This window comes from Lactuca serriola, chromosome 6 (genome assembly GCF_051521515.1).
Source record: "Lactuca serriola cultivar US96UC23 chromosome 6, Lser_US96UC23_V15, whole genome shotgun sequence".
NCBI lineage: Eukaryota > Viridiplantae > Streptophyta > Magnoliopsida > Asterales > Asteraceae > Lactuca > Lactuca serriola.
Window position 1 is genome coordinate 148,648,491 of NC_136413.1, and position 72,089 is coordinate 148,720,579.

At 37.5% G+C, this 72,089-nt stretch overlaps 3 protein-coding genes across 3 annotated transcripts; all 3 read left to right on the forward strand.

Moving 5' to 3' along the window:
* Positions 1 to 19,830: 19,830 nt before the first annotated feature.
* Positions 19,831 to 21,492, forward strand: LOC145060252 (uncharacterized). The gene is made up of 3 exons (XM_079007954.1): positions 19,831 to 20,010; positions 20,671 to 21,270; positions 21,373 to 21,492. The coding sequence occupies exons 1-3, from the start codon at positions 19,831 to 19,833 to the stop codon at positions 21,490 to 21,492; spliced, it is 900 nt and encodes a 299-aa protein (XP_078864080.1).
* An 11,282-nt stretch (positions 21,493 to 32,774) lies between these two features.
* LOC145057070 (putative LRR receptor-like serine/threonine-protein kinase At1g63430) lies at positions 32,775 to 38,650 on the forward strand. Its single transcript, XM_079004834.1, has 13 exons — positions 32,775 to 33,369; positions 33,538 to 33,670; positions 33,910 to 33,981; positions 34,275 to 34,418; positions 34,497 to 34,646; positions 34,940 to 35,056; positions 35,165 to 35,229; positions 35,563 to 35,817; positions 36,154 to 36,359; positions 36,679 to 36,811; positions 36,890 to 37,047; positions 37,871 to 38,086; positions 38,199 to 38,650. Exons 1-13 carry the CDS (start codon positions 33,285 to 33,287, stop codon positions 38,442 to 38,444), a joined length of 1,980 nt encoding a protein of 659 aa, XP_078860960.1. The 5' UTR covers positions 32,775 to 33,284; the 3' UTR covers positions 38,445 to 38,650.
* Positions 38,651 to 57,820: 19,170 nt separating this feature from the next.
* Positions 57,821 to 60,661, forward strand: LOC145057071 (uncharacterized). Its single transcript, XM_079004835.1, has 6 exons — positions 57,821 to 58,012; positions 59,032 to 59,130; positions 59,243 to 59,359; positions 59,433 to 59,528; positions 59,787 to 59,909; positions 60,079 to 60,661. The coding sequence occupies exons 1-6, from the start codon at positions 57,932 to 57,934 to the stop codon at positions 60,481 to 60,483; spliced, it is 921 nt and encodes a 306-aa protein (XP_078860961.1). The 5' UTR covers positions 57,821 to 57,931; the 3' UTR covers positions 60,484 to 60,661.
* Positions 60,662 to 72,089: the final 11,428 nt, after the last annotated feature.

The following is a 72,089-nucleotide window of genomic DNA, read 5'->3' on the forward strand; positions in this document are numbered from 1 at the left end:
TAAATTTGGATAATTTAGCCCAAAAACAAAATCGGAACGAATCGCTACAGACGTGTTTTACGGACGAAATGGGTTTCGGCGATGGACAAATTCGGGTTGTTACATGAACTCACCTCGAATGTGTGTGCTCGGTTGAGTCGCGAAGTGCTAACGATGATCCTCGGGTTAGAATACGTGAAGCAGTCGTATCCTAATAATATTTATAAATGATATCGTATTTAAATTAATAAGAATTTAATTTAAATATTAAATTAAGTAATGGTTTAAATGAAATAATAAAGAGAAAATTACACGGTTGGTCCCTATGGTTTGCTCTTACTTGCACGCTTCGTCCCTGGAAAGAATTTTTAACTCGGACAATCCCTATAACTTTATTTCGTTACCCGCCTAGTCCTTTAGTTAACTTTCCGTCTTATTTGGGGTTAGGAACTACTCACGTGAGTGGCACGCTGGGGGCATTTTTGTCCTTTCAACCCTACAACGGACTTAAAACTACTTCTCCTTCCTTCTTTTCTCAATCGGTGCTTCCAGTTCTCCTCTTCTACTCCATTTCTTTTGCTCGTGAAGATTGAAGATCCACAAAATTGATTATGGTGAAATGCAAGTGTGGAGCTGTAGGGATCATACGAACTTCAGGAACAAAGAGAAATCCTGGTAGGCCTTTTTATGCATGCCCTTTACAGGTATTGAGTTATCAATTTTTTTTGGTAATTTCTAGGATGAACCCTAGTTTGTGCTAATCGAGGGTATTGAAAACTTCAGGGACCAAGAAGTGGATTTATTTCGTGGGTAGATGAAGAAAATCATACGTATGAGGTTGAAAGCCAAAATCTTGAGCTTGAAATCCATAATGAAGAACTTCAAATCCAAAATCATGACCTTGAAATCCAGAATGAAGAACTTGAAATCCAAAATCGGAACCTTAAAATGTTGTTAATTGTTAGTTGGATTTTGTTTTTTGGGATAATTGTTTACAAGTTGTAGTATTAGGTATTTCAGTAGTGGTTTTTGGTTGAAGATAATCTAATGAATGGGTAATATTAGCATGTTTGTATTGCTGCATTTTAATGAAATGGTATATTTTGGTACAATTAATAGTTGCACTTTGTTCTCTTATAAAAGATTACAATGGATTATTACCATCTTGTATTGCTGGAATTGGGAGAGAAAGGGTATCTATTGGTACAATTAATACATGCAATGCAACTGTAATCTTTTGGTATTTTTCATTTAACATATGACCAAAAACATGCCAAATGAAATGACCAAAAAACATGCCAAATAATCCATTATATAACATTAAATGAAATGACCAAACACATGCCAAATGAAATGTCCAAAAACATGCCAAATGAAATGACCAAAAAACATACCAATAATTGATCCATTAGATAACATTAAAACAAAAGCATTACATAAGAGTTTAACCAAAAACAAATGTCTAAGTACCAACTGCAATTGTTTTGGTGATACTAAACACAATACAGTTTAATCAAAATACAAACATCACATGACATAATAGTTTAACCACAATACAAACATCACATTACATAATAGCTTAACCAAAATAAGAGCATCACATGATAAAAGAGTTTACAATGGATCCTTCTCTTTTCCTTTCTTCTTCTGTTTTCCTTTCTCATTCTCTTTTCCTTTATCCTTCTCTTTTCCTTTCTCATTCTTCTTTTTTCCCTTCTTCCCAACAGTTGGTAACTGCCCTTTGCAAGTCCTGGCATTGTGTCCTTTGTTGTTACATTTGGTACATGTAACAGTTTTTTGTGCTCTAGAAACTGTATTCCCTTTGATCATATCCTCTTTTTCTGTAGCTGACTTCCTTCGTTTCTTTTTTGGTCTTCCTATTGGGACACGGTGTTTTGGAGGCAACAAAGTAGTTGGACAAGGTGACTTAATCCACATTATTCTACCATTTATCGGATCCACTTTGAAAGAGTACATGTTCCTCCAGGTTGATAGCCAATAACATTCATGAACAAAGGTTTCTGGAATACCAATTGCACCATTATTTCTCCTCATGTCCCAGATTGCAGATACAGCATGTTTGCATGGCATTCCAGTTATTTCCCACTTCTTGCATGAACAGGTTCGTTGATTCACATTCACTACACACTGATCTTGCCAAGGTCCACTCACTTGGTACTTCCCATTTCCACAAAATGATGATGTATACTCCTCTGCCTGATCTTTGATCTTTTGCAATAGCTTGGTAGCTGTTGGAGTCAAAGGGCCTGTTGCTTTGTCAATTTCTTTTTCAACATTCACAATCCTCTTCATGATGTACTCCCGGATGAACTCTAAGCAATTGATAATTGGTGTGTCACGTCCGTCTATTATTTTGCTATTAAAGCACTCGTATATGTTGTTTATCACAATATCAGAATGTGCTCTCCCTATTAATTAATAGAATACATGTATAATTGGTTAGCAAACATTAGAGTATTGTTATGAACTCACTTAATTTAATGAGTAACCACAACAAGAACAACACAATGTAAAGAGCAGAATGCAATTCCTTAGCTATTACTCAACAGAATCAAGAACAAAAGGATAGGTTACCTGATTCGAGATAGCCACTCTCCCAAAAGAAAATAATTCCAGGTTAACAGAAAAGATCGATATCTCAATTCCTATCCCACTACCCTCTTATACTATCAGTCATAACAACTAAATAATATAAAATACCCATAATGCCCCTGTACCAACAAGATGCTCTTTATTTGATGATTACCCCAAACTACCCTTTCTCTAAAATAAGGTGACCAGAGTGGGTGCATAACAAGTATACAACAATAGTTATCATATATTATAATATATAACATGGTCAAACCTGTAAAATGAGAACGTGCCCAATGTTGAGGTGGTATTTGTTTAAGCCACTCATAACATTCTTGGTTTAATTTTCTAACTTCTTCCATTTCTTTTTCAAACTCTTGCACAGTATATGTTGTTGAACAATTCCAAAGCAGTTCTTTAAACTTATCCCCTCTCCAACGTGACCTCATATTTTCGTGTATGTGGCGAACACAATAACGGTGCTCTGCACAAGGAAACAAATCTGCGATGGCAGAACTTAAACCCTACAAGAAAGATACATTATGTCAATGATTTCTTTTCCTTTAGATATTAGTATTCAAAACACAAGAAAATAACCTTTTTCCTGTCTGATATAAATGTAAAATTTGAATTTGAAGCCAACCCTAGGTCATCACCCAAGTGAGTTAAAAACCATGTCTAAGAGTTCAGTGTCTCAGCTTCAACCACAGCATATGCTAAAGGATATATTCCATTATTCCCATCTAAAGCCTGTGCAATACAATCCAATAAATAAAAGTAAAAAATAAATCAAAATATATGGTTCAACCACAACATAAGAGAAAATGTACCACAGCAGATAAAACTTGACCATGGAAAGGTCCTTTCATGAAAGCCCCGTCTACCCCAAGAAAATCCCTCTTCCCTGCTGCAAATCCTTGCTTCAAAGCACCAAGGCACACGTACACGCGTCTGAAGGTTCTTGTCTCAACATCAGGATTTGGTTCACTTTCGACATCAAGCTTGATAGTGGTGTCTGGGTTTTGAGTCTGCACTTCTAACAAATAATCTTGTAAGATCTTGTACTGAGTGGCATAATCACCCCTGATAATTTTTAAGGCTGCTTCTCTTGCCCTAAAGGCTTTCATCTTAGAAATATCTACTTTGTAGATACGTTGAAGTTGTTCCCTTAAAGCCTTGACTGGAATTTTTGGGTTTGCTTCCACCAGTTGTAGAATTTGCTTTGAAAGAAACTTGTAATCACAAGCCCTAACCTTTCTTGTTTGAAGACATTTATGTTCACTAACATATGTTTTAACTGTCCAATCCTTGTCACGTTTCCACTTACTGGCTAAAAGAACCCAAGGACACTTACCTTCTTCATTGACTACTTCTTGACCGGTCCCACCACCTAGGCTTGTTATGGTTCCCCTGCATACAACCCTTACTCTGTTTTTATCATTCTTCTTAAAATCCAACTCCCTTCTTGTATCTATTGCATGTTGGTTAACCATATCTTTAAACTCCTTCAACGAATTAAATTTCTGATATAAATAGAAAGGCTCACTGACTTGAGCATTTTCGTTCTCATGCGCCCTTCTAATAGCTTTAATCTTTTTGTTTCTTTCTCCTTCGATCCCATCATCCGATGAAGAGTCGGACAAGAAAAGTTCCATATCTATAACTTCAAGGTCTGCTTCATTCCCATCTTCTGTAACTACATGATTCTTTCTTTTAGAAGCACCTCCAATCCACTCAACATCTGGGTCAACATTCAAGTGGAATTCTCTCATGTCAACTTCAACATCATCAATGATATTGTCTTCGTCCAGAAGAAAGTCACCATCTTGACTCTCACTATCATCACCACTGTTGATCTCATCACCACTGCTATTATCATCACTACTATGTTCAATTTCAGTTTCCATGATGTTTGCATTATCACTTACCATGTCCACCTTATCAATTGAAGGCTCATTTCTAGTAGGTGAAACAGGAGGGTTGTTTCTATTAGGCTTAAATGTCAACACATCATTAGGCTCAACTTGTGTATCATGCCATTCCAAAAACAATCTTTTTGGGGTACAATCAATCTCAACTATACGTACCTTAGATGGTTTGGTGACATCGAGTATGTGTGTAATTTCGTTTGCCCGTGCTCTGTATACACCTCTATTAGCTTATGTTGGCCAACATATTTTGCTAAATGCCTTACATCATCATCTGAAGCTAAAGCAAACAAGCCAAAATCCAAATCACATAGTGGCCTTTGAAAATGATAGTACATCTCCACATGTAGATTTTCATCGATATACCCAAGTTTCACCATCATGTCATCAATATCGTGAACACAGAAAGTCTCGATGTCTATTAACTCAACGTAATGTCTCTTTCCGTTTACATACTTCCTTCCAGGAAAATCAGTAAACTTTCCACCATGGTTTAATAGCATGCAAAACATGGTCGGATGATCACCTATTAAGGAAATGCCCCAAAAATTTTGATTAACATTTGATTAGGGTTATAGGATTTCATGAAGCAAATGCAAATAAAAACGAGATTAGGGACTAGGCGGACTTACCATATTGAAGACGAACTTCTGCTTCACTGATCATCCGTCCTCGTGCTTCACTTAAATTCCAAACCGGCATTGTTGATTATTTGGAAAAGCATACAAAGTTTTAGCTAGCGACTAGGGTTTTCGTTTGAGAGAAGAAAGGGAATTCGTCTGACAAGTGTGTGTTTGTGTGTGTTTTGGTTTGACGATGATCGGAATCGTAAAACCATCCGTCTGTATTCTAAATGGTGCTAATATATTGTAGGGTTGAAAGGACAAAAATGCCCCCAGCGTGCCACTCACGTGAGTAGTTCCTAACCCCAAATAAGACGGAAAGTTAACTAAAGGACTAGGCGGGTAACGAAATAAAGTTATAGGGATTGTCCGAGTTAAAAATTCTTTCCAGGGACGAAGCGTGCAAGTAAGAGCAAACCATAGGGACCAACCGTGTAATTTTCTCAATAATAAATTAAGTGTTAGACAACACTTAATTATGTAAGGAACACTTACAAAAATTATTAGGAATTATTTGGAGTGTTGCTAGGTGTTTTCGGTATGAAAGTAGGTCCAAAAGGAGAGTTTTTGGTGCAATTGCGGAAGATTTCGGTACTGACCGAAATCAGTCTTCGGTCCAGGAAAGGTTTTCGTTCAGGGAGGACTTCGGTCTAGTGGTTCTCAGTCCAGATGGTTTTCGGTCAGCTTGAAGATTTGAAGATTGTTCTTGGTGTTCTTGGTGAATTTATGAAGATTTGAAGGATTTCGCTTGAAGTTTTGAAGATTCTTCGATGATACTTGAGAGAGAAATAGGTGTGTTTTCAGTTTGAAAAGTGAGAAATGACTCATGTTTCCAGGTGAAATATATATATAAGGAGGGTTCTCTGCCGAAAAGTCCAACCGAAAAGGGTTTACGGTGAGGTGGTTTGCGGTCCGAAGAGGGTTTTTGGTGCAAGGGTTCTCAGTTCCAAAGAGAAAAGTGTTGATTTTTAAGTGCATTTTATTCCTTTACTAAATACACATAATTAGATGTAAATTTTATTTATATCAAATAGTTTCCAATTATTTGACCCTTGTTTGACTTTTATTGACTTTTGTAACCCGACGGGTTGTTACACTAAGCTTTATGCTTACAGTTATGTTTATTGTTTCAGGTACTTCTAGCACAAAAGGGAATGACTCGGCGTAATCGCAGTGCATCCACCCATGTTCTGCTTTTTCTCTAGGATTTGGATTTGTACTCCGATGATTTCTCTCATTTGACCTACTTTGTTGAAATTGTTATGAACACTTGATGGTTTGCAATTAATTTAAAAATGAAAATGTTATCCTTGTTTTTGGGACGTTCCAACAACTTAATGGGTTGCAAGGGACATGGTGGACCGGGTGAAATGTAACATCCCAAAAATCATGACCAAAAATTTCATTTTTAATTATTAAATAAAATCGTAGTTATCAAAATCATCTCATAAAAGCATAAGTCATAGTATCTCAAAAAATAGTAAACGGTATATCCATATCAAAACATCTGTCAAATATATCAGAGTAAACATCACATGCTAAAAACATCATGGTGTGTGTAATGCAGTCATCCCGAGCTATTCCCTTTGCTACCGGAAGTACCTGAAACCAAAACTGAAAACTGTAAGCACGAAGCTTAGTGAGTCTCCCCAAACCACCATATACCATACACATAATCACATAATCACATATAAACATATTGTGGGCCCCACCCCTTCATCGGGCCCCTCCCGGCATCGGCCCTGTCCGGCATCGGGCCCCGCCCGGCATCGAGTAAAGCTCAGTATACATATAAACATATCAACAATACACATAAAATAATCACATAACATAACATATAAACATTCCTCGGGCCCCGCCCGGCATCGGACCCAAATCTGGAAGCATACAAACATTCATCGGGCATTGCCTAACAACGGACCATAATTTGGAATCATACAAATACAGACACATGCAAGAATCACGAAGACATCAAGCATACAAACATTCCTCAGGCATCGCCCGATATCGAACTATAATCCGGAAATCCTATAAGCATACATCGGGCACCGCCCAGCATCGAACCTTAGTTTAGAACATACTAACATAAATATACGGGCCGACATTAGTGCCTTCAACCCGTTCATACAGGAGGAAACTCACCTCGCAAAGCTGAATCTCACGGATAATCCTCTGGCTGCTAGCTGGCAGATCCCCGAACTGCTAATATCTCGACTCCCCGAGATACTAATCATCATATAAACTAGTTAAGTTCGGGATTCTCATAATCTTAACCATAATTCCTCACTAGGGTAAAAGACCATTCTACCCCTCACATACTCTTGTCCCAAAATGAACTCTACTCAACCCTTAGGCCAAAAAGATAAACACTCCTACAAGGCCCAATATATGGCCCAATTTCTAATTGGGCCCAATCCCTTCACATGGGCCTCAACCTAAGGCCTAGTAATGCTTCTCTAGTCCAAAGGTTCAATTCTAGATGGCCCACTAAGGCCCAAAATACCAAAGTCCAAGGAATAGCCCAAACCGAGGCCCAAATGACGCAAATCCCAAATCTAGTGAGTACGCAGGACGTACTCCTCTGCACACTAAGCGTACAGGCTGCATGGCTTGTATGTTGCGTGTACGGGCTTATACGCTTAGCGTACTCCCCTGTTAAGCCATAATCTCAAAAGAGCTTAACCCCCTTAAAACCTAAAGCTCCAAACACAGATCTGAGTCTAATAAAGTGTCTTAACCCATAAAGTTGATTGCTTGGTGGCTTGCAAACCCCCCAATGGACCCAAACTTGAAATATGACAATCTACTTCCATAAAAATGACTAATACTCTTGCATGACCACATCAAGACCTTCAAGATGGTAACTTTTCTGTCTTTATGACTCAAATAGCACTAAGGGTGGCAACCCTAAGCCTAGAAACGGATTTGGAACCATAAAGCTCCATTCTTTGGGACCAAAAAGGTCCAAAAACTCAACATAAGAGATCTAAGCACTCATGGATCAAGTTCAAGACTTTATACCTTGAAAGGTCTGAAATGAAGCAACAATCCCACATCTACAACTTCTCCTTTGTACCACTACCTTGCTTTGACCTTTAGTTCCTTGGAGAATGGATCAAAAACATCAAAATGCTCTCAAGAGGCCTTACAAGAACAAGAACACACAAAATATGGATTAGGGTTTCGCGGGAGTAACTTAAGGGTGAGAGGAAGGCTGGACTTTAGGGAATAATGTTCTTTATATATGGATCAAACCCTAAACTTAGGGTTTTGGGGACTGCACATGTACGTTGCACGTACTCTTCAGTATATTGCGCGTACGTACATGGCATGCACGATCAACTTTTATTAGTACGTTGCATGTACATAAGGTGGTACGCACAGCGTACAACACCCCTTAAGCCCATTTTGCAAGGAACCAATGGATCCAAGCCCAATCAACATAAAATAATTAATCCAATACATAAATAATACCTTGGAGAATTACCGAGCGTAACATGAAATTTCAATAAAAAATAGGAAAATATTTGAAGAAAGGAAAAGAAAAAGCATATGTAATATGAAAGTCGGTTATTTTTATTTAACAATTACAATGTGATGGTTATTTTAATCGTATGATTTGGTTTGATTGTTTAACTTTATACTTTTGGTTTGGCGGGTGTTAGATAGGGTGTCTTGGTTTGGTAGTAAATAAAAAGTGGTTAGTGGTTACTTTTTTGTAAGGCAATTATGTTATGGTTGTTTTAATTAAATGATTTGGTTTGATACTTTTAATGAAGTATCCATGTTAATGTTCCTATGTGTAGATATGTTTAGCTTCCGGTGTATATGGAACATTAAATGTATTCTCATATTGAAGATGATATGACAAATTTGGGAAATCAGCACAATCAAACAACACAAATTATAATCGTAGTACTCAAATCGGGTATCATTAACATTGTATTTTTCAGTATGCATGAGAGTAATACGGTTTTTTGACCAAAACCGAATTAAAAACCGCAAATATCGATTTTTTTGATTTTCAAAACCGAAACCATACCAAACCGACAAGGTATATTTTTTTTACGGTTTGCAATTCGGTTTTTACTCGTTCATATTTTTAAGTTCACAATTGCATACCAAGGTCATACAAAACTTTCAAAAGAACAACCATATTACAAATTAGCCTATAACTACCTTTTCGGACCACATAAATGGATGGAAATGAACCCAAAAAAATTCTCACACTACAAGGTTAGATTTGAAAAAAAAAATGATCAAGAAAAAACCAAACTAACAATCAACATAAACTTGTACTTTCTTGCTTCAAAAATAGCTTCTTCGATCGATTCTTCCAAACGTTTATGAACCTGAACTTTCTTTAACATGCCATTGATGATATCCATAGCTCTTGGGCACTTTGGTGGATCCATCCAACTAATGAATGGGCAATTGGACCCTTGTTTGGAGCGCAACCAGTATCTTTGATGACACTTTGATCCTTGTTTGGAACACGGCCAATGTCTTTGACATGAGTTGTTATTTGTCCAAGAAGCCGCAATGATCGTTCTTTGTCCACACGTGTAAATGAACATCTTTGATTAGATTTGTAGAAAGAAAAAATGGCATAGGGGAGAATGTTTGATTGCTCAGTAAAGAAGGCGAAAAAGAAAACTAATTGATGTAGGCGTTTTAAGACAATTGAATGGATGAATTTACTCTCACATGTTCCACACTTCCACATGTGAATAAGGGTTAACGACACAAAGGAAATGACGTTAAACGTACCGACATTGTAATAACATAAATCACAGGGACCGGTGCTGTAACTAGCTTTTTTTTTTGGACCATATAGTGTATTCCATATACCACACGAACCATTTATGTAATTTTGTCTTAAACAGATAATAAAAACTAAATGTTCACGTAAAACTAAAAGTTTCATTCTATATGCACCATGTCCATACCGAAAAAAACAAAGTTAAAAGATGATATTTCTAGGATTTTAAAAAATAAACCAAACTTACACTTGAGATAATGGACATGATCATTCTTATAACTTACTCTGGGTAATCACTACAATTATTATAACATATATTAATTTGTATTAGCAAATCCCATAAGAAAAAATGGACTTAGAATAATAGAAAGACATAAAAGCCTATGTTCCATCATGCATCCAAGTTGCTTTAACATGTCCCTACATGTCATATGCTTCATCTCAAAGTCATCAATGCTCATGGTATGGATCTTGTGTTTTTAATTACATATTCCCAAAGGTAGCAAATATATCGATAAATTTTATTTTATTAGTTTGACTGTTGGTTTTGGTATATGATTGTTATCCGACAAGACTCGAGGGTTGAAAGTTGAGACAAATGAATACCAAAGGTTATGAAATATATATTAAATAAAAAAAATATATCAATTAAAATATATTAGATCGTTTTAAAAGTTGTAAAAAAAATACGAGTTAAGTGTGTTAATAGTTTTCAACAAGCCTAAAAAATTTGGATTGTTTGACTAAGTTACGAGATTTCTATTGTACTGTTCGGTATGGAGCGTTAGGGAGCTTCTAGTTTCTGGTGTTGGACAAAAAGCTTCGTTTAAAACAGAAAGCTTCGTTCGGCACTACAAACTTCTAGCGTTTAATTTAAACAAAACACTCCAAATCCAAATGTTACTTCATGTAGCGTTTAACAAAACGCTACAAGCTACAAGTCACTCGCTACCAGCTAATTTTACCGAACACTCCATAAATATAATTAATCTAAAATGTTTAACTTAACCATTGGTTGCACACAAAACAATTAATTTTTAGACCTATACGTCAAATTTTATTTCACAATTAAACCCACACCAAGATTAAAAACTTTAAAGTAATTATTAAAGTACATATCAAGTACCAAAAGTCATTTAATTATACTGTTTATACATATATGTGTGGAAGAGTTAAAGGAACCGGTTTTTGTGAGTCCATCTAACTATTTGTTTTATTTTAATATTTTAGTGTTAATATATATATATATATATATATATATATATATATATATATATATATATATATATATATATATATATATAAATAAGTATTTACCCTCAAATGCTGAATTTTAAGAGGTACAAACCCTTAATGCACTATATACATTTATGCATTGAAATCATTTGGTCGACCACTGAAAAAGTCAAGGACCTCTTATCTCCCCTTTTATTAAGGAGCGGTTGTTTTGACCTGGCTTGTCCCCTTATCTCGGCATTCCTCATATGGCGGCATTTCCCTATATGGCGCAGTTTCTGTTCATTGTTTATATAAACTTGAAGACACATTCTAATAGAAGTTCCCCTGACTCCTCATCACATTGGTCTAGCATGGGTCTCCCCGAAACCCTAGCCATCGACTTTTACCATCAGTGATTACATCATCTTAAACAAAAAAAAAAACCAAGCTTTGGCCTCCTACTACGTCGTTATTCGCTACTCCGCCTCAACCACCACTACTGTTCACCACCGACAGATGTTCCCTTCGCTCCTTTCTCCCATACGGTGAACATTACCCACATATCATTACAAATCTATCATTTGTGAAAACCCTTTCTTTCTTCACCTTCAATTGTTGGGTAGCGTAGGAATTATTTTGTATTGCGTCATTGGGCTCGGTTTATAGTCCAGTTTTGCACTCCGGTTTGGGCCTGTCCAACCGTGAGCTTGTAGGGTTTACTATATAATAATGTGATTGCATGCATATTAGAAAAACGATCTAGAATACGATTTACAGAATTCCGATAGCTTTGTAGATTTCTTTATCGTTCTTGTAAACCTTTAATCCTCTACAGTTGTAGTTCTTCATCGAGCTCTTCTGAGGATTGTTTATAATCATTCGACATTGTTCGATTTATTCTTGAGTTGTTTACTGTTTTCGTGTTCTTGCTGTTTACTCTTTATTTTACCTGTTTAAGATCTAATCGATCTTCAAGTTGGTTTTTCACTTATCATCAATAAACCTAGTTGTCACCACCATTGCCACTTGCATGGTTCTTTCTAACAACCCTAAACTCAATATTAGTCACTGTCGCCCACCTCTCTCTAAAGCAGGATATTAAATCGAAGAGATATCACCGACTCACTACCACTCTAGGAGATCAAAGGCTCACCAGCTCACCTCTTCCATTATTGCTAAATCTAAACCGCCAGTAAGGTATCTCTCTTCAATTCCCCTTTCTAACTGTATATGTGTGTGTATAACTTTACGTATATGTTGATTTTATGGACATGGAATGAAATCTAGACACCGATCACTACCATTATCGATTTTCAACAGCACCCGATGAAATGTTCAATTTTTAGCATCATCCTTTGAAAAGCAAGTTCTCATGTATTTCCTATTTCTGGTGATTTAGGGTTTCTTCAAGTTTTTTGGGAAGATGAACAAAATGGAGGTGTGGTAATAAAGCCCTAGATCCACTATGTGTTGTCGGTAACATGTATGGATTTGTTTTAAGTATTTGATCCAGTTTTCATCATCTTTTATGGTTTATTTAACCGATTTGCATTTTTTGGTAATAAAGATTCAATTGTTGGTGGTGTCTAGCTGCTACATGGTCTACAACTTTGCAGGTTCCATGACCTTTTGATTCCTTTTTTGTTTTCTACTTTATGGATTTTTAGTATAATTAAATAAAAATAGTTTTTTTAATTAACAAAAAAGGCAATGAACTCATTTTGTATGATATATGGACCAAATGGTTCTTTGATCAAAAGGTTGAATTGTTTGATGAGCTCTATGTAGGGGCAGTGCAGTAATGAGGATAATGTTGATTAAAAGCAATGAACTTACTTTTTTCCTTTGTTTTTATTTTTCTTTTCATTAATACTAATTTGTTTTCAGCCTATGCAGATTCTGTATTGGGATTTTGAAGCGGCTGAAAATGGATTTCGAAGAAAAGATGAAAGGATAAAAAAGGAAAATGTTGTACAATTGTAAGGGCTGAAGAGGAAATATTCAAAAGGTTGCAAACGTCAAGATAACAGTCTTTAATGTCTATTTGGTTAACACCATAAGATTCTAACTGGGTCCACGATTATTTGATGCAAACAAGTAAAGCTTTTTGTTATGTTATGGTTAAATATAATTTCATTTTTTAAAATATTTCCAAATTAGAATTTATTTGATTTATTTTCATATCCAACTTTTTGCTAACAGGTTTGACATGGATTCTACGCCATGGTTACCATATTATTGTTTATTGTCAAGGAGTTTTTAAGTGATCATATCCCAAAATGTGGCTTTCATGACAATACTAATTTAGAGATGAAGTCAATTGTTTTTGAGGTGGGCCCATAAGTAACTCATTAGTGTTAACTAATGTTTTTTAGTTATTTTGCAACAGTCTCACTTTGATTTTACTACAGACCATGAATCGTGAAGTCTTTGTGTAGCCCATATCAAACATCAGGGTCCTCAATACAAAATATTTGCCTCCTTAACGACTTATTTTTTTAATGGTGTATGCATGGATTTTACTCTATTTTTACCTTGTATGCAATGCAATACATGACATTTTTTTTCTTTTGCTTATGGGACATAGGGTACATAATGTTTGCCACCGACTTGGGGGCATTCCTGGTCTGGGGGTGAAAAGATTGAGCAACATAGGACTGTTCACTATTCGGATAAAACCGAATTATCAACCTGGACAATTTGAATTGGACTATTTGGTTCAGATATTCGGATTTTTGGATTGGTTTTCAACAAAACCGAATTATTATTTTGGATTTCGGATTGGTTTGGTTTATAAAATAAGAACCGAATAGTCCAAAAAAATCTAATAAACATTTATTATTTATATATTTATAATATATATCTATAGTTATTTATTAAGTTTGTAATTTATTTTTTCAAATAGGAACATTTCACCCGATAAAAAAACATTAATATGTATTTTCATTCAAAAGTTTGTATCTATAATATATTTAACTATAATATATCTTCTTATTAGTTGTTTATAAATTTCAAATCACAACTAAGTAATTTGTTTTTGCTTCTTTTGTAAAGTTTAGTAATATTATAATTATTTATCGTTTTAAAATGTTTCGGTTTTTAAAAACCGAGTTATAAAAACCGATCCAACCGAATTGTAATTGGATCGGATCGGATTGGATTTGAATTTAGTTTGGACTATTCGGATCCATGTTTTGAAAACAGAAATCAAATTGGATTCACTTGATTGGATCGGATCAAACCGATCCATCCAAATGCAACATATACTGCAGTTCATTAGAAGTTTGTGCTGCAAAACATTTATAAGCCTAAATATGTCAAGGATCTTGTGTATACTGCAGGTTAATATCTATTTTTCCCTGATCTTGATTGTTTCCAGATATAATTTTGTTCATTTGTAGACTTAACAAAACTAAAGTGCACTTGATCTGGAATTAATGTTAAATAAGAAATGCATATTTGTCCCTTCCAACCCCCCCCCCCCCCCCCCCACACACACACACACACAATTACTGCCAAACGACACTATATGACTGTTTTACCCTTGCGTTTGGCCTTAATGTTGAATAACAAATTATTGTTTTACCCTTCTGTAACTCTTTAGTCATGGTAAAACAATTAAGATGTCCCATGGAATTGTTGATTCTTATTATCCAAAAAGGTTTAATTTTGACCTAATTTCATATTTATTTTTTTGTTTTCATCTATTGAGATTCTTATAATAAAAATGAATAATGATGTGTTTATTGTTTTGTGGTGAACAAAATATTGGGACAACTATCACCAAATAGGGAAACTTTTAGACGAAAATACCCATCATCATTTTTTTTCTCATAGATCATTTTACTTTGCAATGTTTTTGGGCATCCTTGATTGTTATTATATACCGTATCTGTTTGCTGCAAAAATAATTAAGCTAAATTTCATTGAACGGATAATTGGTGTTTGTGAATCTTTGTTCATATGGGGGTAAACCTTTTTTTACAAAATTGTTGGTGATCAAAAGTATGACAAAAAATGAAACTATTAATTTTTATAAGCTTTACAGTATGTTTCTTTGATTGGGTTAAATGCAAGATATACAACTTACTTTCATTTATTTGGTTAAGTGCAAGGATCACCTAAAGCCTCTAAATGGGCTTGTGCAATCTGAATCTCCTGCCTTTAGTGGATGAAATGGATTTCCTGTTTTATTTTAATTGTAATGCTTAAAAATGATTTGTCGACCCCGATTGGTATAATTGACTATTAGTTCGATCCATAAGGAATGTATTTTCATTTTTTTGCCTAATAATATTAAATTGTCAGCATTTACCCCACTAGGATATCAAAAACTTGCATTTCTTATTATTTGGAAGAGTTTTCAAGTTCAAATATGTTAATAAGAACATTTTTGTTTTTTCCTGTGTTGTGCGTTAATATACTTATTTGCAGGTCAACTTTTGCATCAAAATGTCAATGTAATGATACATCTACATACATCCACAACACAAGACTACCACCAGATGGTCAATATCTGTTACGTATTAAGATTGCATTAATGTTATCATTAATATCGATCTAAACAATTGCACATTTTACCAGAGAAGTTGATTTTGCAATTTAATGTGGGACAAAGCATGGGGGATTTTGTATTAAATTGAAATTGTTTTTGGAAAAACATGATTGAATCTTTTTTGCAACCACACAAGGACATGACACTGATATTCGATGTCAAATAAGAAAAATATAAAAAAAATGATATAACATTGTAAGTTTTGTGAAAGAATTGGAATGTTTTATGGCAATGTTTTTGAGCTGTGCCACTTTTTATATTATTCAAGTATTTTATGGCAAAAAAGTTACACCAACTCTACGGACATTACTAATCAAAAATAGCAATCTAAATTTTCAAATAAATAAAAATTTAATAAGCAAATCCAAAAAAAATTAAGATATTGTAACTTTATGGTAATTGTTATTCATCATCAGCAAATGTCATATTGCATATAGCGCTATTGTACAAATGTCTTATGGATAGTACAAATGTCTTATGAATACTCACCAAATATAACTACTACTAGGCGTAACCTCGCGCGTTGCGCAATAATGCATTTAACTGGTTAAAATAATTATGGGAAAAAATAAAAATATGTTGAAATTTACGTTTTTAGTTATGTTTTGGACATTAACCGAATTATCAAATAACATAAAAATCCATCAACTTATATTTTAATACTACCTAATATAGTTCATACCTTATAAAGTTTACTTTTACTTTTATAATATCCAATATATATTATAAGTTTTTGTATAGCATTAATATAATCTACTTTTCTTATGTCCGATAATATTTTTTTGGATAAAATAAGAAATAAGTTGTTTTGGATGAGCTATTAATAAACAATATTGAACCAATAAACTTTGTGTTGCACTATTTATATTACACCAAAACATCCAAGGTTTCATATATGAACTTTCAAATATTAAACATTTAAATTAAGAATGAAGTCATACAAAATATATCATTATACATAAATGTCATCAAGAGTTTTAAAATAATTCGATTAGTAAATATGATATTTAATTTTAATTACATATTTTGCAAGGCGTACGTTTGACTTTATGTTGGTGCGCCGAGAATCCTCTTCCTTAATTTGTACCTAAAAAATTAAGGTGAATAGAAATATAAAATAGATATTACTAATCATTAATATAAATAATTAAAAAGGGTATGTGGGTCTCCTACCACCGGTGAAAGACAACATACATCTCTAGTTGTATCGATTCCTATGTGAAATTGAAGTAGTCATCCTATGTACACCTTGTTTTCTAATTACACAAACAAATATGAGTAACCAAACATAAAAATGTTATCTTTATGTAGGAAAAATATTTTAATTAACTAACAAATTAAATAATATAAGTTTAAGAGTTAGGAGTTTCAAAACATTAATATTTTTATTAATCAATCAATTAAGTAACACATGTTGAAATTTTTACAATCATTATTAAAAAGCATTTGAAATATTATATTTTAAATGAATTTTCGTTGAAGTGTTTTGACCTCTATTATAATATATATATATATATATATATATATATATATATATATATATATATATATATATATATATATAGAGAGAGAGAGAGAGAGAGATGGAAAGTATAAAATAGTTATGAGTCTTAATTAATTATTTTTTTGAAATTGTACAATTACAAAAAAAAACATATTTAAAAATTTTAATTAAATATTTTCGACATCACTCTGTATAACATATGATCAATATATTAACGATTAAACCACAATATACAACGATTGTATTACAATAATCCAAAAACGAAGAAAATATAAAATCGAATTAGTATAACAAACTTACAAATTAAAAGATCTAATATAATAGCATATCTCCAAAAGTAGTCATAAGACCTCAACCAAACACAAAAACCTTTAAGTTTGTTTTCTTTCTGAAATTTGTATATGATTTGTATACATGTCTTCCCAAAAGATTGGCATTTTTATAGTAAATTTTTCACTAAATGCTAATTAAACATAATATAAGTTATAAAACTTTTGAGTGCTAAATTATAATTAAGAAAACTTTTGAGTTGCATTAGTTAAAAAATGGAGTTTCAAATGAATATGGTTTGAGGAAGTTAAAAAAAAGGGGTTTCAAATGCATAAGATTCAAGAAAAAAATGTTAGTTTCATAAGTATGTATGATATGATGATTAGCTACCCATTATTTGTGTATTCTTTGGAATTGGAATGTGAAATATTTTTGAAAGTAACTAATTGCCAAATAGAAATTTGTTACTCAAAAAAAGATATTCGCCTACATAAACAAATTTTTAAATAACTTTCTTACGACCATATACATAAAACTTTTGCAAAACATATGTCTTTTTTAGAAAATCTTCATTTTCTTTATTATTTTAGATTATTTTTTGGTATTTTATATGATGAGTTTGTTGGGTAAATAATTGTGTAAATTTGTAAGTTTTAACTTATAAGTTTTTTATTTATCTTTCAGAATCAGTTTTCTTGCATGACTTGCATACAAATGCCGTCTCTTTGGTCTTCGATTATAAAACTGTGTTTAACTATAAATATGAGAGTACTAACCGATTCATGGTTCTAAGACTTTTTATTACATGTCGGTGCTGGAGTTGAAGAAACGGTGGATATAAGTTTTATCTACATCCCTAATGATATGGTAATTCCTTTCACTGATAAAGAAAAATCAGTTTGTCCATCCTTGGAAACTAATAAATCCGAATCAGATTATATTATTTTACGAGCCATATTATCCACAAGAAATGAATGTCGATGAGATTAATGATTACTTGGTCGACTGATTCCATGGAGAATAAAGAATTTACTATAGTTTTGATGAAGCAATAGACGATATAAATAATTTCTATCATGTGGAATTTTTGAACACGTTCATTGTTAGTCATTTACCCCCTCATTACCTTTAACTAAAAGTTGAATGTTCAATAATATTGTTACATGATATTTGACTCATCAAATGGATCGTGTAACGACACCTGATTGATATGTAAAGTTTTCAGCACTATATTATTGATGACGAAATAGTTGTTGGGCAACATGCTGGAAAGAGCTTATTTATGCCAAGGATTCCTCTATGTCTGTAAAAAAATGTCATGTTCTCATTCAAGCCAAAGAGAAAACATTTCCAATTCGATTATGTTTCACGGTGACAATAAATAAAGCTTAGGGACAAAATATTTCGGATGTGGGTATTTATCTTCTAGAGTCGATTTTCTTCATGACCAACTTTATATAACATTATCCAGAGGGATATTACATGTCAATACAAAAGTATTAATGAAGTCTGGCGGACAATTTAAACGTCGTGAAGTCTATACATCAAATGTGGTGTATAAAGAAGTGTTGTACGATTAATAATACATAATTAATCTTGTGTTCATGTACATTTGTGAACAATCCTAACTTTTTATTTTTAATTCTTATTGAATTCGTTTATGCTATCATTAATCTTATTGATAATTGTCTAGATGTACTAACTATTTGCTCAAAAACCCTAATCACTTCAAGAAACTAATGTTTGAAATAAATTATTCGTACCCGTCGCTTGGCGCGGGTAAACAGCTAGTGTGTGTGTGTGTGTGTGTGTGTATATATATATATATATAATATTTTAATATTCTAAAATGATATTGTTAACATATTTTACATTGTAATATTCTAATTCACAGAAAAATTCATGGCCGACAATTGCATATATCGGGTGTACGACCACACGTGGCTCATGTTGTGAGATGAGTGCCTGCTAAATTTTAGACACGAGCACTAGTTTATTTTAGGAAAGATGCCTAAAATGTTTTTATGTGCTAAATGCTTTGTGTTATAGCTATAACTATAAAGATGTCTTATATGCTATTATTTGTTCGGATCTATGGTATGTTGCCGATCGAATCTAGAAACTTTATGTGTTTAGGATTCTAAATGTTTGACTACGATATTAGAACTAGCATGTAAATGTTTTGGAGTAATAAGGAGGATTTAATACGTCTATCGTAGATAAAGTTTTCCTATCTTAATTCTCGTCACTACACACTGAACGTCAGATTTGATGTATAGACCATCATGGCAAGAACCCGAAGTGGAGTCAAAAATGCCAATGTAAATGACAATCAACAGCCTTAAACCCAAGTGATTGAACAAGTACCAGTTGTAGCAGATGCACTTGAGCCAATGACGATGGCTGGGGTACAAGTTATGATCCAGATCATGTTGGATCGCCAGATGGAGGAGACAAGGCGTTTACTTCAACGGAATAGGGAGGAACCTACAATACATGTTGAACAGCCTGAGCTGAATGATGAACAGTCAGAAGAAGGGAATTACAGTAGGACTGATAGTCAAGCTGAACCGCCAGTGGTTAGGAGGAACAACCAAGATGAAAGAGTCGAGAGGAATGGATGCAAGTATAAGGACTTCACAACTTACAAGCCATCGACTTTCACTGGGAAAGAAGATCCAATTGGAGTTATGGATTGGATCTCGGAGATGGAGTTGGCTTTCATAACATGTGATTGCAAGGGCAAACTACAAACCACATATGCAGTACGTCAGTTTAGAGGTGGCGTTGTTCGCTGGTGGAACACTCTGGGTAAAACCATAAGCCCCAACGAGCCACTACAACTGACATGGGCAAAGTTCTTAGTATACTTCAAACGCAAGTTCTGCTTGGCCCAAAATATGCTAGAGCTGGAAAACCAATTCCTGACATTAAAGAAGGACAACATGTCCATTGATGAATACACCAATGCCTTCACAAACAAAATGGAGTTTGCTTTGCGCATCATCCCAGATGAATTGACAAAAGTCGACAAGTACGCAAAGGGACTTCCATGGGAGTACACTGTGCCAGTACGTCAGGCACCTACTCTGTAGGCAGCTATCTGGGCTGCTAAGTCTGTTGAGGAGATGATTAAGGGAAGAGCCTCCAGCAAGGTTGAAGTTGGTGATAAAAGGAAGTTGGATGGATCTTTAGGGTCCAACAAGAAAAGTAAATTTTAGAAGTTTGATTCGAAGAAGTTTGGAGGAAGAGGAGGTGAAGTAAAATGGTGTGAGAAGTGCAAGAAGAAGCACTTAGGGAAATGTGACGGAGAAGTCACTTGTTTTAAGTGTGGAAAGCCTGGGCACTATGCCAATGAATGCATCCTCGACAAGAAAGTTTGTTATGGGTGTAATGAAGAAGGGCACATCTTGAAAGACTATCCGAAGAAGAAGGAGGCAGAAAGGCCCAATGCCCCACCGAAACCGAAAGCCAGAGCTTTCCAGATGACACTGGAAGCAGCACGAGATGAAGCAGATATCACTTCAGGTACCTTTCTCGTAAATGGATTGCCTATCAATATATTATTTGATTCAGGAGCAAACTACTCATTTATATCACATAATTTTGGTAGAAGACTAGCATTGCCTATAGATAAACTTAATAATACTATAGTTGTAGAAGTTGTCAGTGGCAGGTTCATACCTGTTAGTAATTGCATTAAAAATATCATCATCGACTTGAACGGGAATAAATTTCACGAGGAAGTACTACCCATTGAGTTGAATGGTTTCGACATCGTGCTAGGAATGGATTGGCTTAGTACGTACGATGCTGAGATACTATGCAAGAAGAAGATGGTAAGAGTAAACCCATCTGGAATCATTTCCTTGATGAAAGCCAGAAAATGTTTGTCCAAAGGATGCACATCATACTTGGCATTTGTGATTGATACTAAGAAGGAGAAGAAGGAGATACAAAGTATACTCGAAGATCTTCATGGATTGCCCCCTGATAAACAAGTGGAGTTTCGAAAAGATTTGTCGCCAGGATCAACACCAATAGCGAAAGCACCATACTGACTAGCACCGACGGAGATGAAGGAGCTTATGACGCAACTTCAGGAGTTATTGAACAAAGGTTTTATTAGACCTAGTTCATCACCCTGGGAAGATCTGGTGCTATTTGTAAAGAAGAAGGACGGAAGCATGAGGATGTGTATAGACTACCGAGAACTGAACAAGGCAACGGTAAAGAACAAGTATCCATTGTCAAGGATTGATGACCTATTCGATCAGTTGCAAGGTTCGAACTATTTCTCAAAGATCGATCTTAGGTTAGGATATCATCAGCTGAAGGTGAGAGAGTCGGATATTGAGAAGACTGCATTTAGAACAAGATATGGACACTACGAGTTCTTAGTTATGTCATTTGGACTGACCAATGCTCCAGCAACATTTATGGATTTGATGAATAGGGTTTGTAAACCATTCCTCGATAAATCTGTAATATTGTTCATAGATGACATTCTAATATACTCAAAGAGTCAGCAGAAGCATGGCAAGCACCTGAGAGAAGTATTAGAAGTTCTAAAGAATGAGAAGTTGTATGCTAAGTTCTCCAAATGTGATTTTTGGATTCGAGAAGTCCAATTTTTGGGTCATGTGGTTAACCAAGAGGGAATAATGGTTGACCCAGCAAAGATAGAAGTTGTAATGAAATGGGAACGACCAAAAAGTCCCACGAAGATTCGAAGCTTTCTGGGATTAGCTGGATATTACCAAAGATTTATCCAAGGCTTTTCTTCAATAGTTGCTCCATTGACAGCTTTGACCCATAAAGGAGCCACATATGCATGGAGTGAAAAACACGATGAGGCATTTGAGAAGCTAAAGAAGAAATTGTGTGAAGCACCAATTCTTTCTCTACCCGATGGAGTTGAAGATTTCACAGTGTATAGCGATGCGTCGAGAGTCAGGTTAGGATGTGTTCTAACTCAAAGAGAAAAGGTGATAGCATATGCATCTCGACAATTAAAGGAGCATGAAAAGAACTACCTCACTCATGATCTGGAGTTGGAAACGGTAGTTTTTGCCCTAAAGATATGGAGGCATTACCTCTATGGCATAAAGTGCAAACTTTTCACTGGTCATAAGAGTCTCCAGTATCTCTTTAATCAGAAGGAATTGAACATGAGACAACGACGTTGGCTAGAGTTACTCAAAGATTTCGACTGTGAGATACTTTGCCACCCTGGTAAAGTAAATGTTGTAGCTGATGCTCTAAGTCGAAAAGTAAACTTTGAAAGAAAAAGGCCAAGATCGTTACGAATTGAAGTTGTCTCGACGATTGTGGAAAGTATCAAGAAAACTCAGGAAGAAGCTTTGGAGAAAAATAACCAAAAGGAAGAACGTTTAGGCAAAACGTTGGTATTCGGTATAAATAAACAAGGATTAAAGGTATTCCAAGATAGAATTTGGGTACCTAAGATGGGAGGAATAAGGGATCTTCTGATGGAAGAAGCTCACAAAACCATGTACTCGATTCATTCAGGTAGCACTAAAATGTATAGGGATTTGAAACCATACTACTGGTGGCCGATGATGAAGCTCGATATGGCAAAGTATGTGGCTGAATGTGTAACATGTGCAAGGGTTAAGGCACAACATCAGAAACTGCATGAGAGTTTAGAACCTTTACCTATACCCATGGGTAAATGGGAAGATATCACTATGGATTTTGTGACTAAACTGCCCAAAACGAAGAACGGTCACGACATGATTTGGGTAGTCGTGGATTGTTTCACAAAGAGTGCACACTTCATAGCAGCCAATGAGAAATGGTCTATGGATAAGCTTGCAAATGCTTACGTGAAGGAAGTGGTAAGACTTCACGGTGTACCATTAACGATTGTATCAGATCGTGATAGTCGTTTCACGTCAAGGTTTTGGAAAAGTCTACAGGAAGAAATGGGTACGAAGTTGTGTTTAAGTACAGCTTACCATCTACAGACTGATAGTCAGAGCGAAAGAACGATTCAAACACTGGAAGATATTCTGAGAGTATGTACCCTAGAATTCCAAGGTAACTAGGATGAACACTTACCTCTGGTAGAGTTTTCCTACAACAACAGTTATCATTCGAGCATTAAGATGGCACCTTATGATGTGTTGTATGGACAAAAGTGTCGTACGCCATCTTGTTGGCTTGAAGCTGGAGAAAAGCAGTTTATGGTCCCCGAGATAGTCCGTCAGACTACTGAAAAGCTGAAAGTGATCAAGGAAAGGATGTTAGCAGCTCAGGATCATCAAAAGAGTTATGCTGACAAGAAAAGACGACCGCTGACATTTGAAGTTGGAGATTCGGTTTTGCTCAAAGTCTCACCATGGAAGGGACTTATACAATTTCGAAAGAGAGGAAAGTTGAGTCCAAGGTTTATAGGACCATTCAAAATTCTTCATAGGATTGGGAACCAAGCTTACAAGCTAGAGTTACCGGAAGAACTAGATGGTATTCATAACACTTTCCATATGTGTTACTTGAGGAAGTTTACGGGTGAAATCCCGATATAATTCCAATTTCAGAGTTAAGGTTGGATGAAAATAAGAGGCTAATTGAAGAGCCTGAGGTGATTGTTGACCGTAAGATTAAGAAGTTGCGCCGCAAGATGGTTGACTTAGTGCTTGTGCGCTGGAAACATACAAATGGGCCGAACCTCACCTGGGAAACAGAGAGTGACATGATGAGTCGCTACCCACATCTATTTGCTGATGCATGATTCCGAGACGGAATCATCCTAAGGAGGAGAGAATTGTAACGCCTGTATTTCTAGGCTAAGCATTAATTTAATGGTGTAATAGTTAGGGTCAACACTTATAGCCTACTTTGAAATAATAAATAGGAATTATTTGAATATTATGTGATTTTATGTGCCTTATATTTAATTATAAGATATAATAAGTTAAGAATAAAAATAAGCGTCAAAAATAAAATAATAGATAGGTCCAATATCTATGAATAAAGTTGTAGTGGTCGGGAAGAGTATTCCGGAGATATAAAGAACGCCGAAATCCGAGTTATAACGAAGAAGATATGACCTGTCGAAGTTTCGCGTCAAAACCGGCACGACACTGGGAAACGTAAAAAGTTAGTTTATGATAAACTACTTTTTATCCTTAGGAATCTAAATGAAAGTTGTAGAGTACGTCTCCACCTACGTGTGGATATAAAGAACGTCAAAAACGGAGTTCGTATGCAAAAGTTATGACCTTCCGAAGATACAGCTGTCTAAGAGCATGACACGTGTCAGAAACCCTAAATTGACTGGACTCACGACGTGAGGAGTCAAAAAGTCACATTTCGAAGCTAGAAGTCTACGGGAACGATAACTCAAAAGCTCACGACGTGAGTAATGAATTCTCACGACGTGAGGAGTCAAACAGACACTATTCAAGCCTAGAACGCAGATGTCGAAGCTACGAGGTGATCCATCCATGGCTCACAACGTGAGTAATGAATTCTCACGACGTGAATGGGCCGAAATCAGCCTATAAATAGCAAGTTCGACCTCATTCACTTCTTACACCAAATCTTCCTTCTCTCTCTCTCTCGTTTTCTGAAGTCGTTCCGCATCCTGAGCCCGACGATCACGAGCCGTTGACCGTTTTTAGATTCTATCTACTCCCGCTACTAAAGTGAGTGCATATTTATTTTCATCTTACGCATAGATATGAAGTATTTTATATAAATTACATGTTATGTGTGCATATTGTCTGTATACTTGTTATCTATGTTAAACGAACACTATTATACATGTTTTAAATGATTTAAACTGTATATGTATTTTATATCTACAAATATGTTGGGAGTAAAACATGGGTAGATGAAATAGTTGGTGTGTGATGAAATAAAATGATGAGAGGCCTCGATGTTGTTGTTGACCCAGTCATCTAGCAGAGTATAGATGACAACCACGGACTATTCTAGACAGTCAAGTGGAACGATAGCAGGCCCGCAACCTGTAGGTGTTTGTGAACGATGTGTTCACTGGTGTACTCTATCCCCCTCATGGTTACCTTACAGACATTTATTTTTGAGGAAACCCCTTAGCAGTAGTGTCCATCCCGATGATAATCCTTAGGCTAGATCCCTTACGATAGGTGTTTTAGGGACGTAAAGTGAGGATAACGGGAATGAGTAATCGGGTTATTGTTGGTTGATGAAATTAATAAACTTATTTATTGCGGGTTGAAAACCCTATGTGCTCATCAGGCTCCCAAGCCCGACCCACTCAGTTTTCTCATATACAGGTAGTGGAAAGAGAGCACAGGAGTGATGATCTGATGAGAGATCAATGGATTATAGGCTACTAGAATAAATAGGTATTATAATGCCTATGTTGTTTATGTTTATGATTTTGATCTGTATTAACAATGATATCCCAAAGTTTTTAATATAATACATTTCTACGTAAATGCTTTGATAAATTCTTTTTCATATATTTTTTTTGGAACAAATTTTGCATTATATTTCCTTAAAAATATACTCTGATTTTCAAATAAAACATAAATAAATCGGTCTTTTCTGGCCGTGAATTTGGGGATGTCACAACGGTCGGTATATTTAAAAATTTTATATAGATAAAAAATAATAAACGTAAAAAAACCAAGATATTGTCGATTGTAAGTAGTTATGAATTAATTTGTTAAGCAAAATAAACATAATAATAGTATTAGGATATGATTTTGTATTTTCAAAATTTGAATTGAATTTGATTTGTTAAAAAAAGGAAATAATAAAAATCATAGAAATATGTCATGTGTCAAAGAGACGTTTTAAAAAACTAACACGTGTCATTTTTAGATTTCATTTATAAGAAAATGTAGATTAGGTGGGGTAGTATCCTTTTTTTTAATGTATAACATGTACGAAAATTAAAATAAAAAATAACATAAATATGGTTCGTAAAAAAGGATAGAGATAGAACACGATTTCAGTAATTTACTTTGAAAAAAATATTTTTGATACTATTATTTAATAATAATTATAACAATAGTAATAATAATAATACCTATACATATTTAATAAGATAATAAGAATACCAATAACAAATGATAAAACAAAAAAAAATAAAAAATAAAAACAATTAAAAACAAAACCAAGAGGTACAGATAAATGAGGGGTGCACAAAGAATACAGTTCACAATTGTCTTCAACATTCTCTTTAGTTTTTCTAGTCAGCCGCACACACAATACAACCTTCAACTATCTCACTACCACCACCTATGATTCGACCTTCACCCATCTGTTGACCATGACGCCTATACCTTTTGTGTTTCATCTTCAATGAGTCGATTTTTGGTCGAATTTGTGTGTTTAAGAACCCCATTGTATGAAAATCCACCTAAAAGAAAGTTGTAGATCTCGTCGATAGCTACATGTGGATATAAAATATATCGAAAATGAAGCTCATATGAATTAATTATGCGTTTTAAAAAAAAATAGAAATTCTTCGCTTGTAGCGCGCACTAGACAAAGGGTGTGGCGTGCATCTGACGCCCACCCAAATCGCGACAAGTGTCACCACTCAGGAAGCGTCATGTCACCCGGTCTGACCAAATGCGCGGCGGGCAAATAAATTTTTTTGGCTATAAATACTCGCCTCCATATATGCTTCTCGTATCTCACCACTTTAGCTCAATCCCTCGACTTCTATTTGCATTAGATCCAAATTTCCTTAGTTTCTAGTATACCAACGAAACCCTGCAACCCCTGAGTGCCTAAGACGTAGTAGATATCGAGTAGAAGCTCAGCTAGTGCAATTTTCGGAATTGTGTCTATGAGAAACATTGTAAGTTAAGCTAAACTCTAGTCTTTCAAGTGTAACTTATATTTATAATCAATCGTTATTATAAACTTATAAATAAGATTTATCAATAGTCCCATGTCGTTATACAGATTAAACTACTTATGGGGGTGAGGACAATGCTAGATTTAGTGAGGTGTTTAAAGTGGGTTTTCCAAACAGTATACTCCATATATCAAACGGACCCTACCTTTGATATGATCTTACTTGGTTGCTCCTTATCAACTATAGATCAGCAAACATTGGGATTGTTGATGAACCTTAACTTTCATTAGTCACATAGAATATTAGACTAAGACTTAGTGATAATCATACTAGGTCACGTTAAAGGAATGCTTTAGTGCTGATATTGCCATATTTATACATCTAATTAGGCATTATTTTGATACATTTTTGTTATATTTTGGTTAAAAGTGAAGATATTTGGTACTTATTGAGTTAAATTACATTTTGTAGCAAAAAATGACACTCTTTAAGGAAAATGACTGAAATCAACAAATGTTGGCATATGGATGGGCTAGAGCTAAAGCTAGGAGCTTAATGAAGCTTAAAAGGAAGAAAAATCAAGCAAATACACTCCACACGACGTAGCTAGAGAGTACCACGACGTGGCTCATGGAAAGATCTTGATGATATGTATGAGATAGAAGCTCACAATGTGAGACCTTTCCATTCACATCGTGATAATGAACATTCTAGAAGACTAATACGCGGAATACAAGTTTCCTTGTTGAATACAGATATCTGTTGAACTCACGACGCGAGCACTATAATCTCACGACATTAGGGGCATTACAAGGAAACCATATATATCCTTTGATAAATCGAATTGAAGAGGATTGCAATTCATATGCTAGGTTTGAGAGACGACTTCTGGACAGAAAAAATTGCGAAAACTAACCCTTGGAAGAGAAGAAGATTGGAGATTAGAGATTTGAAGATCAAAGCAATAATTAGCATTACACATTTGGTTTGAATTAGATTGATCATGTCTAACTTGAATTCTTATGTGTTTTTTTTTTGTTTAGACATGAGTAGCCAAATCATTAGGCTTTCGTTTAGTATAGATAAACCATAATATTATGTGTTAGTTTCATGCTTATCATGGATCTTATGAAGTTGGTTTAAGCTTTTATTTGATTTATCTTTACCTAGCATGTTAAAGTTTTAATGTTTATTGTTTTGATTCAAGTTAAGTGTAGTTGAATGACCATTTTGATTACATGAACTTGATTACCTAGCAGTTTATGATCATTAAATTGCTAGAGCTAGGATTTATTAAATCTTAGATTAGGTAATAAAGGTAATAGCTTTATATGTTCTAAGAACATAATTTGATCATAATTGTGTTTGGTTATTTGTCTCAATCATAGATAATAATCTTAGATATATCTTACGTTGCTCAATTATCTTTAAGAATCAATTATGTATTTGCGTGTGTATGATCATTACATAGTAGTTCATGAATTGGTGAAAATATTAGGAGACCAGATCAAACTAAATAGTTAAGGCTATATTTATCCCATAAAATGATTACATAATTGTCTAGGCTTAACTGCAGTGTCCAACTTATTTAAATACTTTTATGTAGTTCTTATTGTGATATTGTTTCTGGTATGTATGCATGTATGTATATTTCTAATAAAATACTTATATTTTAAAAGTATACTTTTAGTCAGAGCTTCTTAGCCCCATTGTATTTATAGGTGTATATCTTGTGTGGTTTGATATACTTAGTTCACTATAAACAATGCTCTGATACCAATCTGTCACACCCCCAAACCGAGTAAACAACGGAAACGTTCGGGGGCAGATGACGTCATGTACAGTATCACAACAACTGAAATATAGAGGTCAAAGTATTACAAACATTGTATTGATACTTTAATATTTACATTGTATTTGAATCATTGTTTGACTCCAAAAGCATATAACAAAATATAAGGTGTAACAATAATAAGCTTCGTGTTCACTAAAACATGAGTGGGTTCTTGTCTACTAATTTCCTAAGAACACAAGTGATTTTAAAAAGAGTGTCTACAATTAAGTTGGTGAGTTCATAAGTACTTTGTATGAAAATATGTGTCTTTGTTCCTTGTAAATGTTAGTGTAATTTTTTCCAGAAAATCCAATATTTTCTTTAGTATGTACTGTAGTCTTTGTTTCTTGAAAATGGTAGTATGTTCTCCTAGAAAATCCAATATTTTCTTTAGTATGTAATGTAGTCTTAATATCTTAAGACCGAAAATGTATGAATATCATTGTATCTGTGAAATAGTTTAATGTAGTTTTATATCTTTATAAAACTATTTGAATATATGTTGACCCAATATGTAAGTTGTATTGTACTGTATATACGGTATACTGTAGTGTATCTGTGTAAAACCCATTGTATGTTTTCTGAAATGTAATTTTATTCACTGAGGAATAATGTAATGTAGTTTTAAATAAATAAAATCATTTGAAGACGTGTATGTATTCATAAACCAAATGTATTATTAATGCCAAATTGTGAGTTATTATAACCATACTTAGCGACTGTTGGCCTGTTACGACGTTCTTCAGGTGTCAGAATGTTACGACATTTGTCACCCCAAACCTGCCAGTCTAGTTGTTGCAAACAACTTAGGTTCGGGATTGTCAGTCTCGTATAGATCTGTACACAATTGTCACGCTCTCCCTCCAGGAGACTCTGGTTATAATACAAGACTTTTGATGGTACTTAGGTAAGTACTTGAAGATAATGTCTCCAAAGCTATATTAATGGTTTACGTGTAGTGTAATGAAACTCATTTTTCTTGAAATGTTTTTATGTAATTGTTTACATAGTATGAAAATAATCATTCTTTTAAATACTTATTTTATGTGCCCCCAACCGGGTAAAATAGTGTATATGTTCCATAAACTATACCTATTATAGTTTATATAAATGTTTCATTGAAATGTGAATTCTTTGTATATAATTATCAAATTTGACATGATAATAAGTTGGAATAAAATAATTATATATGCTCATTTATATAACTATACCCATTTTGCTCGACTTGTATCCCCCCCCCCCATAAAACATAGAAATATTGTATAAAACGTAAGGGTATAAACTCATCTTGGGTGTGTGTTCTTGGTTAAATACGAAGTGATAGTGAGGATCCTCAGGTTAGAACACATGTAAATAGTCGTACCCTAATAATATTTAAACACGATATTGTATATAAATTAGTGAAATAACAATTTTAAAGTGTTAAACAACACTAGATTATGTAAGGATACTTACAATATATCCTTGGAATGTACTTAGTTTTTTGGGAATTTGGATGAATATTTGAAGATGTTCTTGAGCAATGATATGAAGATATGAAGGTTTACTTGAAGATCTTAAGAACTTTGAGAGAAAAACGTGAAGGATTTTGGATGTAAATGTGATTTGTGAAGTGTGTTTTCGGTTTAAGCATATAAATATGGGGATATATTGATTTGATAGATGCATAGGGATGTGTATTTTATCAATTTGGGATTATGTGCCACCATTTGGAAATGTGTTCTCAGCTTATCCTCCAAACCGAAATCTCTTTGATTTCGGTCTAGATTAGGTTCTCGGTCCATAGGTGGGTCCTCAGATAAGGGTTCTCGGTGGGGATGGATTTCGGCCAAAGGAATTTCGATCCTAGTGGGGATTTCGGTCAAGCCTTTGTTCCATAAAATGATTTCAGTTTTGGTGGGCCGAAAACACTAAAAGTGGGGTATAATTCATTATTTATTGAATTTAAAATTTTAACTTATTTAATTATTAGACTTATAATTTTGACGTGTTTGACTTTTATTGACCTGAAATAACCGGTTGTTACATTTATGCAAACCACTTTCACCAGCGTCGTCATCTACTTACATTATTGGTCACCGCCGCTACCCATCGGAGTTTATTGTATCGAGATACAGATCTAGATCGAGAAGACCAAGGCCAACACCACCGAAAGGGGAATGAAGGGAGATGCTATGGTTTTCTCTGTCAGATTCATGCTCGAAACGAAGCTAGGGTTTTCAGACGACAACATTAGGTTTGAGGTCACCTGTCAGATTTGGTCACCCGTGATGGAGATGAGTGTTAATAGGTGAATGTATTTGATGCGTTCTTTGGCAGAGTACAGATCGATAGAGTGCAAATTGACTATGCAAATCGGAAACTATAGAGTGCTCGACGATGATGCAAAAGTGCGATGATGTTAGGGGATATACAAGCAATGGCGGCTCGTGAGGGAAGGAGGCAGACGAAGGTGGTGGCGGCGAGTGGTTTAGACTGACGATGCTTGGGCGAAGGTTCATCTGACGGTTGTAGGCGGCGCAGGTGGTGATGAAGGGGAAGGCTACAACGTCGTTTCTATCTCTACCGAAACCACCGAATCTGCACTTTGCCACTGAACCGTCGCCATCATCGACCTTTGTATGCCTTGATTTTAAACCATTGGGCCTCTTTTCGCCATCGAAGTTAGGGTAAGGGAGTTGTTGTACGTGTATCTTGTTGTTGACTGTTGGTGATACCGTTGGACTGCCGGGGAGAGAGAGAGAGAGAGAGATGGATTTTTTGAACTTTCCAAGGCAGATTCGACAAGTGGTGGTGGTGTTCTGATGACAATGGTGGTCCGACAGCTAGTGGTGTCCAACATGCGGCAGTAGTCCGACAACTAATCGTGTCCGACAACAATGAAAAGAGAGATAAAGAGATGCTGCTCGGAAATAGGGAAGAAAGAAAGAGGGTGGGTGGTGTCCAACATGCGGCAATAGTCCGACAAGTAATCGTGTCCGGCAACAATGAAAAGAGAGATAGAGAGATGTTGATCGGAAATAGGGAAGAAAGAAAGAGGGTGGGTCATGGGTGGGTTAGTGGAAGGTGGGGTGTGATTTTTTTTTTGTTTTTCTTAATTAAAATAGTAAGAAAATAATTATAAAATTATTAGTGAATGACATATTCGTCATGTAGGATATGGATCAAAATCATAAAAAAATGTGAATCATAATGACCAACCAGATATCTAAAATTAGACAATTTATATACATCAAAAACCATAAAATTTTGACAAGAAACATTTTTATAGTTTTGTATGTAACTTTGTTGGTGAAATTAATAACTTAGAAGAACTTAAATTGAAAAATCGTGAATGTGAATGTATTGAACCTACCCTTTGACTATTTGATAAAGTAATCATTGAATACTTCATAAATCACAGGTTCAAGCTCTGTAGCAATGATGAAATCCTTAATAAGGGGGGATTTTGAATAATTTGATACTAAATCTATGTGGTTGAATTTTCCCCAAATTGTATATTGAAGCAATATATGTTATAATATTACTTTTGTTATGTTTAGCATTTAAAATATAAAAGTTATGTATTATTTTAATATTTATTAATGATTAAATAATTATTTTAGGAGCAATGATTAACCAGGGTTAAAAACCTGCTACGGCACTCCAAACCCTAAAAATTTTTCTCTTAAAAATAAAAATGATTTCCACCGAAATTGACAACTTTAAACCACTTTTCCCTTCAATTAAACAGCACTAAAACATTCCCACTTTACAAAATTCCTTCTTTTGCATTTCCATGTTTATCATTTTCGCTACTATGTGATTCTTTGATCTTTCTTTTTCATAAAAAAGTAAAAAAAGTATATTTCTTGAAGCAGTGCTGCCAGTCTGCCACCAAACCTGTCTTTGAATCCAAGTTTACTAAACTGGGGTTTGCTTCAATCTTTATAGCTTCACCTACTAAGATTTTTCTACCGATTTCCTTTCCGGATTCGCCAAACGATTCAGAGATTTGAATCCCTTTGAGTCTGCTTACTTGAAAAAGGTTCTTTATCGACCGCTGTTCTCCAAAATCTTGATTTTCTCTTTCCATCTTGTTCCCGAATCTTCTTATTTCATGGGTTTTCATGTAATTTCTTGGACACTCCTGCTTTGACGAGTTCATAGTGTTCTAGAGAGAGAAAGTTGCAAGTGATAGAGAGATTAAGATGAAACGATCGATTCCATTAAAACTTTTTTTGATTACTTTCGGACTGTTTCTAGCTACTACCGATGCTGGTCAACCAATTGAAGGTACATATATCTCATTTAATTTGTAGTTTCGCATAGATCTTGAACAAATTCAACTCTGGAATCACTGAAAACATGATCTTTTAAACCTTTATGATCCCGAATGATGATAATCTTAGCAATGTAGTCAGAAATTCGATTAGGGTTTGTAATATTTCTTGAATTTTGCAGTTCATGCTCTCGCAATGTTTAAAGAAGCCATATTTGATGACCCATTATTGGTTTTATCAAGCTGGAATGTTCTAGATTCAGATCCTTGTAACTGGGTCGGTGTTTCTTGCTCTGGAAATCAAGTCACAAAGCTGTAAGGAATTTTCTTTGACTTTTTTCTGTATTATTTCACATTTTGACTCCACTTCAAATAACTCTTTTGCGAGTGTAAACAAGAATTAGTAATCTCATTTGACACTCATTTCCCATGAACAAAATTGAAGGTTGACTTAATTTATGAAATTGTTTGACTCTCTGATAATGACAATTTTTGGAACTATTATGACCTAAATCAATAACATCAAGAAACTGCTGTAAAATATCTTTCTACAGGAACATTTCTGGCTCGTCTATAAAGGGGTTTATTGCTCGAGAACTTTTTCAGCTTTCAGCCTTACAAGAACTGTATGTTCTCTTTCAACATCTTATTTTACCTTCAAGAGTGTAATAAAAACGGAAAATTACTAGAAAAACCAATATATTTTAGGCAATTCTGCTGTATAATTACTTATACTTAATCTTTTAATTTGGAAAAGTTACTAGTGAAACCTTGATATAACAAAATTACTAGTGAAACCTGACAGGCTGACATAACATCTCAAAATGAATTATTAGTTGTTAAATCACAATATTCTTTTGTAACACTCCATAATAAATTATAAAACCAGAAATTTATCGCAAAATGTTTACATTTGTAGGATTTTACATGGCAACAAGCTCATTGGTTCAATACCCAAAGAAATTGGATCCCTAAAGAACCTGAAAATTTTGGATTTGGGGATGAACCAGATATCTGGACCGATTCCTCATGAGATTGGGAATTTGGTTAACATTGTTAAAATGTAAGCCTACTTTCAATGATTTGGTTGAATTTAGAGGCGTTTTTGTTCAGTTTTTTATACAAATTTGTATTGGTTCAGAAACCTGCAGTCAAATGGGTTGACTGGTCAACTGCCTTCAGAGCTTGGGAATCTTAAGTACCTTCAAGAACTTCGGTTGGACAGAAATAAGCTGAGAGGATCTGTTCCAGGTGGCAATTCTTCAAGCATTGTTTCAAACACCCAAGGAATGTAAGTGTAGATTAAGTCATCCTTGTTTCTTTTTTTATTTATTCTCCATTAAGTGCCATTTGGGTAAATGATGAAAAATGATGGCTCACATGGTGAAAAGGAATGAAAAATTAAATGATGACGAATTTGTATAAAGTTATGACTTAATGGGGAAAGCCTCATTTCTCCTGACTTTCTATATCCAGTCATTCTTTCTGCATTAAGTCAAAAAGAAACACCCATATATACCTTACAAGATTAAGTCATGTCCTCATTAACTATACACACTTGATTTGATGATTATTTTGGTTCAGGTTTGCTTCAAATGTGACAAGATTAGGTTTTTGTCGTTCGAATTCCTTAAAAGTTGCAGATTTCTCATACAATTTTCTTATTGGGAGCATACCTAAGTGCTTGGGGTACCTTCCTAGGTATATATATATGTCATCCTTTTTTGTGTACATCATTGCATACTCTCTCTCTCTCTCTCTCTCTCTCTCTCTCTCTCTCTCTCTTATTTTCTTTTCTTATTCTTGTAGGACAAGCTTTCAAGGGAATTGCCTACCGATTAAAGATATCAAGCAACGAACTTCTGAACAATGTGGTACAGTTTTATACAAGAAAAAGCATCCTACTTTCATTTATTTGTGTATTATAGCATCTTACTTTCAAGTCCTATCGTAGCATTGTACTTTGAAATCTTTTCTTATTAACACATTATACTTTGGAAAATCTACTCAATTTTAACTTTCTACTTTCGATTTTTTATTGCTACACCCTGATACTTTTAAAAATCTACCCAATTACATCTGGATGACATTGCAATAATTGGTTATAATAAGCAAATCAATGAAGACATGAAAGTAGAATGCTATAATAAACAAATCAATGAAAGTATGTTGCTATTTCTTGCATCTAATTAAAATCACCCATTCAGGATCTCCTCCTCAAGCTCAAACTCGTAATACTGGAGAGATGAAGCGCCATCCTACAACAGATGAAAGCAACCAACAAACTTCTACTTCAAAACCAGTGTGGCTTCTAGCTCTAGAAGTATCAACTGGAGTAACCGTTGGTTTGCTCTTTCTTGTTGCTATTTTTACAACTATTCATAGATGCAAAAACAAACCTTCGATTATCATCCCTTGGAAGAAATCAAGAAGTGATAGAGACCATATGGCAATGTATACAGGTGAGGAGGGTATTTACGTCTTTTGCTCCATTGACATCAGTCTTAGTCCAAGTCCAGTACATGTCAAACATAGTACAACCTGTTCTGTACTGTCCTGTTATGTTATGTCATGTCTTGTCTTGTCCTGTCCTGTCCTGTCCTGTCCTGACCTATGTAACAAAATGGGGCTTTGATGAAAAAAGATTGGGTTAATGCCAACTATTTTTTTTCCACAAAACACCATTGTTTTCTTAGAACAGTGGTGTTTTGTAAAAAAAAAAAGAAATAGTTTGTTACCCAAAAAGATTAAAAGCAAAAAAATGTTTGAATTTATGTTTGTTTGATGATTATACGTAGATCCGAATGTGTTGAAAGATGTGATGAGATACAATCGACATGAACTTGAAGTAGCATGTGAAGATTTTAGCAACATTATCGGTTCCTCATCAGATAGTTTGGTTTACAAAGGGACCATGAAAGGTGGGCCCGAAATTGCAGTGATATCACTTTGCATCAAAGAAGAGCATTGGACTGGCTATCTTGAGCTCTATTATCAGAAAGAGGTATAAAGCAGATAACAAGAACTAAAAATCCTTTATAGTTTGTTGCCTGTTTTTTGAAAGTTATAAATGATTAATGTATTAGATATATGATCACGAAAGCTATTAATATTATGGATAAAAAGTATAAGTACTTGCTATTATGGGTAAAAGATAAACTACATTGTTATTGTCAGTAAAAAATCAAGTTTACTTTTGCCCGTTTGATTGTTGGAAATAAAGTAAATCTGAAATTGAATCATTTTTGTGTAAATAGATAAATCTTTTTTATCCTAAATTTTTATCTCATTCTGTTTTGGTTAAATTCTTGGAAATTGTTCAGGTAGCAGATTTAGCAAGACTAAATCATGAGAACACAGGGAAACTGCTGGGCTATTGTATAGAAAGCACTCCATTTACAAGAATGTTAGTCTTTGAATATGCATCAAATGGGACGTTATATGAACACCTCCATTGTAAGTCCCCCCTTCCTCCTCTCTCCTTGGGGCAATATTATCTCATTAGCTAAAGCATTGTGCTGTTATTTACTTTAGATGAAGAAGGATGCCAACTAAGCTGGACTAGAAGAATGAAGATTGTTATAGGCATTGCAAAAGGTCTAAAGTATCTTCACACAGAAATTGAACCACCATTTACTATATCCGAGTTAAATTCTAGTGCAGTATATCTTACAGAAGATTTTTCACCTAAGGTATACACTAAATCTCGTGTGGGGTATTGTGTTTTTCTAGTATCATAAAAGTGCCCTTTTTGATGAATCTTGATACATGATATGTTTCTTTTTTAAGGGGTCGTTTTTCTAGTATCATAAAGTTTCAATCTTTAGAGGGTCTTATGTTTTTCTAGTATCATAGAGTGCCATTTTTTTATAAATCTTGATAAATGATGTGATTCTCTATCAAGAGGTCGGTATTTTCTAGTATCATAAAGTTTCAATCTTTAGAGGGTCTTATGTTTTTCTAGTATCATAGAGTGCCATTTTTTTATAAATCTTGATAAATGATGTGATTCTCTATCAAGAGGTCGGTATTTTCTAGTATCATAAAGTTTCAATCTTTAAGGGGTCTTATGTTTTTCTAGTATCATAAAGTGCCATTTTTTATAAATCTTGATATATGATGTGATTCTCTATCAAGAGGTCTGTATTTTCTAGTATCATAAAGTTTCAATCTTTAAAGGGTCTTATGTTTTTATATTATCATAAAGTTTATTTTTTACAAATCTTGATATACAATGTGATTCTTTATAAAGTGGTTGGTATTTCTAGTATCATAAAGTTTCAACCTTTAAGGGGTCTTATGTTTTTTTACAGTATCATAAAGTGCCAATTCTTTTTTTTTTTTTATAAATCTTGATATATGATATGATTCTTTATTAAGGGGTCGTTTTTCTAGCATCTTAAAGTTTCAATCTTCAAAGGGTCTTATGTTTTTCTGTCATGTCCTGTGTAACAAATGAAGCCAAAAGGATTTTAAGAAAAGATATTGACTTCTGTTTTTCTTGAACTTTTGTAGCTTGTTGATTTTGAAAGTTGGAAATCGATTCTTACAAGATCTGAAAATAACTCGCGATGTATTAGCAATGAGGGTGCTATTTGTGTTCTTCCAAGTTCTTTGGAAGGAAGACAGTTAGATATCCAAGGAAACATTTATGCTTTTGGTGTTCTTTTGTTGGAAATAATCAGTGGGCGCCCACCACTTTGCAAGGATAAAGGATGCTTAGTAGATTGGGTAACAACACTCTTACTTGAAACTTTGTACTTTGTGCATACAATGTTGTACATATTTCTTGAACTAAAACTTGATAAGATGATAATGGGTAATCTTGTAATTTGGTTGACAGGCTAAAGATTATCTTGAAAGACCAGAAGAAATGGCTTCTGTTGTTGATCCTGCTCTGAAACATTTCAGAGATGAAGATTTAAAGGTGATATGTGAAGTGGTTTCAATTTGCATTCATTTAAGGCCTCGAGATCAAGTCTCAATGCAAGATTTGTGTGCAATCTTGGAAAGCAAAATCGACACTTCGGTTTCTTCAGAGCTCAAGGCATCTTCTTTAGCTTGGGCTGAGCTGGCACTTTCTTCATGATCCAAATTATATAATAAAACCTAACAAAATGTAAATTAAAGATGTATACGTATGTGATTAAAGATTGTTGCTTGATGAGTTTTATGTAAATTTTGGTGTAATGTAAGAGTATAATAGAGTGAGTTTTATTGCTGACAAAACTTCTTGTCTTTGTTGTATAACAGTTTTTAGTTTTGAAGTTCTGAGATGGATGAGGAGTTTATCAAGCTTATTCTTTATTTTAATTCATATTGAAACCTTGAAATCGTTAATTCTTAAAAAGTAATCAAGAATTAATTATTATTTGTTGAAGAAAATAAATGAAAGCGGTATGTTTTATTCCTGATCTTTATTGTTGTCACGAATCTGCCGATAAAAGTATAAATACCATACATGATCCGATATTCACGGGTAGTAAAACACAAGTGTGAATATAGTTGGTAGCGAGTCAAACTGAGTCGACTTGGTGAGTCTTGATGAGTTGACATATTGAAATTAACTTCTTTCAACCACTTTGTCATGCTCCTTTATATTAATAAAAGACTGATAATTCTTTAATATGCCTTGCATCATTCCCCCTTATTTTAGAATAACTCCACCACAAGTTCTCATTATAAACATCATCTTGTTGGTTGTACTTGTTAATATTGTATATGTGAAATGTCTTGAAGATGACCAAAGTGTTGAGAATGTCCATGATATAGACATTATCCTTATCTTTAGCCATGAATTTTGATATTAGGATATAACGTTGTCAAGATTCAAAACGGTATTTTCAAAGAGTTATTTAATATTTAAAGTCGTAAAGAGCACAAAAACATAATTAAAAAAAATGTTACAATTGTATCCGCTTCGTTGGGATGACAACATTAAGATGAATTTAATTTTAACAAATAGTGAAAGAAATATAATCATGAGTTATGCGGTTATCGTATCCACACATAAATATAGAACAATCCCTTTAGCTATGGGGTACAAGGACAAACAATGTAACATCCAAAAATACGACCCAAAATTTTTTGTTTTAATAATAATAAAAATCATATACTGATCGTCATATCATGAAACCATATGTTAAATATCTCAACTCATAATAAAATGTCATGAACATTTGTGCCAAATCAAACTATGAATCAAAACAAACTCCCAGGAATAAGACTGAAGTTGTGGTGTGTGCAATGTCATCATCCCGAGCTCTTCCCTTTACTTGCGGAAGTACCTGAAACCAAAACTAAAACTGTAAGCACAAAGCTTAGTGAGCTCCCCCCCCAACTACCACATACCATACAATAACATATAACACATACTGGGCCTTGCCCACTGTATCGGACCGAAGTCCGGAAACTGCATCGGACCGAAGTCCGGAACTAACCAGGGTCTTTCCCTCTGCATCGGACCGAAGCTCGGAAACTGCTTCGGACTGAAGTCCGGAACAGACTGGGACCTCGTCCCCTACATCGGACCGAAGTCTGGAACTAACCAGGGCCTTGCCCTCTGCATCGGACCGAAGTCCGGAAGCTGACTGAGCATAACATAGCATAGCATAAACATATCAACTAGCATGAACACATAACACATAAATCCTGTCTGAGCCACGAAGGCATCAAACATACTAACTACTGCATCGGACCGAAGTCCGGAAACTACTGCTAGCTAAACGGACCGGCATTGTGGCCTTAGACCCGTTCCTACTGAAAGGAAACTCACCTCGTAGCCTAGCTGCTGAAAGAACTGCTCCCGAATCTATCTGCTGCGGCTCTGGTTTCACCCCGACTACAATTTCCATAAGTACCCTCAATCAAAATACTGATAATAATACTGAGGGTAAAATGACTATCTTACCCTCGGCCAAAGTCAACCTATCGGTCAAAGTCAACATTCAGTTGACCTGACTCGTCGAGTTGGGTCACCAACTCGTCGAGTCCTTACTCCCACCTTCTTACTTCTACTCGCTACTACTAGTCGAGTTTGGCATAAACTCGGCGAGTTCCTCTTCGATACTAACACTCAGTCAATCTGTATCCGACTCGCCGAGTTGTATGAACAACTCGTCGAGTTCTCCTTCATCAGATGAACACTCTGGCTGTGAATCGCCGAGTTGTATGAACAACTCGCCGAGTCTATTCTTGAGGCATGATGTAACGTCCCAAAATTCAAGACTAAATTTTTTTAATAAAACATTACTTAAAGCAAATTCATCAATCCAAAACATAATCAGAGTATTAATTTCCAAAACACATGTTCGTTATCAGAGTAAAACATTCCCAGGCTGTCTAATTTATGGTGTGTGCCATACGATCACCCAGAGCTCTTCCCTCCGCTACCGGAAGTACCTGAAACCAAAACTGAAAACCGTCAACACGAAGCTTAGTGAGTTCCACACCCTACCACATACCATGCTTAACCACATATTGCACATACTGGGCCACGCCCGCTAACCTGGGCCTCGCCCGCTACAACGGCCCCGCCGCTCCAGGCCCCGCCTAGCTTCGAGCCCCGCTCGGATACAGATCTGTTTCACTTAGGCCTCGCCTGTCACTGGGCCCCGCCCGCTAACATATAATAGCACATAAACATATCGCAACTCATAAACTAAATTCATGCTAACAGATCATGTCCTAAGGCCTCGCCTATCCTGGGCCTCGCCCTTGTCCTGCTACTGATGAGCCATGGAACCCCGTCCATGCTCCTGCTGATGATGAGATATGGGCCCAGCCCACACTCACTCCTTCCCTAACTTGGGCCTCACCCCTGTTCTGCTGCTAATGAGATGTGGAACACCATCCACACTCTGCTATTGGTGAGGTACGGGGCCTCGCCCACACTCACCTCTCTATATTTTTGGAATCGTATGGACGTATACTTTGAGTTGTAGCATAAAATATGTATGAAAGTTCATATTTATATTAGAGTTTATCATGAACTACATAGTAAGTTTATCACACAACTAGGTATTTTGAGGCCTTGTAACTACAACACTTATATCAATTATGAATCAACAATATGAAAGCATGTATGATGTTGATTCAATAACAACAAAACTTCATCGAATACTTCATTCAAGCACTACAAATAGTCAACACAGAATTGGAAAACCTTGAAATCCCGGTTTAAATCCATTTTGGATTAGGATTTCCTTGTTGGACCTAATGGGCCAATGGGCTTCCAATTTAACCATCTTGAGCATAGAACTTGATGGGTTTTAGCCATAAGAACTTTCCTATGTGCGCATGCAAAACCCTAATGCTTGGATCTAGGCTTTCTAATAAACATGCTTTGAATCCAAGACTTCTAATTACTAATTAGGTTAAACAAGGACATTGAAACAGATCTAGAATCATACCTTTGAGTTCCTTGTTGATCTTGAGGTCTTGGAGCTTCTAGAGTCACAAATGTCACTCCTCTAATGGCTTACAAACACCAAAGCAAGGAGGATGATTTGGGAGAGAGGAGAGGGGAGGAATTTCGACCAGAGGTTCCTTACTTTAGGTCAAGTGTCGAATTCCATCAGCCATGGGGTCTATTTATACTTGTAGACTCCTTAAGGATTACAGATAAGTCCCTATCAGATAATCTTCTCTTAAGGCTATCCAAATCCATTCCTAGATAACTCTAATGGACGATTTTAGCTATCCTAATCCTCTTAGAATTCGTCCATAGTATATCCAAATGGATTTACAGTTTAAAGCTTAACTATCAAACAATTGACAGTTTATACCCCTTTATTTAATTAATCTCTTTAAGTCACCAAATTAATTCTAATTAATTCTATGACTTATATTAATCAAATAACAAATATATTATTCATTATATTATTCCCATAATATATTAATAATATTTATTCTCTCTTAATAAATCATCCTATCAAGTTGCTATGGTGAAGGCAACCCAAAAGGACCATGCACAACCGGATATAGTTACAGCCTTAGACACTATTCCAACAGTCTCCCACTTGGATAAGTCTAGTAACTATACAAGTACAATTTGGTTTGCAATCGTAGCTCTCAAAGACGCTGTCAACTCTGATCTAATCAATCTTGTCCTTTAGATAAGGGAACGTACAGTCCTCTGTTAGATATCATGCTGACAATCCTATGGAATGGTTAGTCAAGCATTTAGGTTTCTCGATCTCTGATTTATTTGACATAGAACTTAATCGAACACATCAATTCAGTTCTGACCGGGCCCGGCACATAAGTCAAATCAAATCATCGAGCGGCCGAGATATCGCTTTTACCTTCTTAGATAAAAGTTACAGATAAACTTCGACTTATATGCATTTACTTATTCATTTACCAACTATACACAACAATACGTTTTATAACACCAAGTTACTGATGCGTTTTCGTATTATCAATGTACAATCAATTAACAAATAATAAACCATATATCTAGGTTTTAAGACTATATGATATTATCGTCTTGCGATCACCTTTTATATCTTATTCCATAAGGTGATTCCAGCAAGCGCGGGTTTATTCCAATGCTCAAAACTAGTTCATAAGCACTCATGAACGTTGCAGCAATCCTTTGCTATGTCTAACATCATTTAGACATTCTACACACCAATTCACGACAATCTTCTTTCATATCTACTTCCAACATATGAACGATTGTGGACCATTTGAATAATTCGATTATTCCTAATAACCTCAATTATTCTGGAAGTCAAAACATGCAAAGTGAAACAATAGCTAAACAATTAACATAAGATAGTAACATTACTCATAAATAAAACTCCTTTATTTAATCATCAAATGTCAATTACATTTATCTATTACACGTTTCTAATACTATCTAATCTATGCTAATATCATCCTTCAGCCCAATACTCCTAGCATGCTGCAAGTGCTTAACCCTACTCAGTCCCTTCGTAAGCGGATCTGCTGGGTTATCTTCTGATGATATCCTCTTAACTACGAGTTGTCCTTCTTCTACACGATGTCTAATGAAGTGATACTTTCTGTCGATATGTCTTGATCTACCATGATCCCTCGGTTCCTTGGTTAAGGCAACCGCACCTTCGTTATCACAGAAAATCTCCATTGGCTCCTTTATGGCAGGTACGACTCCAAGATCACCGATGAAGTTCTTTAGCCATATTGCCTCCTTCGACGCTTCGCTCGCTGCAATGTACTCTGATTCGCACGTTGAATCAGCTACGGTTTCCTGCTTGGAACTTTTCCATGTCACTGCTCCTCCATTTAGGGTAAAGACCCAGCCCGACTGCGAACGGTAGTTGTCCCTGTCGGTTTGAAAACTGGCGTCACTATACCCTCGCACCTTCAAGTCATCACTTCCTCCGAGGACTAAGAACCATTCCTTCGTCCTCCGAAGGTACTTAAGGATATTCTTCACCGCTATCCAATGGGCTTTGCCAGGATTCCCTTGATATCTGCTAACCATGCTCAAAGCGAAGGCTACATCAGGGCGAGTACAAGTCATAGCGTACATGATTGAGCCAACTGCGGAAGCGTATGGTACTTGGCTCATTTCTGCTATCTCAGCTTCGGTACTCGGACTTTGAGTCTTACTCAATTTGGCATTACTTTGTATCGGTAGTTCTCCCTTCTTTGAGTTTTCCATACTAAAACGTTTTAGTACCTTCTCTAAGTAAAGTATTCTGACTAAGTCCAATTAGTCTCTTACTTCTTTCTCTTATTATCCTTATTCCCAAAATGTAAGAGGCCTCTCCGAGGTCCTTCATAGCGAAACACTTCCCGAGCCAGGACTTTACCTCCTGCAGAGTCGGGATGTCGTTTCCTATGAGTAATATGTCATCGACATATAGAACGAGGAAGCTTACTATACTCCCACTGGCTTTGACATATACACAAGATTCGTCTTCGCTTCGTACAAATCCAAACTCTTTGACTTTCTCATCGAAACAAAGATTCCATCTGCGAGATGCTTGCTTAAGTCCATAAATGGACTTCTCAAGCTTACACACTCTATCCGGATGCTTCGGATCCACAAACCCCTCTGGCTGAGCCATGTAAACATCCTCAACCAACTTTCCGTTAAGGAAAGCGGTCTTGACATCCATTTGCCAAATCTCATAATCATGAAATGCGGCAATTGCTAACATCACTCTAATAGATTTAATCTTCGCAACTGGTGAGAAGGTCTCATCATAGTCAACTCCGGGAGTTTGAGTAAAGCCCTTCGCGACCAATCGCGCTTTATATGTGTGTACGTTCCCATCCACATCGGTCTTCTTCTTGAAGATCCATTTGCACCCAACGGTCTTACGTCCGGGCACGTAATCAACCAAATTCCAAACTTGGTTATCATACATGGATTGGATCTCGCTATCCATTGCCTCTTTCCACTTTACAGACTCCGGGCCTGCCATGGCTTCCTTGTAGCTATTAGGTTCATCAAGATTTACTAGTGTACCATCACTAATATACGTGTCCCCTTCGGTAGTAATATGAAAGCCATAGAACTGGGGATGAACTCTAACTCTATCGGAACGTCTAAGAGGTAAGGATTCGTCAATTGGTTCAACCGGAGTTTCCTCCTCGGGTTGAGTGCCAGCGGTAGAGGTTCCTTCATCCATCGACTCTTGAATCTCTTCAAGTTCGATTTGCCTCCCACTGTCTCCTTGGCTTATGAGTTCTCGCTCTCGGAAAACTCCTCTCCTCGCAACGAAGACAACATTGTCCTTCGGTCTATAGAAGAGATATCCAAAGGATGTCTGCGGGTAGCCGATGAAAATACATCGCTCACTTCGAGGTTCAAGCTTGTCGTGAGTATCTCGTCTTACGAAAGCCTCGCAACCCCAAACCTTGATATGTGCCAACGAGGGAGCTTTCCCTGTCCACATCTCGTGAGGTGTTTTGGCAACCTTCTTAGTAGGGACTCGGTTAAGGATATGGGCGGCAGTCTCTAAGGCATACCCCCAAAAAGAGATTGGTAGTGAAGCACGACTCATCATAGAGCGAACCATATCCAATAAGGTTCGATTACGCCTTTCTGCCACACCATTTAACTGCGGTGTCCTAGGAGGCGTCAATTACGAAACTATTCCACACTCCTTGAGATAATCGTGGAATTCAAGACTTAGGTACTCTCCTCCTCGATCGGATCGAAGCATCTTGATTTTCCTGCCCAATTGATTCTCCACTTCATTCTTGAACTCTTTGAACTTTTCAAAGGTGTCTGACTTTTGCTTCATTAAGTAGATATACCCATATCTACTATAGTCATCGGTAAAAGTCACATAGAAGCGGTTCCCATCCTTCGTGGTTGATCTAAACGGTCCACATACATCGGTATGTATTAGGTCCAATAGACCCTCGCCCCTTTCACAAGTACTTGTGAAGGGCGACTTAGTCATCTTTCCAAGCAAACAAGACTCGCATGTGTCATCTTCCCTAAGGTCGAATGACTCCAACACTCCATCCTTTTGGAGTTGGGCTATGCGTTTCTTGTTGACATGTCCAAGACGACAATGCCACAAGGAAGCTTTATCCATACTAGTGGAAGAATCAATATTCAAAACATCATTTCCAAAGTCATCAACAATCATAACAGTTTCATATATTCCATTACATGGTATAGCTTCAAAGTAAAAGACACCATTTAGATAAGCCAAAATAGAACCATTCTCATTATTAAAAGAAAATCTAAATCCTTGTCTAAATAAACCATGAAATGAAATGATGTTTCTTGCCATTTCTGGCGAATAGCAACAATTGTTCAAATCTAAAACTAAACTATTCCTAAGCACTAAGGAATACACTCCAATCTTGGTTACAGGCGACGATCTTCTGTTCCCCATGATTAGATTGATCCTTCCTTGCTCCACATCCCTACTTCTTCTTAGTCCCTGCACATTAGAACAAATGTGATAACCACAACCGGTATCAAGAACCCAAGAAATAGCATGATTAGAATCGTTAGATTTGATTGTATATATACCTGCGAAAGATGGCTTGATCTTTCCTTTTTTGATTGCTTGCAGGTAATCCGGGCAGCTTCTCTTCCAATGTCCTATCTTGTGGCAGTGGTGACACTCTGCCTCCTTCGGGTTAGAGCAGGGCTTGGCGGGATCAACTTTGGTCCCACTAGAAGAGGCACCATCTCGGGCTTTCACCTTGCGATAGTTCTTCGATGAAGCTTTCCTCTTCTTTCCCTTCCCTTGTCCAATAGCCAAGACAGGAGCAGCGGGCGGATTGGGAGTAGGTGCAACAGACTTGTCTTTAAAGTTGCTCTCAGCAACCCTCAAGAGACCTTGGAGCTTGCTTAGGGTGACCTCTTCTTTGTTCATGTGGTAGGTCATCCTAAATTGATTGTACATCGGAGGCAAAGAGTGAAGCACCATGTCGATCGCCAAATCCTCACCGAAGTCAACATTTAACTTGCGAAGGCGGTCGACATACCTTTGCATCTTTTGCAAGTGCACGGTAAGAGATTCTCCATGACCCATCTTCGCGGAAATCATGTTAGTGAAAATCTCGTACCTCTCTTGTCTCGCGTTTTGGTGGTACCTTTCCAATAAGTCTTGGTGCATCTCGTACGGGTACATGTCCTCGTAGGACTTTTGGAATTCGGAGTTCATGGTGGCGATCATGATGCAATGTACCTTCGTTGCATCTCGCTCATGAGTTTCAAAGGCGGTGATTTCGGCTGGAGTAGCGATTTCGGTGTTGATTTTCTCGAGCTTCTCATCAAGGACATACTCTTTGTCCTCATAGCGAGCAATGGTGCGAATGTATCTTATCCATTCGCTAAAGTTCGTTCCATCAAAGGTGACCTTTTGGCAAAGGCTCATCAATGTGAAAGAACTAGCAGCAGCGTTGTTTGCGTTCGACATCTACAATTAGAAAAGGACAAAGATAGATTAGAATAAGAATCCCTAATTATCACCCAATAGGAAAATTAGGGCTAGGATCCAACAATAACATTTACATACTAGAAAAGGGATGCAAATAAATTGAAGGTAAGTGAATGACGATTCACTAATTCTCCATCACGAAACTTAAACTATTAGTCCTAAGTGTTTTTGAGAATTCCTAGGTTAGGATGAGATTCATTGAAACTATTCAATGGCATGTTTAAATCTCGATATGCCCCTCTTGTTTGTGACTGGGATGCCGAGGATCACAAAGCGGGTGTGAATTACCATGCAAATTCACATGGCGCCTTCATTGTAACAATCACCTATTCGATGTGCCGGTAAACCACACACGCTCCATCGAACTATGATAAACAACGAATCACCCTTTGCCACCTTCGCTTAGAACCAATTAGTGTGCCGGTAAACCACACACGCTCCACTAACATCTTACCAAGGTGCAAAGTGTAATTTCATGGGATTGCATCAATTCACTTTTCCTAAAGTAACTAGGATTGGGAAATTTTAAAATATGTGTAGTTACTTTATATTTCTTATTATACTTTTAATGAGAGGATGAGGTTGCCCTATCCTACCCGTTCGGCTAACGACCCTCCACCAATCAAGCAAGCGGTGGGTGTGAGTGTACACCCATTAAGCGCCATTTTATAGGCCGCAACCTTATACCCACCTTATAGATCGGCTTCGTGAATGAGGCCTACTAACGGTAAGACTAGCATTTAGTTATACATATATATTATTCTAGTAATATCATATTAGTATAGGGTTGTATTTTAAAACTTTTAAAATCTTGGGTTTGAAATTTAAGTTGTCTAAATTAAAACTTTTAATCACAAAAGTAAATTTCAAAACATGAGGGTAGGTTTTAAACATTTAAAACATGGAGGATCAAATAACAAATAATTCCAATTAACAATTAATATCCTAATTATCTATATTTGATTTATTCAAGATTTTTTTTTTAAGATAATTACCAAAATAATCAAAATAATCAATTAATTATCATATAAGGAAATTAAATATTTAATTAGTTGATAATTACCTTTAACTAGATCAAGATAATAGTTATATTGTTCAGAAAAACGAATTAACATTGATCTAATTAGTTTATGGTAAGTTAAGATAAGATAAACACAAAGAAATCCCGAATCTGGCCATTCCTGACGCCTGGACTCGCCGAGTGCACAAAGGGACTCGCCGAGTCAGGCCTACTCGCCGAGTCCACTTTGAAACTCGCCGAGTCCATGACTCAGAAACCAAAAATTCGAATTTTGCAGGTTTGTTTCAGTTAATCAAGCAACAATTTACAGAAAACCAAGCTAGGCTCTGATACCCTGATGGGTTTTAGCCATAAGAACTTTCCTATGTGCGCATGCAAAACCCTAATGCTTGGATCTAGGCTTTCTAATAAACATGCTTTGAATCCAAGACTTCTAATTACTAATTAGGTTAAACAAGGACATTGAAACAGATCTAGAATCATACCTTTGAGTTCCTTGTTGATCTTGAGGTCTTGGAGCTTCTAGAGTCACAAATGTCACTCCTCTAATGGCTTACAAACACCAAAGCAAGGAGGATGATTTGGGAGAGAGGAGAGGGGAGGAATTTCGACCAGAGGTTCCTTACTTTAGGTCAAGTGTCGAATTCCATCAGCCATGGGGTCTATTTATACTTGTAGACTCCTTAAGGATTACAGATAAGTCCCTATCAGATAATCTTCTCTTAAGGCTATCCAAATCCATTCCTAGATAACTCTAATGGACAATTTTAGCTATCCTAATCCTCTTAGAATTCGTCCATAGTATATCCAAATGGATTTACAGTTTAAAGCTTAACTATCAAACAATTGACAGTTTATACCCCTTTATTTAATTAATCTCTTTAAGTCACCAAATTAATTCTAATTAATTCTATGACTTATATTAATCAAATAACAAATATATTATTCATTATATTATTCCCATAATATATTAATAATATTTATTCTCTCTTAATAAATCATCCTATCAAGTTGCTATGGTGAAGGCAACCCAAAAGGACCATGCACAACCGGATATAGTTACAGCCTTAGACACTATTCCAACAGTTTTCAGGTTTCTTTCAGTATCACGAGACGACACCGGCTGGATTGTACACACTAGAGAAAAAGTCATATTTTGGAGGATCCTGGTTTTCTATGCAAGTGAAAATGAAACTATGTTTTGTAATTCAATTATGAATGAGATTTTAAACAAGTGTTCTAAGAATAAAATGATTATTTTAAATGAAAATTTTGTCTTGAAATTTACGGTGTTACAAGTTCATATGCTCAAAGTCCTTCCATTCGCGACTCGACTCGCCGAGTCAATCCATGACTCGCCGAGTCTACCGATTTCTGAGTCCTGACCTGCCCAACTCACCGAGTCTCCACTCGACTCACTAATTCGAGTCTCAACTCGAAGGGTTTAGGGTTTAGTGACCTGACTCGCCGAGTCCAAGAATAGACTCGCTGAGTCCAAGGCAATCTTCATCCGACTCGACGAGTTGTTCATCCCACTCGTCGAGTTCCTCCTAATCTTCATGCTACTCGCCGAGTCTACTCAAAGGACTCGCCGAGTCCATTCAGATCTTCATACATGCAAAGGACTTTTGATTCATGAATGGACTCCAAACTGTAGATCTACCCTTCCCAAGCCTATTCCTAACGTAAAGTTGCAAACTTTACATGTAGAGAAGGAGATCTATGCTAAACACACCATAAACTAGGGTTTAAGGCAAGGAGGCTCTATAATCAACTTAAGGGCAATCACTTTATGCTTCACAAGGCCAAAATGTGTTTAAATCCGAAGTAGCAACTTCAGATCTGGATTCTAACTCAAAAGGATATCTAAATATGGCTTAAAAGCCCCAAAACTCATAACTAGAATAGATCTAAATGAAGGAAACGACTTAGTACCTTCAATAACTCTGAAAGGTTCCACAAACTCTGGATCTAAGGCCAATCCTTGAAGCTTCAATGATTTCCCTCTTCCTTCTTCCTTCATATCACCCAAAAATGGCTTGGAAGCTTGAATGACCAACAATGGGGCTTAGGGTTCGGTGTTATGGGTTAGAGAGGCAGTAAAGGAACCCTAGGGAGAGAATGAGACGTTTAAACAGGCTCCAAGTCCCGAATTTAGGGGTTTCCTCGTTCAGACCAGACTCGCCGAGTCTCCTTGGCCGACTCGCCGAGTAGGTCACTAACTCCTTGACCCGGATCCCGCTCGGACTCGCCGAGTTCCTCCTTGGACTCGACGAGTCATCCCTTAAACTTGGGGTTTCCTTTCCTTTCTTGGCCTTCCTGACTTTGGGTGTTACACATGAAGATTGCCTTAAACTCGTCGAGTCAGGGCATTGACTCGTGGATCCCTTCCATGAATGAGTCTAACCTCCAGCTCATCGAGTCCACTCTCACTCACTAGCTCCACTCGACATAACTCGAAAAGGGGAAAACAGGGGACTCGTAACTCGACTCGTCGAGTCTGAAGAACGACTCGCCGAGTCGTATACATGCAACCACTATATACTCGATTCTGCTTGAATCCAGTTCATTCCATTCGCAGATCTGGGTTCTAAGGGCTTGTTTAACACGTAAAGTTTCCAACTTTACGTGTAAATAAACACCAAACGAAGGTTTAAGGCTCAAAACACACTATAAGAGTAGATCTAGGGCTTTCATGCAATATGGCCCCATAAAGGTATTAGATCTAGGCTTCTGGAACTCAAACATAGCTAGATCCGAAGGCTATTCATCTCAATGTGTCCTCTATGCTACTACCAAGCCAAGAAATGGTTCAAGAATAGCTTTAATGGTGTTCCAATGGGGATTAAAGCATAGAAACAGAAAAGGGTCGAGTTATACCTTACTATACTCTGAAATGCCACAAGGATCTTGGAGCTCCTTCTTTTCCTCTTGATCTACCTTCCTTCTTCTCTCAAGATCATCAAAGAATCACACCAAATCACACAAAATGCTAATAGAGTTCTAGGGTTTCGAGAAGGATGCTCTGGGGGGGTGATGGGGGCTGACTTGGGGTCCCAAAAGTTGATTAAATAGGGTGCAAACCCTTGAAATTAGGGTTTCGTCCAGGCTGGCGGACTTACCGAGTCCGGAATATGGACTCGTCGAGTCGCCAACTTACACGTGCTCAATATCCCGACTCAACTCGACGAGTCTGGCTACTGACTCGTCGAGTTCCTCATGAAAACTTGAAAAAAAATTATTTAAATAACATACCAAAATTGGGGTGTTACAACTCTCCCCCACTTTTCTTAGACTTCGTCCTCGAAGTTTGCTGCCGCTGATTCTGGAAACAACTCTGGGTAATGCTCCCGCATCTCCTCCTCGGACTCCCACGTCCACTCTGAACCCTTCCGGTGCTGCCACTGCACCTTCACTAACTGAATCACCTTGTTCCTCAAGGTCTTCACCTTCCGATCTAAGATCGCAACTGGTCTCTCGACATAATTCAGGTTGCTATCAACCTGAATATCCTCCATGGGTACTACTGCCGACTCGTCCACTAAACACTTCCTCAACTGAGAAACATGGAAAGTGTTGTGGATATGGCTAAGCTCTGCTGGAAGATCCAATCGGTAGGCGACCCGACCCACCTGGGCCATAACCCTAAAAGGACCAATGAACCTGGGGCCCAGCTTGCCCCTCTTTCGGAATCTGATGACACCCTTCCAGGGTGATACCTTCAAGAGAACCATGTCACCCACCTGAAACTCCAAGTCTGAACGCCTCCTGTCGGCGTAACTCTTCTGCTGACTCTGCGCAGTCTGCAGTCTACTACGAACCTGCTGGATCAACTCTGTCGTCTTGAGCACCACTTCGGTGCTCCCAATGACACGCTGACCGACCTCGCCCCAACAGATCGGGGTCCGACACTTCCTCCCGTATAGCATCTCAAAAGGAGGGCGGTCAATACTCGCATGGTAGCTGTTTTTATACAAAAACTCCGCTAACGGAAGATACGTATCCCAACTGCCACCGAAATCTAGAACACATGCCCGGAGCAGTGCTGAAATGGAGACGAGTCCCCATCTCGTCGTGAAACCGCTTCCAAAATTTGGAAGTAAAACGGACGTCTCGGTCTGACACCACCGAGACAGGCACTCCATGTCGTGTCACCACCTCTCGCACATAAATATCGGCTAGCTTCTCCGCTGATATACTCTCCTGGATCGGTATAAATGAGCACTCTTCGTCAACGGATCCACAACGACCCAAATCGAATCCACTCCACGTGCAATCCTGGGAAGCTTCGTGATGAAATCCATGGTGATGTCTTCCCACTTCCACACTGGAATGTCTAACGGCTGCATCTTGTCGTGAGGTCTCTGGTGTTCTGCCTTGACCTTCCTGCAGGTCAGGCACCTCTCCTCATACCAGGCGACATCCCACTTCATGCAGGGCCACCAATAATAGGGTCGAAGATCTCTATACATTTTCGTCGCCCATGGATGGATGGAAAATCGAGACTTGTGGGCCTCATCCATCAGTACCTGCCGTACACCTCCCCAGTACGGCACCCAAACTCTCCCATGAAGGGTCAACAATCCTCGACTGGCATAGTCGAAAGAAGCTACTCGGCCCACGATCCTCTCACACTTCTGCCTCTCCTCCTTGAGGCCCTTGACCTGAGCCTCTCTGATCTGCTCCAGTAATGGAGTAATCACTATCATTCTCAGACATATATCCCTGATCGGGGCTGCTGCCGTCTTGCGGCTCAGGGCGTTGGCCACCACATTGGCCTTCCCTGGGTGATAAAGGATCTCACAATCGTAATCCTTCAATACATCTAACCATCGCCTTTGCCTCATGTTCAGATTTGGCTGATCCATGTGGTACCTTAGACTCTTATGATCCGTGTAAATGGTATAACGGACCCCATAAAGGTAATGTCTCCAAATCTTGAGGGCAAACACAACTGCCCCCAACTCTAAATCATGTCTAGGATAGTTAGCCTCGTGAGGCTTCAACTGTCTCGATGTGTAAGCTATCACACGGCCTCGCTGCATCAACACCGATCCCATACCTGTGATCGAGGCATCACAATAGACTACGAAATCCTCTACTCCCTCTGGCAGGGTAAGAATCGGTGCCTCGGACAATCTCTGTCTGAGGGTCTCAAATGCTACCCGCTGCTCAGGCCCCCAACGAAACGCTACCGACTTCTTGGTCAGTCGGGTGAGCGGTACTGCTATCTTGGAGAAATCCTGGATGAATCTCCTCTAATACCCTGCCAAACCTAGGAAGCTTCGAATCTCGGATGGAGACTTCGGGACCTCCCATTGCATCACGGCCTCTATCTTGGTCGGATCTACCAAAATACCCTTCTGGTTGACGAGGTGACCAAGGAATTGCACCTCGCGCAACCAGAACTCGCACTTGGAGAACTTTGCGAAAAGTCTCTCCCTCCTCAAAACCTCTAGCACCTCTCTCAGGTGCTCCCCATGCTGCTCCTGAGTCTTGTAATACACCAAGATATCATTTATGAATACTATCACAGACCGATCTAGCATCGGCCTGCACACGCGATTCATGAGGTCCATGAACGCGGCTGGAGCGTTGGTGAGCCCAAACAGCATCACCACAAACTCATAATGACCATACCTGGTCCTGAAAGCAGTCTTCTACACATCCTTACCTCTGACCCACATCTGATGATATCCGGAGCGTAAATCGATCTTGGAGAACCAAGACGCTCCCTGAAGCTGATCAAACAAATCATCTATCCTCGAAAGTGGGTAACGGTTCTTCACCGTTACCTTATTTAGCTCCCGGTAATCTATACACATACGGTGCGACCCCTCCTTTTTCTTTACAAACAAAATCAGTGCACCCCAGGGCGAACTGATCGGCCTGATAAAGCCCTTGTCTAGCAGCTCTTTCAGTAGTACGGGCCCATACTACCTTCCACATCTATCCGTACTTTCCTCAAGTATTGCCTTGACTCCACCAAGTCACTTCTACTACTACTAATCTCTGCTACTCCCATCCTAGGCTTGCCCTAGGGAAATCTCTGACTCTACCCAATCCAGTCCTCAGCTATTGAAGGTCTCCTTGTAATGCCAATTAGCCATCACCTGAATACCATCACATGTGGCGAGGCTCAGATAATCCTTCAAGTAAAAGGCCCGTCCCTACAACGGTTAGACTCATACAAAAGCTGCGCAATAAGGCCAAATCTAGCACTCTGAGATTATTCAACCCTGTTCACATGTGACGTGACGTATTCACCTAATGGCTAACTCCCATCACTCAGAGCCCCACAAAGCACAAAGCAAGCAGCATTCAGACACAGGAAAGTACTCAAGCAATTCTATCCTCATAACAAGGAACTGTACTGGCATACAATGCTAAGCTCATACTATCAGGCATAACCTAAACATGATATCCTACTTCTGTCTACTCAACTAGCATGCAATTCTCATAAAGCTGAAACACATATAGCAGGCACATAAGGCATCCTCCTAGATCCTTAGTCCTATTATAGCATGTTGTTCTACTGAAACTGAAACTCATAATCATAACATAAACTTGTATGGGTAATTTGGGAGTACTTACTTAAGCTCGACTGACCGCATGCACCACACCCTTTTTCTTTTCTCAAAACTCTTTCTCCTTTTTAAGTTTTCTTTTTTCAAAAATTCTTTTGAAAAATACTTGTGAAAATCCTTCTACCATTTCCTTAGTTTGAGTCCAATCACACCCGAGAGTGTGCCCGAATCTCTCAAACTAAGGCTCTGATACCAACTTGTAACATCCAAAAATACGACCCAAAATTTTTTGTTTTAATAATAATAAAAATCATATACTTATCGTCATATCATGAAACCATATGTCAAATATCTCAACTCATAATAAAATGTCATGAACATTTGTGCCAAATCAAACTATGAATCAAAACAAACTCCCTGGAATAAGACTGAAGTTGTGGTGTGTGCAATGCCATCATCCCGGGCTCTTCCCTTTACTTGAGGAAGTACCTAAAACCAAAACTGAAACTGTAAGCACAAAGCTTAGTGAGCTCCTCCCCCCCCCCCCGAACTACCACATACCATACAATAACATATAACACATACTGGGCCTTGCCCACTACATCGGACCGAAGTCCGGAACTAAGCAGGGCCTTGCCCTTTGCATCGGACCGAAGCCCGTAAATTGCATCGGACCGAAGTCCGGAACTGACTGGGACCTTGTCCCCTGCATCGGATCGATGTCCGGAACTAACTGCATTGGACCGAAGTCCGGAACTAACCAGGGCCTCGCCCTCTGCATCGGACCGAAGTCCGGAAGCTGACTGAGCATAACATAGCATAGCATAAACATATCAACTAGCATGAATACATAACTGCATACTGTATCGGGCCGTAGCCCGGAACACATAACACATAAATCCTGTCTGAGCCATGAAGGCATCAAACATACTAACTACTGCATCAGATCGAAGTCCGGAAACTACTGCTAGCTAAACGGACCGGCATTGTGGCCTTAGACCCGTTCCTACTGAAAGGAAACTCACCTCGTAGCCTAGCTGCTGAAAGAACTGCTCCCGAATCTATCTGCTGCGGCTCCGGTTTCACCCCGGCTACAATTTCCATAAAGTACCCTCAATCAAAATACTGATAATAATACTGAGGGTAAAATGACTATCTTACCCTCGGCCAAAGTCAACCTATCGGTCAAAGTCAACATTCAGTTGACCTGACTCGTCGAGTTGGGTCACCAACTCGTTGAGTCCTTACTCTCACCTTCTTACTTCTGCTCGCTACTACTCGTCGAGTTTGGCATAGACTCGGCGAGTTCCTCTTCGATACTAACACTCAGTCAATCTGTATCCGACTCGCCGAGTTGTATGAACAACTCGTCGAGTTCTCCTTCATCAGATGAACACTCTGACTGTGACTCGCCGAGTTGTATTAACTACTCGTCGAGTCTGTTCTTGAGGCATGAAGATTGCCTTGAACTCGCCGAGTCAGGGCATTGACTCGCCGAGCCCTTCCATGAATGAGTCTAACCTCCAGCTCACTGAGTCCACTCTCACTTACTAGCTCCACTCGACATAACTCGAAAAGGGGAAAACAGGGGACTCGCGACTCGACTCGTCGAGTCTGAAGAACGACTCGCCGAGTCGTATACATGCAACCACTATATACTCGATTATGCTTGAATCCAGTTCATTTCATTCGCAGATCTGGGTTCTAAGGGCTTGTTTAACACGTAAAGTTTCCAACTTTACGTGTAAATAAACACCAAACGAAGGTTTAAGGCTCAAAACACACTATAAGAGTAGATCTAGGGCTTTCATGCAATATGGCCCCATAAAGGTATTAGATCTAGGCTTCTGGAACTCAAACATAGCTAGATCCGAAGGCTATTCATCTCAATGTGTCCTCTATGCTACTACCAAGCCAAGAAATGGTTCAAGAATAGCTTTAATGGTGTTCCAATGGGGATTAAAGCATAGAAACAGAAAAGGGTCGAGTTATACCTTACTATACTCTGAAATGCCACAAGGATCTTGGATCTCCTTCTTCTCCTCTTGATCTACCTTCCTTCTTCTCTCAAGATCTTCAAAGAATCACACCAAATCACACAAAATGCTAAGAGAGTTCTAAGGTTTTCGAGAAGGATGCTCTGGGGTGATGGGGGCTGACTTGGGGTCCCAAAAGTTGATTAAATATGGTGCAAACCCTTGAAATTAAGGTTTCATCCAGGCTGGCGGACTCGCCGAGTTCGGAATATGGACTCGTCGAGTCGCCAACTTACACGTGCTCAATATCCCGACTCAACTCGACGAGTCTGGTTACTGACTCGTCGAGTTCCTCATGAAAACTTGAAAAAATAATTATTTAAATAACATACCAGAATTGGGTGTTACAAACAACTTGTTTACAAATAATTTTTATATATATATATAAAAAGCAAAAGAAAAGAAATTTTTGGGATACTAAAATACCCCGACAGCCCTTTATAGTTCCGATAGTGCTCCAGTGTTCAAATATTGAGGTATGCATTATGCAATATACTTTGGTGTCTTAACATATCATCAAAATGCTGAACATTCTCATCTATCCTTGCAAAAACAAAAAGTTATTTTTAAATGGTCTAATTTTGTTGTATTTACCGAAATAACCACCGATTTCGACTTAGCATTTAGGATGTAATATGAAGAAGAATTTCGGATACCAAAATGTATATTTTTTCTCAAATGTTGAATGTATTCATGAAAAATATTTTTTATTTGAAATGTTAAAGCATAAAATTAATACGAAATAATGTTAAAATTTAATCCGCAACAAATTTTTGGATATAATAGTCGTTCTCATAATTTTGTTTTTTAAAAAGTAATTTATTTACTTTAAAATTTTAATCATCCTACGGTCACTATAATGTCTCAAAGTTTAAATTTAAAGTAATCATTAAATTACTTAACAACCTTGCGTAGTGTAATTACATAAATACCCCTGAATTCAAACACCCCTTGGATTTGGATCAACGCACAATTTTTCTACCGACTTTCCCGATCTAAATTCATTCACCTTTCGATTTCACTGTAAAATTAGCAACACAAACCACCGTCAACAGTCGGAAACACCACAAAACTCCTGCGAAATGAGCTCAATTGAGCGCCCGGAGGGGCTTCCTTCCAGCTGGACCATAGAAGTCAAAGGTTCAGAGGAAGAGAAACGTGAGGTAATTGTTCTTACCAGTCTTCGATTTTTCCGGAGTTGGAATTAGGGTTTCCTTTGTCGAATCTTCGGTTTCATATATTCTGTGTGCTCTGATTACATGTTCGCTTTAATTGCACAAATGCGGAGAGCAAAGTAGCTGCATGTGATTGCGAGTGGAATTATGAAAGTAGGTTGATGCTGTTGAGTTAGTGAGAGTATTGCAAGTTGAGATTTCATGTGTCTTTGTAGATTTTCCGTATCAAATATAAGATTATTATATTTCTGGAGAGAATACACTTCAATTTTGATGTCATACCTTGTAATTCTTGCATCTAATTGTGAAATTTATGTGGAATGTAGCTGGCATATTTTTGGAAGTATTCAGGTTAACATATAATTTTGTAAGTTGAAAACTACCTTGTATGACATTCAAAGCCAATAATTCATAATTATTCTGGTGTGAACTTAAGGAGAATATGTTAATATTATGTAGTATTTGTTAATGTATTTGAACTTTGGTCTAGAGATTTGAAGATTCATACCAATTTGAAGTTGAAAAGTTGTCCATTTGATCTCAAGTATCAAAGTATCCTTTCTATAACAGAGCTAGTAGACACAGCATCTAAACATGCATGGAACCTTGATAGGAATCCTGATTAATGAACAAAACTGATAACTTACTGTTAAAACTTAAAACTATTAACCAAAAATATTAAAAACGCCTTATAGACAAACTTTTCAAGATAACTAACTGTTGGAATATATGGAATTTAGTAGAAGAGAAGTTGATATTGCTATCTGCTATTGAAAAGGCCAAAAGAAATATTCGCAAATGAACAACACCAAAGCCTGCATCTAATACCTGTAAATATATAGCCATAGTACATGTCCCAAAAAAATTGGACTCCGAAAAGATTAAATTTTTTTTTTTTAACTTTAAAGTAACCCAATGATGCCAATCTATTTCTGAAAGTGTTTTAACCTATAATATCATCTTTTGTTATTTTTCTTGAATTCTTTCTGAAATATTATGATCTGTAGTGTTACATTGATCCTGAAACTGGACGCGAGTTTCATTCAATGTTGGAGGTTTCTGACTATCTTAACACCATCAACAGCAGCAAAGCCACTGAGAAAACAGTAATTTTCTTATTTCTGTTCTTCCTTCTAACTCTATTTCTTGAAATTTCTAATAATAATGTATAACTCTTGAAGCTATAATTTATTCATATGTGTGTTGCTTCTTTTTAAGGGAGATAAATCCTCTTCAGAAACAGTTATTCCCGAGAAGTCTGAAGCTGCTGATGTGGCAGCAGAAGACATCTCTGAAAAGAAGCAAGAAACCAGCGAGAAGAGCAATGAGAAGAATGTTTGTTTTGTTTCATCTCCCATTTTTTTTCTTTTATTTTTTTAAATAAAAAATAATAAGATATAATGTGTAGGCTGTCTCGGGGACTCAAGTGGATGGATTGCCTCCAGGTTGGATAAAAGAAGTCGTAGTTAGGAGTGCTAAAGGCCGCACCACAAGAAAGGATCCGGTAAGCACATTTCCACCTTCCTTTCCTGTCCCATTGACATCAGTCTCAGTCTCAGTCCTAGTCAAACACAGTACAACCTGTTATGTTATGTGTTGTACTGTTCTGTCTTATCTTGTATTGTCCTGTATAAAAAGTGGGGCCATGGTGTGGATTTATGTTTGTTATCATATTTAATGCTTAATGATTAAAGAAATTGTTTTTTTTTTTTTTTTTTAAATTATATAAAAAGTCTTATGGAGAGTGTATCTATCTATGTAGTACTACCTAGACCCTTCAAGTGACTACGCCTTTATGTCCAAATTGGATGCTTTACGCTATCTGGAAACTGGAGACATAGAGAAATGTGCAATGAAACCAAGGAAAAAGAGTGATATTATGATGGTAAGTCCTCTACTTTGAACTTTAAAAAAAAAAAAAATTATAGTAGTTGAAATTACTTTTTTTATAGGGATACCATTTTTACAGTTTGATCCTTTTTTTTGTCTAAAGCTTAAACCAAACGTGAAAAATCGGTTTCTTTAAAAGTTACTGTTGTGTGGTTGATGGACAGAAATTAGCGAATACACCAACCAAGACACAAAGTGCAAATAAAAAGTCAACAAAGAGAAGCAACGAGACAAAAAAGTCAAACAAGTCAACATCCACTCCATCTTCTCGTGCATCAAAAAGGCTCAAAACAAGTGAAACTGTCGAACCTCAGTCTGAGGAGCAACCAGAAAAAGAGAAAAATGATGGTGTAGAAGATTATACTGAACAAGTCAAAGGTAAAGAGCCAAATGTTGAAAAGTCAACTAACGATGAAAAGACGGAAATACCCCTGGTCCCGGAACCGGTCAAAACTGTTAATGGTGATGTACCGATTGAAGTTCCGGAAATACCCATGACTGCTGAGGAACAAAGTGTTGGAATTGAGGAGAGGAAGAATGAAGGTGGTAATGAGGTAACTAATATTTAAAGCTAATAATGTTTCTATTATGGTAAGTACTTAAGAACATTGGGACACAAGTTAAGGTGTTATGTGTTTCTGACCAATTAGTGTCGATGTACTTTTGTTTCTTTAGGTTTGTTTTGTGGAGTAATATGTGTAAGGAACCTTCACTTTTAACTATGTTGATACCTTTTATTGCTTCTAACTCTTTTTTTGAATGAGAAATTAAGTATACTCCTCCAATTTCTTCTTACCTATCCTCCTATCCGTGTTAAATGGTGACAAGCGGATTGAAATATTATTAATTTCATTAAATGTGATAGATGTCACCATTTGACAAAAGTAAGAGGATGAGTAGGAAGAAATTTTAGGACTTAGTTAAAGAAACGACCACCATATGAATTGAAGGCCGTGAAATTGCAATAACTAGTTTTTTCTGACACAGAACAAACACTTGCAATTAAACGCTCGCAATTAGAAGTATTCTTCGTAATAAAACCTTTTTTTTTATCATATTCACTTAAGATTGTTTGGTTAATTGGAGGGGTGTGACTGTGGTCGTTGGTTATTTGACTTGGTCAAAAATAAGCTTAAACATCAAATAGCTAGGGCAAGTAATAGTGGAATACACAAACAGCTTATGGTTAACAAGTAGTTCATAAGTGATTAAAAAACTTAGGCTTTGATGTAAACAATATTGAAACTAATGAACCGCCAAATGATTGAATTCAATAATTAAAAGAGGTGATCACTTGTAGTTTTAGTTATTCAATAGTTCTTAGGTGATTAAAAAACTTAGACTTTGATGAAAACAATGTTGAAACTAATGAACCCACAAATGATTGAATGCAATAATTAAAAGAGGTGATCACTTGTAGTTTTAATTATTCAATTAGGCATCCAATTAGGGATTGATAGGTCTTGTCATTGTTCAAGTTACATAAACGTAACCGTAATCAATTATCCGGATATTGTAATTAAAGAAACATTTTAGATCACGAGACTTTATAAAACATTTCATAAATATTAAATAACATTGTGTAACATTCTATTTTTGTCTTACAGTATAAACAACCATTTATGTAAATAGATGTTTTTTACAGAGGACTATTTAAGATAAATAGTCTTAACGACTTTAGTAATCGTAAAATCGAAAGTGTGCATATAGAGAACGTCAATGACTTCATACGAGGAAGTTATGATTTTTAGAAATTTCAACGTAGCAGTGTGTGGTACAAAAATCGAAATATATATCAGGTGATAGCTGAACTAATTTAAACGAGGGTTGAAGATCTCGTAGATACAATTTTGTCGATATAAAGACAGTCTGTAACATCCCAAAAATTAAGACTAAAAATTTCGTTTTTAAATTAATAAAACCATAATCCAACATCATCATAAAACCAAGATAGCACAAAGTGTATCAAATACATCATGAAACATCAGAGTAATCACAAAAATGCGGAACGAGGTGGTGTGTGCACTGCATCATCCCGGTTTCTTCCCTTTAGAACTAGAAGTAACTGAAACATAAACTTAAAACCGTAAGCACAAAGCTTAGTTAGTTTCCCAAAATACCACATACCATACATAATAAACACATAGTGGGCCCCGCCCGTCATCGGGGCAGGGACAACATCAAGCCCCACTCGGTATACAAATTTGCTCGTCTGGCATCGGGCCCCGCCTGGTATACATATAAACATATAATCATATCAACACATGCGATAATCACAAAGATACTAGCTTATAGGATAGTCATTGGGCCTTGCTTGGTAAGCATACAAGCACATAGCACATGCAAGAGTCACGTAGACATCTAGTTGTTGGATTAGGTGTCTAACCCATAACTATAATTGGTATGTACTTGAATTGATGGTGACATTTTCCTTTTAGGTTGCCTCCACACTTTCAACTAGACAGGATGATTTATTAAGGAAGATGAACAATTTATTAATTTGATTAATAAATTAGAATAAATGATTTATTAATATGTTATGGAAATAATATATTAATTAGTAATCATATTGTTAATTAATATTTAATCAAAAAATAATTTGGAATTAATTTTAGGATTAAAGGAATCAATTAAAATTGTAGAGACTAAAAATGCAATTGTTTAATAGTCGAACAAAAGGGTCTAGAACCTTCCTAGGGGAAGGGTGGACGATTTCAATGTATATATGTAAGATTATTCTATAGTTTCTATAATATCTTATCATATATGGATAATCAAAGGAGCTGGATAATTACTATATTTGAGATTAGGGTTATCCATAGCATCCTTGGTGCACTATAAATAAAGTCCTTAACCAGAATTTCAGCCACTCCTTGGAAGAAGCAAGAACCAAGAATTTGATCTCCTCCTCCTCTCTCATATCATTCTATTGCATTGTGTGTTTGAGAGTCATTAGAGGTGTTACACGTGTGACAATAAGCTCTCAAGTTTCAAGATCTACAAGGGAATCATTGTTATTGTAACACTCAAAATCAGGTATTACTTTTGGAACCCTTGAAATTATAAATATTGCATAATGGTCCCTTAAGTACGTTGGGCGTACTTCAGGAGTACGCTTAGCGTACCATGCATGGATGATCGCGGAGGGCCAGTACGTATGTTGGGCGTACCAAAGGGTACGCAGGGCGTACGTGACGAATGTTCCAACCCTAATTTTCGGACTTAAGACCTATATAATCATCCTTATCTCATTTGAGCCTCACCCTAACTGGCCTCCTTCACCCTCAAACGTCCCTGAAAACTCTACAATCATTAGAGTGTGTGTTCTTGAGCTTGTGAGTGTTTAAATACCATCCTTTTGGTGTGTTAGCTACAAGGAAGGGGAGGAAACATGCTTGAACATGGAAGAGCTCCTGGGTCTTACATTTTGAGCAGCCTGGGAAGCTTGAGGAGGTAAAAAGCTTTCACCTTGGTCATTATTTTCATTTCTAGAGCTAGGGTTTTCTCTTTAGTCCCTTTTTGTGTTCTTGGTCCACCTCTTGAGGGTTTGAGCAACTCCAGAGCTTAGGGAGGATAGATCTGAAGTCCTTTGTTCCATTCATAGCATAAAAATGGAGTCTTGATGGGTGTTTTGACCTCATGAATGGATTAAGACTCTTGGAAAGGTCTTAATGGGTTGTTGGGAGCATATGGAACATGCAAATGCATAAAGTTGCCAACTTTACGCCTAAGGACATCTTAATGAACTCAGATTTAAATATTGGACGTTGGAACATCAAGTAATAAGCACTTCATGGAAAAAGTGCTTAATTTGTTTGTACGTTGGGTGTAGATAGTGTACGCAGCGCGTACATCTCAGGGACTCGGTACGCTAAGTGTACAGGAGTGGTACGTAGGGTGTACGCACTCAGATGGACTTGGACTTGTTTTGGGCTTGAAAGCCATTTGGGCCTTAATCAGTCATTGGGCCTGGACATGTTTTGAGTTAGTGGGTCAATTTATCTATTTTGGTCATGGTTGCTAAAGTTGGGCCTTAATGGGCCATGAGACCCATTAATGATTTTGGACATGGACTTTAGGCCCATTAGCAAAGGAAGAATTTTGGGCCATTGTGAAGGGACTTGGGGTTTGGGTTCTTTAATTAGATTATGTTCAACCCTATCCTTGGGTTAATGGTATTATTGTTCAACACGAGTGCTTACGGACTGTTAGGAGAGCAACTTTCAGATTCAGCAGATACAGGTGAGTCTCCTCACCATACTAATGGGTCGACGGCACCAAGGGCGACCCATTTTGTGATATGTGGTACACTAGTTGGTTACATGCTAGTTGGTATGTAACATCCCAAAAATACTGTAACATCCCAAAAATACAGTCTGAAAATTTCGTTTTAAATTAGTAATAAAACCATATTCGTCAAACGTCATATAAGAATCATAAAGAATGTATCTCAAAATATCTTAACAACTGTCAAATATATCAGAGTATAAACATCCCAGGCAGGACAAATGGTGTGCGCACTGCAATCTTCCCGAGCTCCTCTTTTAAAAACTGAGTACCTGAAACCAAAACTGAAAACCGTAAGCACAAAGCTTAGTGAGCTCCCCCAAACTACCACATACCATACAATAGCATAATAAGCATCTACTGGGCATTGCCCACTGCATCGAACCGAAGTCCGGAAACTAACCAAGGCCATGCCCTCTACATCGGACTGAAGTCCGAAAACTGCATCGGACCGGAGTCCGGAACTAACCAGGGCCTTGCCCTCTGCATCGGACCGAAGTCCGGAACTAACTGCATCGGACCGAAGTCCGGAACTGAATGGGACCTTGTCCCCTACATCAGACCGAAGTCTGGAACTGACTGAACATAACATAGCATAAACATATCAACTAGCATGAATACATATATTGCATACTACATCATAACAGAGTTCAAAACATATAACACAAAACATGCTTGAATCACAAAGACATCAAGCACTCTAACTACTGCATCGGACCGAGGTCCGGAACTAACTGAACATAGCATAACATAATCATAACATATAATATACACACATATACTGCATACTGCATCGGACCATAGTCCGGAACACATAACTCATATGTATCACAAAGACACCAAGCATAATGAACTACTGCATCAGACTGTAGTCCGGAACTACTGCTAACTAAACGGGTCGGCATTGTGGCCACAGACTCGTTCCTACTGGAAGGAAACTCACCTCACACTGCTGAAGTCCCGTAGACACAATCCCACACTGCTGAAGTCCCACAGACTCCACCCCAGCTGCTGGCTGACAGATTCCCGAACTGTCAACACCAAATAACACCCAATTAATAATTGGGTTCTAACACATAACTAAAAATACATGCTTTGGATAATTACTACATTACCTCTAGCTTGGCTTACCCAAGCCCAAGGCCCAATCCATAAGCCCAAAGTCAACTAGGGATCAAAGCCCAACATATGGCCCAATTTTCCAAATTGGGCCCAAACCTCTACATGGACTTCCCTTAAGGCCCAATTGATAAGTCCAGTCCAACATGTATCATTCTTGGGCCCAACATCATACAACCATCTAAGCCCCAACTATGGCCCAATTTTCCAAATTGGGCCCAATCCTTCATATGGGCCTCACCCTAAAGCCCAACTAATTACTCTAGTCCATTTGATTATTCTCGGATGGCCCAACACAAAGCCCAAGTGAAATTAGGGTTTCACATCAAATGATAACTAGGGTTAAGTGTTTCTTACTTAACCCACTAAGGACTTAATCCATTAAGGACTTAATCCATTAAGTCCATTATTACTTAGATTAATCCTACCAATGATTATTATTTAATATTTCACTTATTAAATAATTCTCGTGTGCGTCCTGATAATTTCTCAAATATTAGGATTTTCTCAATTAGCCCATTAAGGACTTAGTCAATTAAGTCCTTTACTCTACTAGATAAATGGCCTGGAATAGTTTGGGCTTAATTCACAATCCAATCCCAATGGCCCAAAAGTGGGTCCAAATAAGTCCAAGGCCCAATTACTCATAATTAGGATTTTCCACCCAAACATGGCCCAATAGGCCCAAAACTAATCTCTAAGCCCATTAGGGTTTGCTAGCGGGGCACCACCCACTACCACCTCGGGTAGTGGTGGTCAATGGCGGCTCACGACGGTGGCCACCACCTTACGGTGGTAGCTTTGAGTTTCTTTTTATTATTCATTTTGCTAATTAAAATTACAAGGCTTTTATCCAAAATACACACACTAACTAATACACACACACACAACCACACCATGGTGGTCGACGGTGGCTCGAGGTGGCAGCCACCACCTCACGGTGGTGGCAATGGCTTTTCCTGATTTTCCGGCTAAACAAAACACACACCATAAAATACGTCTCTTGCTCGGGAATGCACACGACCACCCACTTCACGGTGGCGTACGGAGGTCCATTAGTCAACAACAACGGCACAGCGGCGGCAGCCACCATTTTCAACGGTGGCGGCGGTGGTTCCTGCCCAAAATCACACATACTACATCATAATTAATAAGCACACACACACACAGCCACCTCCTACGGTGGCTAGTGGCGGCAAATGGGGCAGAAAATGGTGGCAGCCACCACCATGAGGTGGTGGCGGTGGATTTCAAGCCAAATGACATCCGGCTTATGCATACAACTCATGGCAGCAATCCATGCCCAAAGACAACACAAGACTAAGACTCCCTACCACCGACTAGGAGGCTAGGGTCGTCGGAGTGAGCAGAATTGGCGGTTCAAGGGCCGCCGGTGTTCACAACCTTCAAACACGGCGTCAAAACATCAAAACAAATTAGGACATGAGAAAATAAGCGACATAAGACCTTACCAAGAACCTCCCGGTCACGCAGAACCCACACATCAATGACGTAGTTGTAGTCGCCGGTCTCGGTGGCTCTTCCGGCTTCCCTTATGTCACCGGTAACAGCAAGGAGGTGGTGCTCGTCGGCAAGGCAGCAGGCGACTGTCTCATTTGGACGGAAGAAGAAGAAAAGGAGATGGCGGCCGATGAAAGCATTCAATGGGTAGTAGCGGCTGCATCATATTCTCTTAGGGTTGAATATGCGATGTGGGGAAGGGATACGGGTATATCCCATGTCCATTCAAACTTCCATTCATTTATCCAAGATTAGTCCCTATTATTTCAAAATCTTGACAATTTAAATCCTAATAATTACCAAGCATACCCTTACTTCTAAAATCCTTCTCAAATAAACTCTGTAATTTACTAAACAACCCCCAACTATCAAAATTCTTCACACATTAGTCTGGGACTCACATTTATTAAATTATTTAAATAACTAGGGTGTTACAAATACGAGCCAAAAATTTCATTTTTAAAACATATACTTAGCAAAACATTCGAAATAAAACGCTCACCGATCATAACATTTCATAAAGATATCGCATGTCTGGAAAAACATTTTCATAAAACATAATAATGTCAGAGTACAAATCCCCAAGAAGATCTCATAGTGTGGAATACAGGGCATGTGTGTGATGGGCCGCTACCGCGCCAGCTCTTTCCCCTTCGAAGAAGAGGTACCTGAAACCAAAACTGAAAACTGTAAGCACGAAGTTTAGTGAGTTCCCCCAACATACTACATACCTTATAATCACATAGCATACATATATTGTCAGCCATATCTGGGTGCCCGACCTACCCCTTCGGTCCTCTCGACCGGATACTGTCTAGTATATCTGGGAGCTGGCCTCCCCTTCGGTCCTCTCGACCGGATACTGACCAGTATATCTGGGAGCTTGCCTCCCCTTCGGTCCTCTCGACCGGATACTGAATAGCATATCTGGGTGCTGGTCTCCCCTTCGGTCCTCTCGACCGGATACTGGGGACTATTTCACCCCCTACTACTACCACATAACACATATATCTCATAATCTATCTAGCATGGATGGGCATGACCGCCCCTTCGGCCCTATCGACCGGTATACTGGGGACTATCTCCCCCTACTGTCACTAGCACATAGCATCATATCATACTAGCACAATAACATATCACAGGTAGTAGCAACCCTAGATGAATATCACAGAGACAAACATCTATCATACAATCCTACTGGTGGGCCGGCATTGTGGCCGTAGACCCACCGCTACTGGAAGGTAACTCACCTCAAAGTAGCTGCTGATCTGCGTGGGAACTAACTGTCTTCTGCTGCTGCCGCTCTGGAAATCCTCCGACTATAATTCCCACAAAACCCTTAGTCAAATACTGCTAACCAACCTCAGGGTAAAATGACCATTTACCCCTAACCAACCAAGAGTCAAAGTCAAAGTCAACTGCCAGTTGGCCCGACTCGCCGAGTTGACTTGCCAACTCGCCGAGTCCCATAAACCCGTCTCTACTCGTCGAGTTAAGCATTGACTCGACGAGTTCTCCTTCTAAACTAAAGGCCAATAGTCCTTCATCCTACTCGCCGAGTTGTATGAACAACTCGCCGAGTTCATCTTCATCCGAAGAATACTCTATGTTGAGACTCGCCGAGCTGTATAAACAACTCGTCGAGTCTGTTCTTGAGGCAAGAAGATTGCCTTGAACTCGCCGAGTCATGGCATTGACTCGCCGAGTTACTTCATGAGTGAGTCTGGCTTCCGACCCACTGAGTCACACCCCATGACTCACTACTCCAACCCGCAACACGAAAAGGGGGAAAACTCGGGGACTCGCGACTCGACTCGCCGAGTCTGCCACATGCAAATACTATATACTCGATTTTTCTTGAATCCAGCTCATGTCATATGGCTCAAAATGCACCAAAAGAGTAGATCTAGGGCTTTCATGCAATATGGCTCCATAAAGGCAGTAGATCCAAGCTCCTGGAGCTCAATCATGCCTAGATCTAGAGGCTAAACAACTTATTACAAACCCTAATACACAAACAAGCTTGGGGAAAGGCTCAAGAAGGACTTTCATGGAGCTACAAGGGACAATAAGCATGAAAACAGAGGGAAACTGAGTTATACCTCAAGGAAATCACTGAGATAACACAAGGATGCCTGGCCTCCTTCTTCTCTTCTTGATCTACTCTCCTTCCCCCTCCAAATCTTCAAGAAAACACACCAAAATGCTTCAATCTCACAAGGAACTGTTGGATTAGTGTCTAAGTCCATAACTATTTTGGTATGTACTTGACCCGATGGTGCATGGTCCTTTTGGGTTGCCTTCACCAAAGCAACTTGATAGGATGAATTGTGGAGAGAAAGGATTAAATATGATTTATTAATATATTATGAGAATAATATATTAAAGGAGAAATCATATTGTTTAATTAATATTAGTCAATAATTAATTAGTAATTAGTTTTGTGACTAAAAGAGATTAATTAAACTTAAGGGACTGGAATTGTAATTATAAGATAATTGCAATTTGGGCTATGGATTGTCTTAAATTAAGGGGTGGATGAATTCTACGGGGAAACCCATAAGGAAATCGTCCAAGGCCTTAATTAAAGGAGTCCATGGGTTGCTTAGGGCTTAAACATCCAAATTAGGGTTTCCTTGTTAGATAACCCTAATAGCCTCACTATATATAGAACCCTTAAGGCTCAAAAACGTGTGGAACTTCTCTTCTAGGGTTAGAACACGTTTTGGGCAGCCTCCATCCTCTCTCCTCTTCATCCTCTTGCTTATGGTGTTTGTGAACCATTAGAGGAGTGACATTTGTGACTCTAAGCTTTCTAAAGTCAATACAAGGAGATTTGGGATTGTTATTGCTACATAACAATCAAGGTAACATCTTAAACCTATTCTCATGTTAATATGATTACTTGAATGCTAGAATTATGGTTTATAGTCTTGGATAACTTGCATGTACAATAGAGAAACCTAGATCCAAACATTAGGGTTTTTATGAGCACATAGGATGTTCTTAGGACCAAAACCCATCAGGAACAAGGCTTAAATGAAATAGAGAGCTCTGAGGGTGAAGGGGGCGAGCTTGGGGGCAGATAAGAGGGTTTAAATAGGATGCAAACCCTTGAAATTTAGGGTTTCATCAGACAGCTGGGACTCGCCGAGTCCATAATGTTGACTCGCCGAGTCACCAACTTAAACGTGCTCCCAAACTCGTCTCCACTTGGCAAGTCGGGCCTACAACTCACTGAGTCCAAGGCTAAAAATGAAAATACTTAGATAGATTTTATGTACCAGGAACCAGGTGCTACATGGTATGCTGGTTGGTTATATGATATGTGGTATGTTAGTTGTATATGTGGTATACTTGTATTAAAGACCATGGGGGGAGCCCATGACACTTGGATGTAAGACCATGTGGGGAGCCCATGACACTTAGGTATAAGACCATGCGGGGAGCCCATGACATCTTGGAGTAAGACCCTGGGGGGAGCCCACGACATCCCTATATGTTGCATGCATGGCTTATGTGGTTTATGTAGCTTTTATAGCTAATATGGTATATGTGATTATGTAGACTGCGTGGGGTATGCTCTGGGGAACTCACTAAGCATTAACTTACAATTTGTTGGTTTGTTTCAGTTACTTCTGAGCCTAAGGGCAAGGCTTGATGGCACGGCATGCACTCTCCGACATTTGATTTGATGGGAAACTCTGATATTTGAAATAATATGTTGGTGTTATGGATTTGAAAACAATTGTCATTGATATTTCACATTTTATGGGAACGTTTTGGTTAATTAAAAATGAAAATTTTATTTGAAAATTTGGGTTGTTATAAGTTGGTATCAAAGCCTTGGTTTGAGGGATTCGGGAACACTCTTGGGTGTGTCATGACTCAAACAAAGAAAATGGTAAAATTGTTTTCAAAAATCAAAAGTTAAAACTTCTTAAATTGGAAAAAGGAAGAGTGCAATCTGCGTGATCGTCCAAGCTCAAGTAAGTAGTTCCCCAATATGTTAGCCATGTTATATTGATATCTGGATTATGATAATCTTATGAATCTTGCTATGTGTATGCTTTCAAAATTATATACGGTTAGGGTCTTATAGCCTCAAAATAATTGATTTGGCCTTATTTCCTGCTCCTTGTCTGGTTGTGGTCTTAGGGTAGATCTGTTATTCGAAAGTCTATTTGATCCTGTTTTGTGTATAATTTGCATGCATAAAGGCAACCTGTTATGATTGAGTTATGGTTTGATATTGGATGGAGCAAATCTTAGGATAGCCTAGGATTTGACGTATGCGGTAGCCTACGAAATATGTTTTGTTATGGGATGAATTAGAGTTATCAGGTAGAGCCTTGGGGAAGGTACAAGTAGGTGTGGAAGGTAGTATTGGGCCCGTACTACTGAAAGCACAAGACCTATACCTGAACCAATGTTAGATCTAGAAGCTCTAAGGAGAACTGGTGTGGAAGGACCCCTTTTTTGGATAACCTGATCATTATATTTTATGGTATTATAGTACAGTATGGTGGTAACACGACATGGAGCCGGGGGGTCAGGATCAGGATCCGGAGCTAGGTCGGCGATGGTACCGAGCCCATTGATGAGAGGCTGTGCGAGCTTATCGCGTCTGAGGTTATGAGGGGAATCCTTGACGCTACCCCGGTGATCTTTGAGACGGTCAAGGAAGGGATGATGGAGATAATGGAGGAGAGGCTCAGGTCATCCAAAGCCGAGATTGTTGCGGGCCAGGTTGGGGCCTGAACTCTCTCGTTCCAGGAGTTCAAGGCGTGTGGGGCGCCAGAGTTCTTCGGGGTCAAGGACTCTATAGTTAGCTGATGTTGGGTAACGGACATGGAGAACGCCCAACGCACGAGTTCTTGCCCTGATGCAGCAAAGGCCCGATGAAGGGCGGGGCCGATATGTGATTATTATGTATGGTATATGGTATCGTAGGGAACCCACTAAGCTTTATGCTTACGGTTTTCTGTTTATGTTTCCAGTACTTCTGGTTCGAAAGGGAAGAGCCCAGGATGATTGCAGAGCACACACCACCTTATTCCGTATTTTGTGATTTACTCTGATATTTTATGGTGTCTTGATACACTTGGTTCCATCTTGGTTTCATGATGATGTTTTGGATTACAGTGTTATTAATTTACAAATGAAAATTTTCGTTCTTATTTTTGGGATGCTACAAGTTGGTATTATAGCCTTAGTTTGATGGATTTAGACTTACTCTCGGGTATGT

Bases quoted from the DNA above. Each gene is read 5' to 3' on its own strand.
- LOC145060252 (XM_079007954.1), top strand. From the start codon at position 19,831: ATGGCTGGGGTACAAGTTATGATCCAGATCATGTTGGATCGCCAGATG. The intron at 20,011-20,670 runs GTTAGGAGGAAC...GATTCGAAGAAG, and splicing joins GTCAAGCTGAACCGCCAGTG to TTTGGAGGAAGAGGAGGTGA. The intron at 21,271-21,372 runs GTAAGAGTAAAC...GATACTAAGAAG, and splicing joins TACTATGCAAGAAGAAGATG to GAGAAGAAGGAGATACAAAG.
- LOC145057070 (XM_079004834.1), top strand. From the start codon at position 33,285: ATGAAACGATCGATTCCATTAAAACTTTTTTTGATTACTTTCGGACTG. The intron at 34,419-34,496 runs GTAAGCCTACTT...GTATTGGTTCAG, and splicing joins TTGGTTAACATTGTTAAAAT to AAACCTGCAGTCAAATGGGT. The intron at 37,048-37,870 runs GTATACACTAAA...GAACTTTTGTAG, and splicing joins CAGAAGATTTTTCACCTAAG to CTTGTTGATTTTGAAAGTTG.
- LOC145057071 (XM_079004835.1), top strand. From the start codon at position 57,932: ATGAGCTCAATTGAGCGCCCGGAGGGGCTTCCTTCCAGCTGGACCATA. The intron at 59,131-59,242 runs GTAATTTTCTTA...CTTCTTTTTAAG, and splicing joins GCAAAGCCACTGAGAAAACA to GGAGATAAATCCTCTTCAGA. The intron at 59,910-60,078 runs GTAAGTCCTCTA...GTTGATGGACAG, and splicing joins AAAAGAGTGATATTATGATG to AAATTAGCGAATACACCAAC.